The sequence below is a fragment of the Bombina bombina genome, chromosome 1 (assembly GCF_027579735.1).
Source record: "Bombina bombina isolate aBomBom1 chromosome 1, aBomBom1.pri, whole genome shotgun sequence".
Taxonomy (NCBI): Eukaryota; Metazoa; Chordata; class Amphibia; order Anura; family Bombinatoridae; genus Bombina; species Bombina bombina.
Window position 1 is genome coordinate 1,536,703,630 of NC_069499.1, and position 63,875 is coordinate 1,536,767,504.

Consider the following 63,875-nt stretch of genomic DNA (forward strand, 5'->3'; position numbering starts at 1 on the left):
GATAAAGCCCAGAAGGGTGAAACGCGTTGAATGGGACCTGCTACACTCTACTAAACTTCATTTACTACTGTCACAAAGCTGTGTGACCCTGCAACTTTAAACTTTTCTCCTGGCCCTGCAAGTTAAAATCTACCTTTGGTAACTTCAGGGAATACGGTGTTACTGCTAAACACTGACCAAAGATTTCTTCAAACCTTAAGAAGTCTGAGGGAACCCAGATGAAAACAATATTTGGGCTATAAGAAGAAAGGAAAACAAAAAAAAGGATAACTACATCACCAGAACGGATCATCACCCCTGACCTCTGAATCAAAGAGAAGGTCAGGTGACTTATCAGAAGCACCAGAAACAAACAGTCTGTGAATCCCTCACTGTGAAGAATATCAGCGGTTGCAACCAGGACAGATTAAGGTACCTCTATACTAATTTGCACTGCGGTTTTTAAAACACGCAAACTGAACTTTAAAGACATCAAGGTATTCATCTGTTAAATTAACCATTTCCATTAACCACGATTGCTTTGGCACCTAAATCAGAATAACGGCTGTTTTTTGCCTTTTTAACTATCTAGCACACCTGAGCCAATTATATGTCCAAGGAAAGTAACTGTGTAACTTTATAACTGTATTTGTTACTGAAGAACTGTAAAGCTGTTAGGATTGATACATTTGTGCCTTTTAAATATTCAATTCACCATTTATCTTAGAAATGTGTTGCTTGCCATATGTTATCTATAGAATTAAGCACTATTTCCTGTCATGTAGTGCTGCAGACATGTGCACTCTACCTACCTAGGTATCTCTTTAACAAAGGATAACATGAGGACAAAGCAAATTTTATAATAGAAGTAAATAGGAAAAAATATAAATTGTATTCTCGATCTGTATAATGAATGAAACAAATTGGGTTTCATGCCCCTTTAAAGGGACAGTTTACTCAAAAAATTTCTCCCCTTTAATTTGTTCCCAATGATCCACTTTACCTGCTGGAGTGTATTAAATTGTTTACAAGTAGCTCCTTTACCCTTATATTGGCATTTGAAATTGTTGATTTAGCATGTGGTATCCCCACCTATTCTGAAAGTTTGTGGCCGCGCGTACCAGCTATAGATAAGCTTTGTAAACACAGCCAGCAGAAGAAATTACACTCCCAGTGCGATATAGCAGAGATAAGGTAATAAAATGTTGATTTTCCTTTGTTCTCTCAAAGTACTGGTGATTGTTTTAAGGACAGATATAAGATAAAGAAGCAGGTATATGTGCACAATGTGATACAGTAATGAGATCAGATTATACCTACAAGCTCAACCCATTTTATTAGGTTGTGGCTTCAAAACTCAAAATCAGAGCTTTAATATACACAAATAAGCCTTAAAAAGCTAATTTTCAAACATTTTTTACTCTGCAGTTGGTAAAAAAAGCAATTGTAAACACATTAAGGGAAAAACTATTTTACAGTATACTGTCCCTTTAAGTCTTTTGCAGCCAAGCCATTTTGACACCCATATGCTAGAGGTGGGTTTAGTTTTGCTCTCATTATTATTATTTGTGAAGTAGCCACTCAAATTATACCTCTTTTTTTTTCAGCAGACCAAGAATTTTTGGAAGAAAGTTTTCAGAAATATTACAATATGAGAAAATGTCAAAATATGAAATGGAAAAACAAAATGATTTTTTTTTTGGTTATTTTTTCTATGCTGCGCATAGTAAATAGCAGCATGCGAGTCATTGTAAAGATTTTAAAACAACATTTTATTGTTCCTAAGACTGCAGCTACTAAACTAGCATTTCAGGCCTGCTCGCGGGAGCCTGTAATGCTCGAACCCTGAAGCTTCATAAATGGGGCCCTTATCGTTCACTTAAAAGGAGCATAAAAACCAAAATTGTTCTTTCATGATTCAGATGGAGCATTATTAAAGATTGTATGCGCTAATTTATTTGTATTATTATTTTACTTCATTCTCTTTGTATCCTTTGTGGAAGGAGTGGCAATGCACTACTGGGACATATCTGAACACAGTGGGTAAGCGAATGATAAGAGGCATATTATTTTTGTTTCTTTACACCATCTCACAATATACACAGAAAATGATTAGGTATAAAATAGCTAACCACAGTACCACACAAATTTTGCATACTTTTAAAATTAAATAAAATTCTAATTTCCCAAAGGGGTGGCTTAACTCCTTTTGACAATGTATGTATGCAGGGTCGGCTCCAGAACAAATGAAATGGGGGGGCATTTTTTTCCACGAGGGGGCACGCATTTACAAATCATGTATGAGAGTCATATTCTTTGTCCTTAGGGAGGCGACATAGCCGTGCCACAGTGTTGATTTATATCCCTAAGAATGTTAGTCTGGTGCAGGGACCTTCCGTTTCCATTCCGCCACCTTGGAGCACATAACGCCCATTAATCGTGCGTATTTGTCTGATTCTGCACTACCTACTAACAGGAAATCATCCAGATAGTGTGCTACTGCACTGCCTCCTGCCGCAGTGACCACCGTCAAGTGCAAACATGAACTAAAGGCCTCATAATACGCACAGGAGATGAAACACCCCATTGGGAGACACCTGTCGATGTAGTAATTTCCTTCCAATTTGCATCCCATCAACCCAAACAAGGTTGGGTGGATGGGCAGTAGACGAAAGGCAGATTCAATGTCAAGTTTGGCCATCATGGCTTTTGACCCTGCCCCTTTAACGAGCTCTAAGGCTTGGTCCAATGTCTGATACCGCACCAAGCTGGTCTGGGTGGATTGCATCATTTACTGAACGACCCTTCGGGTAGAACAGGTGTTGGATAAGGCAAAATTTATCGGGCTCCTTTTTCGGGACTACTCCAAGTAGGGAGACCACCAAAGAGGAAAGATATGGGCTTTGTTTTTTAGTGTGATCACTGTTTTTAATGGTAATGAACTGCATACTAAGGGGCAAGTGAACCCTTATTTGAGTCTGCCTTTTCATACTAGCAGTTGTCTCTATAGCCCCAACAGCGAGGGAGAGAGAGACTTTGTTAGAGTCCTCCTTCCTTGTGTTAAACATCACTTTCATTGCTTCTGCAGGTATTCACTTGTTAAGGCAGACTATCCTCTTTTTAAGTGAGGGGTCACTTGTCTCTTTAAGTGGCCTGAAACTGAGCTATGAGCTTTAAAAATCACTTTCTATAACTAACTACATCAGCAAGTAGATCATGCCCCCTGTGACATCACCACATGTGCCCTTGGTGACTTCACCGTGGCTTTCAGGAAGAAGCAGGGATGGGAAAGGAGACTGCAGACCTTACCCAGCTGGAGTGTTGGGGGTCCCCATGATCTGGATTAGAAGGGGAATCCCAAGTTGACGACACAAGGTTGTCATCCTCACTGCAGGATAGATGCTCATGACAATCAGTTGTCTGTACACACACATTTTTGTAATAGTATAGAAGCATTATTTAATACATCTCGGATACAAAGCAATTTAATAACAATTACACTTTGGAGAACGCTTATGGCGAATGTGAAGCAGGTTTTTATTGTGGGAGATGCAGAAGTGTACAAGAGTAAGAATTTCATCTCTTTTGAGTATTTTTAAATGATATGCTACTTAGAAAATATATAGATAATATATAAAAATATGAAATATATAGGCCTAGATTACGAGTGGAGCACAAAATTGCACTTTCGCAAGTGCAATATTTGCACTCCACTCAGTAATACCAGGGTACGTAAATGTGCGCTGGTATTACAAGTTAGGCGCAATGTGAACGCAACCTCTCGTTCGCATTGCCTGGAAGCCTTTGCGCTCATGAAAGAGTGCTTCCATAGGCTCCAAAGGGAGCCTTGTTCTCATGCCATGAGACACTGTGAAGCACCTAGTGCAGCACAGAGGGTAATTTGCACCACATGTTTATTTATGTGTTTATATGTATATATACATGTTTATTTATGTGTTTATATGTATATATACATGTTTATTTATGTGTTTATATGTATATATACATGTTTATTTATGTGTTTATATGTATATATACATGTTTATTTATGTGTTTATATGTATATATACATGTTTATTTATGTGTTTATATGTATATATACATGTTTATTTATGTGTTAATATGTATATATACATGTTTATTTATGTGTTTATATGTATATATACATGTTTATTTATGTGTTTATATGTATATATATATATATATACATGTTTATTTATGTGTTTATATGTATATATACATGCTTATTTATGTGTTTATATGTATATATACATGTTTATTTATGTGTTTATATGTATATATACATGTTTATTTATGTGTTTATATGTATATATACATGTTTATTTATGTGTTTATATGTATATATACATGTTTATTTATGTGTTTATATGTATATATACATGTTTATTTATGTGTTTATATGTATATATATATATACATGTTTATTTATGTGTTTATATGTATATATATACATGTTTATTTATGTGTTTATATGTATATATACATGTTTATTTATGTGTTTATATGTATATATACATGTTTATTTATGTGTTTATATGTATATATACATGTTTATTTATGTGTTTATATGTATATATACATGCTTATTTATGTGTTTATATGTATATATACATGCTTATTTATGTGTTTATATGTATATATACATGTTTATTTATGTGTTTATATGTATATATACATGTTTATTTATGTGTTTATATGTATATATACATGTTTATTTATGTGTTTATATGTATATATACATGTTTATTTATGTGTTTATATGTATATATATATACATGTTTATTTATGTGTTTATATGTATGTATATATACATGTTTATTTATGTGTTTATATGTATATATACATGTTTATTTATGTGTTTATATGTATATATACATGTTTATTTATGTGTTTATATGTATATATATACATGTTTTTTTATGTGTTTATATGTATATATATACATGTTTATTTATGTGTTTATATGTATATATACATGTTTATTTATGTGTTTATATGTATATATATATACATGTTTATTTATGTGTTTATATGTATATATACATGTTTATTTATGTGTTTATATGTATATATACATGTTTATTTATGTGTTTATATGTATATATATACATGTTTATTTATGTGTTTATATGTATATATACATGTTTATTTATGTGTTTATATGTATATATACATGTTTATTTATGTGTTTATATGTATATATATATATATACATGTTTATTTATGTGTTTATATGTATATATACATGTTTATATGTGTGTATATATACATGTTTATTTATGTGTTTATATGTGTATATATATATATACATGTTTATTTATGTGTTTATATGTATATATATATATATATATATATATATATATATATATATATATATATATATATATATATATATATACATGTTTATTTATGTGTTTATATGTATATACAGGGAGTGCAGAATTATTAGGCAAGTTGTATTTTTGAGGATTAATTTTATTATTGAACAACAACCATGTTCTCAATGAACCCAAAAAACTCATTAATATTAAAGCTGAATATTTTTGGAAGTAGTTTTTAGTTTGTTTTTAGTTTTAGCTATTTTAGGGGGATATCTGTGTGTGCAGGTGACTATTACTGTGCATAATTATTAGGCAACTTAACAAAAAACAAATATATACCCATTTCAATTATTTATTTTTACCAGTGAAACCAATATAACATCTAAACATTCACAAATATACATTTCTGACATTCAAAAACAAAACAAAAACAAATCAGTGACCAATATAGCCACCTTTCTTTGCAAGGACACTCAAAAGCCTGCCATCCATGGATTCTGTCAGTGTTTTGATCTGTTCACCATCAACATTGCGTGCAGCAGCAACCACAGCCTCCCAGACACTGTTCAGAGAGGTGTACTGTTTTCCCTCCTTGTAAATCTCACATTTGATGATGGACCACAGGTTCTCAATGGGGTTAAGATCAGGTGAACAAGGAGGCCATGTCATTAGATTTTCTTCTTTTATACCCTTTCTTGCCAGCCACGCTGTGGAGTACTTGGACGCGTGTGATGGAGCATTGTCCTGCATGAAAATCATGTTTTTCTTGAAGGATGCAGACTTCTTCCTGTACCACTGCTTGAAGAAGGTGTCTTCCAGAAACTGGCAGTAGGACTGGGAGTTGAGCTTGACTCCATCCTCAACCCGAAAAGGCCCCACAAGCTCATCTTTGATGATACCAGCCCAAACCAGTACTCCACCTCCACCTTGCTGGCATCTGAGTCGGACTGGAGCTCTCTGCCCTTTACCAATCCAGCCACGGGCCCATCCATCTGGCCCATCAAGACTCATTCTCATTTCATCAGTCCATTAAACCTTAGAAAAAGATATTTAGATATTTCTTGGCCCATTCTTGACGTTTCAGCTTGTGTGTCTTGTTCAGTAGTGGTCGTCTTTCAGCCTTTCTTACCTTGGCCATGTCTCTGAGTATTGCACACCTTGTGCTTTTGAGCACTCCAGTGATGTTTCAGCTCTGAAATATGGCCAAACTGGTGGCAAGTGGAATCTTGGCAGCTGCACGCTTGACTTTTCTCAGTTCATGGGCAGTTATTTTGCGCCTTGGTTTTTCCACACGCTTCTTGCGACCCTGTTGACTATTCTGAATGAAACGCTTGATTGTTCGATGATCACGCTTCAGAAGCTGCAATTTTAAGAGTGCTGCATCCCTCTGCAAGATATCTCACTATTTTTTACTTTTCTGAGCCTGTCAAGTCCTTCTTTTGACCCATTTTGCCAAAGGAAAGGAAGTTGCCTAATAATTATGCACACCTGATATAGGGTGTTGATGTCATTAGACCACACCCCTTCTCATTACAGAGATGCACATCACCTAATATGCTTAATTGGTAGTAGGCTTTTGAGCCTATACATTTTGGAGTAAGACAACATGCATAAAGAGGATGATGTGGTCAAAATACTAATTTGCCTAATAATTCTGCACTCCCTGTATATACATGTTTATTTATGTGTTTATATGTATATATATACATGTTTATTTAAGTGTTTATATGTATATATACACACATTTTAACACATAAATATATATATGTATGTAAGCATATACATATACCGTATATTTACAGTTAAAACACAGTCCCCATTCACCTCAATGTAAATCACTTTCAGTGCTGTTTTTTCTCCCACAAACACCCCAAATCCCCTCACTTTAACCCATTTAAACTGATTCATGCAGTTTTTTTATTAAAAAAATAAATATGCTAATATCTTCATTCCATTTTTATCTACTGTCCACTTTATTTGGGGGGTGGCAATTGGGACACATTTTTTTTAATTGACCAGAGGTCTGTCCTCTTAATTGCAAAGTGCTCCCATTAACATTAAGCAGTCACTTGTAATGGCTGGTTATTTAATGTGCGCCCGTAAACAGCCAAATCTGCCCCTTTATGGGCTCACGTTAATATAGCACTCCACTTGTAATATAGCCTATAGATAACAGATACCACATGTGCTTCTCTTGCAGGGGCAGTGAACCCTTTTTTATAAAGAGGAATTTCTTCATCTCGGTTTCTACTTGATCATGTTCCTTACATTATACCAGAGAGTAATTGTAAACCTTGGTAGTACCCATAGGAACTTTCTGACTATATTTACCACAGAGCTGTATATACTCATTGCTATTAAGCATTAGCAGGTTAGACCTATGGTTCCTTACAAATGTTAGAATTAGATAGGGAGCTGAGGATAAATATAAATATGGAAGAAAACCAATGGTTGTCTTGTTAAGTTAGGTAATATGTTCAGTTTTAGAACTCTAAAGAGGGTATTTAAAAAGGTATATGGAACATTGATTTTGAAATTTTGAAGTGAATGATTGTCAGTCTATCTGTATAGGTTTAAAGGGATACCTTGAGATTGCAATATAAAATGGTTAATACAATGTAACCCTGCTACCTGTACATCCCTAACTGACTTTAGCTGATGTTATCTAATATGAACTGCAAAACAATACAGACTTTTATTAATAAAAGATAATGGAAAGCCTTAACTAATAAATAACAAGTCTGGATTGCCTACTCCAAATAAGTCAAGCGGGGAAGAAGTCTGGCCATTAAAACAATATTAATCTGGTATGATATGTAATTTATTGCATGGCAAGTTTGTTAAAGGAACAATAAAGTCAATATTAAACTTTCCTGATTCATATAGAACAAAGAATTTAAGATAACGGGGGCATCAAGCTCCGAATGGAGCTTGATGACCCGTGTTTTTGGTGAACCTTCAGGCTCGCCAGAAACACAAGTTATGAAGCAGCGGTCTAAAGACCGCTGCTCCATAACCTGTCAGCCTTTGACACCCCCTGCTGGTGGCCGATTGGCCGCAAATCTGCAGGGGGTGGTGTTGCACCAGCATTTCACAAGAACTGCTGGTGCAATGATAAATGCCAACAGTGGATGCTCTCTGCATTTATCATTGTGCGGCGGACATGGTTCGCTATAGCTGATCTTGTCCATCCGCACAATGATAAATAGACCCCTAAGTGCTATCTGCATTGTCTTTTTAATATGCATTTGTTGATTATGCAGTGCTACTGTAGTTAATGATCCTTTAATGATCCTTTTATATATTTAGGGAGTGATTATAATTTTTATTAACTATATAAACTAGATAATTTAATTTGTCTAACAAGGACATGTTTAATAAGTATTAATCATGGCAATAAAATAAAATATATTCTTAATATTTTTTGTTTTAGTTTTCTTCAATGGGGGTTCATGATAAACTTTTTTAACACCTATATTTTATTATTAAATCATTCTATGTTAATTGCATATCATATGTCCTGCTATTAGATGGCTATGGCCCTGGGCATTTATATACAGTATTTGAACAGTGATAACCAATACATTGTTTGTGTAATGGTATAAATCATTTTAGTTGTTGTAGCTTTAATTACATCCTGTCTAGAATTGTGACGTAATATGTGTAATTTTATGTGGGATTAAACACAGCTGATAAATAGATAATAAATAGTTATTTTAACAGTAGCGGTGTTTGTTTAGTTTTTCTAAAATATTTCCATTTTTCTTTTACTTAAAGGGACAGTCTATTCAAAATTAAAAAAAATCATGTTTTAAATAGGGAATGCAATATTGAACTTACCTATTTACTTTTATAATCAAATTTGCTTTGTTCCAATGGTATTCTTTGTTGAAAGCTAAACCTAGGTAGGCTCATATGCTAATTACTATGCCCTTGAAGTCCACTTCTTATCTCAGTGCATTTGGACAGTTTTTCACAGCTAGACAGTGCTAGTTAATGTGTCCATATAGATAAAAATTGTCCTCACTCCTGTGGATTTACCTAAGAGTCAGCACTGATTTAAGGAGTCTGCATAGTCTTAGATACAAGGTAATCACATATGTAAATAGTATAATAATATAACCGTGTTTGTTATGCAAAACTCGGGAATGGGTAATAAAGGGATTATCTATCTTTTTTAAACAACAAAAAATATGGAGTTTATACAATTATATTTTAATTCATTTTTTTTTTCTTTCTATCCCTTTTTTTAAGAAAATCACTAGTCATATAAACTCGGAATCTTGTGTAACAATCATCTCACATGTGCAGTGTTATGTATTTTTTTTATTTTTTTTTTAAACACAGTAGGAAATTTTATTTAAAATTAGACATTAAATTGTGTAGTAAAATAGTAAAATAAAAGACAGTAAACCTGGACACTGTTTGCATAAAATTTATTTGCATCTAGATCCTAAACCTATACATTTGATGGCAAAGTAATACATATTATATGCACATACTTTGCAATGACGTTCAGATTGTTTTTTACTCTTCTGCTTTCTGTAAAGAGAAATAAACTCAGTGTAAACAAATTTGCATTCAATGAAAACATTTAATACTGAATGATATGATTGATAATGCATAAAAAAAATTATTTGAGGGCAAAAACTCACATTTTATGAAAAAGAAAAAAAAAGGATCTTAAAAAAATCAAAGCAAAATCCAATATAGAAGTTCATAATCTAAATTGTGCAATATCTGTATATTATTTATATAATTTTGATGTTTTATGTTACTGTTTTCCAGCATAAAGTTATGGTAATAATTTGGTACTATATTACGGTCTTAATACGTGTTTTAACATTAGATCAATACTATTGAATCAATAGGTGACAAGGATCATACCTTGCCAATATCGCGACTCTTGGCTCTTAGCTTGTTGACTTGTGATTCTGCAATATCGGCACGTTCCTCAGCTTCTTCAAGTTCATGTTGAGTCTTCCTGAATCTGGACATATGTGTATTTGCTTGTTCCTCCTAGAGAAAAAAAATATATAAATTATTTGAAAGGAAAAACAAGTGATTTATTTATTTACTAATTCAATTATCTTGCGTCTTGCGTATAACTCTTCACTATAATAAAGAAGCATATTAATAACTTACTAGTACATCTAGATATAGTAAAACTTGGTGAGTTTATTAGCAAGTGGCCGAAAGTGGACTTGCCCACCAAATACAATTGTTATTGTCAAGTGTCCAGTGCTTTTCCTTCAGTATAGTTGACAGTGATGATGAGATTCTGCAAGCATTATAGTTTATAAACCTTGTTCAGAAAATGTTAAAAATGATCAGAAAATTATTCTTTTGTATCACAGTTATATCAGGAGATTATATTTATATAAATAGTAGTATCCCTCATATTATTATTATAAGTTCCACAAGCTTAATTTAATTTGCTAACCTGTACTGGAATATACTTACAGACTCCTCAGCTTGTCTCTTGTAAGCTTTAACCTTCAGTTGTAGTTTGTCAACTAAGTCTTGAAGCCTGAACACGTTCTTCTTGTCCTCTTCAGACTATAATTTACAAAATAATACGTCTTTATTAGTAAATTGTGTTCCAGATAATTTCCAAAGTAATTCCCTTTTAAAACATACCTGATATGACAGTTCTTTGACTCTCCTCTCATATTTGCGCACACCCTTGACAGCCTCAACGCTTCTCTTTTGCTCAGCTTCAAGTTCATTTTCCAGTTCACGTACCTGAAATATGGATTTAAAGTTTACATTTCTGACATTATTATATAAAATCAAAAACACTTTGTTACTACTTGTGTAAGACTGAGAAATAGAATCGTACCCTGGACTCCAGTTTCTGGAGCTGCTTCTTGCCACCTTTCAGTGCCAGCTGCTCAGCTTCATCCAAACGATGCTGCAGATCCTTTACGGTCTGCTCAAGATTTTTCTTCATCCTTTCAAGATGAGCGCTGGTGTCCTGTTCTTTCTTCAGCTCTTCAGCCATCATAGCAGCCTGAAATAATCAACATTGACTAGCTACAATAACACATAACTTAGTTTTCTGAAAGGTCTAGTTTAAATACATATTTCAAAGGAATAGAATATAGGATGTTGGACTTACATCTGTGATGGCCTTTTTGGCCTTTTCTTCTGCATTTCTTGCTTCTTGGACCGACTCGTCTACTTCATTTTGTAGATGAGATATGTCACTCTCTATCTTCTTTTTGGTGTTAATCAGACTGGTGTTCTGTTTGCCAGATAAAAGAAAAAAATAAAGCAATTTGGAAGTTCTAACTTTAAATAAAAAATAAATAAATAGTTTTTCTTAAATACATCATCTCATCTTATGTTACCTGAGAGTGAAGCAGCTGAACACGCTCAGTGACATCCAGGAGTTCTTGTTCTGCCACTTTACGGCCACGTTCTGTCTGTTCCAGGGCAGACCTCATTTCTTCAATTTCTGCAGTCATGAGGTTATTCCTTCTTTCAACAATGGCCAGTTGTTCCTTGAGATCATCATTTCCTCTAATGGCATCATCAAGGTGAAGTTGGGCATCCTATGTAAGAAAAAAAATAAATGTATTTATTGACATTCATTATATTTGAATAGAATCCTTTGACAAATATATCCAACCAAAATACCTTAAGTTGTCCCTGAACATTCCTGAGTTGTTTCTGTGCTTCTGCAGCCTGGCGATTTGCATGACTAAGTTGTATCTCCATCTCATTAAGATCTCCTTCCATCTTCTTCTTTAGTCTCAGAGCATCATTTCTGCTTCTAATCTCAGAATCTAGAGAACTCTGCATTGATTCCAAAGCTCTCTGGCTGTTTCTCTTCAGTTGTTCAATCTCTTCATCCTTCTCTGCAACTTTTCTGTCAACTTCACCCTTTATTTGATTTAGCTCAAGTTGGACCCGTAGGATCTTAGCTTCTTCATGCTCCAAGGATCCCTATATAAATATGTTTGGATGAAAGCATGTTTAAGAATCTGTAATCTATATTTACATTTGCAAATGAGTGTAGCTTTAATCTAAAAATTGTATAACGCTTAGAAATTGTTTATTTGTTGTTATTATTATTAACATAAATATTCAAATTACCTCAGCTTCCTCCAATGCTGATTGAAGATCTGATTTCTCCTGTTCAATCTGCTTTTTGGCTTTTTCAATCTCATGAATGCTCTTACCACTCTCGGCAATTTGTTCAGAAAGGTCAGAGATTTCATCTTAAATAATACAAACACAAAATAAATAAAATTAGGAAATAGAAGAACCACGATTCTGAAATTCTATGATGTTTTAAATTAATTTTTCCCTTGTGTTTTATTAAAATGAAATTGATGTTTCGGAAACAAAAAACTTATAGCTTTTGAGAAATAGATAGAAATCAAAATGGTTACTCACTTCTATTACTATGTTAAAGTATTTAGTGGTATTGAAATAAATTTGCTTTGCACAAAATGTAATTATTGTAAAAGGTATGCAATTCTATTTCTGGTTTAAACCGAGCATTTGCTTACGTTGGAGATTCTTATTTTCTCTCTTTAGTGTCTCCAGTTGGTCTAATGATTCTTCATATGAATTCTTCATCTTGAAGACTTCTGTACTAAGGGACCTTGCTTCCTTCTGAGAAGCATCAAGCTCAGCTTGGGACTCTTCATATTTTTGCTTCCATTCTGCCAAAACCTGATAAAAAAAAGGGTCACTGTGCTATAAAATTATTGTGTTCAAAATTACTTTTATACCTTCTGCAGAGTATTAAGTGTATAGGAAATGATTCCTTTATGTTTATGTTTGTATTTTAAATAACTTGTTTTCCTCAGTAAACCCATCACCTGTTGTATTTAATGACATACCCATAAAAATTGTCTGAGCCTGCCGGTAATGCAGACCTGCTAATGTTATTAATGTTGAATCATACAATATAAATAATTAGGTATTGAAATGCTAATTATGGCAGAGGATTTCAATGAGCACAATCAGCTATTTCAAATATAAAAATCTACTTCTCTAGCTGGGGGATACGTTAGTGCTATTGTTTACTATATACATAACATTTATATAGAGAATATGTTTGTTATTCATATTTTCAGTGTAAGCGGTGATTTCTACAGACAAAAACAGATCTTTTAAATAACAAAATAAATGTAAAGGATTCAATTTGTAACAATTAAATACACTGCAGCAGGTATTTTAATGCACTAGATTTCGAGACGACTGATTAGATTACTTGTTTTTAAACAGCTTATTTTGGTTTGATTTCATATCTGTAAAGTTATAGTTACAACAGTTTCACCTTGTCAAAATTCCTTTGTTTCTTGTCAAGGGCAGAACAGGCAGAATTTGAACGTTCCACATCAACCATAAGATCTTCCACTTCTCCTTGAAGTCTTTGTTTTGTTTTCTCCAGGGATGCACACTTGGAATTTACAGCTTCAATTTGTTCTTCAGCTTCCTGGAGGCGTTGAGCAAGTTTCTTCCTGTTATTGAAATTAGAAGTACATTTATAAAAAATACACTTCTTCTTAAGGAATATAGAGCAGAGAATAGTTTGATTTATAGCAGATTAATAGATAGTTAGAATGATAGATAGGTAGATAGATATTATGACATTTGATTATTTTAGACGTACTTTGCTTCTTCCAGTTCCTCTGTGCGCTGAATAGCATCAGTCTCATATTTTGTTCTCCATTGGGCGACTTCTCCATTGGCCTTGGACAGTGAGCGCTGTAGTTCACCCTTGGCCTCTTGTTCCTCTTCATATTGCTCTCGGAGCAAGTCACAATCATGGCGGGCAGATTGCAATGCATGAGCAAGGGCATTCTTAGCCTAAGGTAAAATCACATTGAACTGCTGTTAATTTATTTAATCTTATTGATAATTAAATATTTGTAATTACTTTAATACAGTACACATACTTTTGTTTCTTCCTCCAGGTGCCTTTTCAGTTCTTCAATTTGCTGTGTGAATGCTTGTTTTCCTCTAGTTAGCTGAGAAACCAGGGATTCTTTTTCTTCTAACTGACGACCAAATTCACCTAAAGTGTGCAAATAACATGAGAATGACCTCCTACTTTAAAACGTTACCTTTATATCAGATATAAATGACATTTTTGATATGCAGCCATTACCATTTTCTGTCTGAAACCGAGCCCTTTGAGTGTTTAAGTCATTAATTACTCGTACATGCTCCTCTTCCTTGGTCTTCACTTCACTGAATTGGTCCTCAAGAGTTCTGCACATCTTTTCTAGATTTGCCTGTCAAAAACAAAATAGTTTATAGAATATTTTAGAATATTAGTAAAATAAAATATCACAACAGTTTTAACATAGTTTTTTTTTAAACTTGTTAATACATACTTTGGCTTTGGATACAGACTCCATATTACTGGCAAGGTCATCAATCTCCATCTTAAGCTCACTCTTTTCTTTCTCTAGCTTCTGCTTCACACGCTGGAGATTGTCAATTTGTTCCCCATACTCAGCTACACTATCTGCATGCTTTTTTCGGAGACCAGCAGCAGTGGCTTCATGCTGAAGTGTGGCCTCTTCAAGGTCACGGCGCATCTTCTGGAATTCTGCTTCACGTTTCTTGTTCATCTCAATCTGAGCAGAAGTTGCCCCACCTGCTTCTTCCAGACGCTCACTGATCTCCTCTAGTTCTCTAGAGAGGTCAGCACGTTGCTTCTCTGCCTTTGCACGGGCTGCCCGTTCAGCTTCAATTTCCTCTTCAAGTTCCTCAATACGGGCCTAGGAAGTACAACATTTGTGTAATAACCATAGACTGATTCAGTTTAAATAATTTAAATGGAACCATTTTGTAATTTTATTATCTATACCTGCAGTTCCTTAATTTTCTTCTGAAGCTGAGCTGCAAGAGCCTGTTCATCTTCAATCTTACTTTGAAACTGACTGATTTCAAACTCCTTCCTGTTCAATGAAAACAAGTAAACTCAATAAACATTTTTGTTACAAATTATTTTACCTGGAATTTTTTGATTGATTAACTGAAATATATCATACTTTTTAACTTTTTCATCCAGCTGTTGCTTGTCATTTTCCAAATCCATTGTGGACTCCTGGGCCAGTTTCAGATCACCCTCAAGCTTCCTCTTTGATCTCTCCAAGTCCATGCGGAGCTTCTTCTCTTGCTCCAGGGACCCTTCAAGCTACAGACAATCATGAAATTTAGAAGAAATGTAAATATAGTAAATAAGATGTGTTAAAATTGATGTATTGCAACAGATTATTTTAAATGAAATAGAAAGAAGGTTGTTATTGTACTTACATCATCAACTTGCTGTTCTAGTTTTGTTTTTGCTTTCGTGAGAGTGTTAACTTTGTCTTCTTCAGCTTGCAGGTCATCTAAAGTTTGTTGGTGAGCTTCTTGAAGAGCCTTCTTTTCCTTAGTAAGTTTAGCGATGCTCTCATCCAAAACTGCCATTTCTTCAGTGAGATTTTTAACCTAAATATTGAAATAAGTTACCATTTAAAAGACCTGGTATATTATGAAAAAGCCCTTGAATTATCTAATAGTAAATACATTATTGTTATACATCTTTTATTTGCAACTTTTAAGCAGTGAATGGTTACAGAAGAACATCTGCAATTATATGCTAAATAAATGTGTTATAAAGATTGATAGATAGATAGATAGATAAATAGTCATACATACATTCTTATTTACTACTTAAGTTTGAAAATGTAACACTGAACCACCCTAAAATTAATATATATGATATTATAAGAAAAGGCATTTACCTTGTTTTCTGTGGCATGTTTTTCCTTCTCTACTTTGGCCAGTGTCAGCTCAAGGTCGTCAATATCTTTCTTTAGTTCAGAGCACTCATCCTCAAGTTTCCTCTTTTTCGCTGTCAGTTCAGCGTTAGATTCTTCCTCATCTTCCAGCCTCTCGTTAATCTCTTTGATTTTTGCCTCTAGCTGAATCTTGTTTTTAATTAGTCCTTCACATCTCTCTTCTGCATCTGATAGACTCTCTGATTCCTGTGAACATTTAGACGAGCAAATACATTTGCATTCAACCAAACATATTATCTATTAGTCGTAAAGGAAATATTTCCTCAAACATACATTCTAAATAATTTTAAATCACTCACGGATTGCACTTGAAGTGACAAATCATTTTTCTCTTGGAGAATTGCGACCATTTTCTCTTCCAGCTCCTTTCTTTTTGCTTCTGACTTCACAAGATTTTCTTTACATTTTTCAAACTCTTCTTTCATATTGGCCATCTCCTTCTCAGACTCTGCACTCTTCAGTAGAGGCTTAATCTTGAAATAGAGTTTCATCCATGGCCAATGTTTGACGTTCATGAATGAGCGAATGTTGTACTGAATGGTGAAGAGGGACTCTCTTGGAATGAAAAAAAGGATCATTTAAAATAGTTGAAGACCTTGGGATTGTTTTGTTACAATGACAGATAATTATATGCGTAAAGCACAAATTTACCTCCTTTCCATCATCTTCTTAAATTCTACTCTCATAAGATATCCTCGGCACATAGCCTGAGTGCGAGTGATTAATTGTGCCAGCTTTTCATCTCGCATCTCTTCAAGAGTACCCAAAAGACCAGCCTTGAAGAACACCTAGTACCATAAATTTGTAATATATTAATTTACTATTTGGTGTTTATTATGTTGATGATTAGATTACATTCTATAACACCAAAATTCTGAAAATGACCCATATTTTGTACGTTTTGCAAACATCTCCTTGTTATAATGTAAATTAAATGTGCACCTCTAAATGGTATATTTGCAATAGTTGTGATACAGCATACATTTCAAACATGTATGAACTTAACTTATTAGCAAGGTAGTAATGAATGGAAATTGCATTTTAAACTTGATTTTCATCATTTATTCTTCAGAAGGTTTGCCCCCTTACCTTAGTGTGTCCAAATTTGTACTGTGTCTGGTCAACATCAATAGAGCCAAGAAGTTTCTCTGAAGCTTTCTTGCTGTCAATAAACTGGCCTTCAGGAATAGCACTTGCATTCAATATCTTGTAACTAAATGACAGGAGAAAAGTACAAATTAATTGCATATAACAATGCTTTGAATTAATTGCCTCATTATTTTTTCTACAGTGATTCTGAAATGGAAGATGGTTGGATAAGGATTTTTATTAGTTTTAGGAAAAAAGTGATTGTCCAACATTAAGAGAATTTGGACATATTAATTTAGACAGGGTACAAAGAATGGGACATATAATCCTTTTCTTGTTCTTGATTCAAATAGATCATGTGATTTTAAACAGCTTTCCAGTTTACTTCTATTAGCTAATTTGTTTTATTTTTGGTATCCTTTGTTGAAAAGGATACCTACTGTAGGTAGAAACAGGAGCTGTTGATTGGTGGCTGCACCTATATGTCTTGTGTTAATCGGTCATCCAATGCATTCAGCCTGCTCTCAGTAGTGCATTGCTGCTTCTTCAGCAAAGGATAAAAAGGGAATGATGCAAATTAGATAATAGAAGTAAATTTGAAATTTAATGAATGTAGAGATTGGGTTTTATTCCCCTTTAACAAAAAAAGTATGGCTTTAGGCTTGTGATCAAATTTTTTTTTGTAAACATTAAAAAATGTATTATGTATAATTTGTATGCATAAAATGAATCTGTTTTATTGATGGCCCATACCGCTGTTTGAAGTCAGCATAGATAATTCTGCTGGGGAAGCCTTTCCTGCAAATTCTAATGCCTTCCAGTACTCCATTGCATCTAAGCTGATGCATGACCAGATGGTGATCCATAGTACCTGAAGAAAAATGTTATAATGTGAAAAAGATGCTAATCAGAAAATCTTAAGAAATTTACTAATACAACATTGTACCGCTTGTTTGTTTATCTCATTAAAAAAAACATGCCTGGTGTCTTTGTCTCATTAGGGATAAGACAACGCACAAAATGAGGATGAGTACTTCTCAGGTTGGACATCAGTTTGTTCAGATTTTCCTGTGGAAGGAAGATGCAAATTATTTTTTATGTAATTCTATGTTTGGTGAAAAGTTCATGTAGTTAAGACGCACAAATATATGGGTATTGGTGTAAATCCTTTTTAATCTGGAATAGGAATGGGTGTATAGGAAGAGAAGGATACTTGAAACCATATTTTCAATAAACATAATGCTCTTAACACTGAAACCAGTGTTTTTATTATTTGTAATAAATGATTTACCCTGAAAAGAGCAGACACAGTCTGGAAAGATGATCCCTTCTTTTTGGCTGCTTTTTTTCCACCAGCCTCTGCAAAAATAAAGATATTAAATAAGGAATTGTCACATATAAGTACAGAGTAAATAATTCTCATAGTAATAGGGTATGATGGCATTGTATTTGAGATTTACATTTGTAAAAAGAATAGTAGGAATAGTGAAACTCAGTATGTAGTGCTGTATGATTGTTATTTCTTCTGACTTAACATATGTTTTTCTTTTCATACATTTATCACAAGATGATTGACTATGCTCATATATAAAGAAATATGAACAAGAATGGTTAACTTTCATCATTCAAAGCCAAGCAAAATGGTATGTCCAAATTCCCAATGATTTAAATGTAATTAGGTCATTTATTATCTTCTCATTCAAGTATATTCGACCCAAGTTTTCAAGAACAGGTCTGTGAAATCTGCTTTGAAAAGTTTGATTCCGTTTCTTGTAAAAATAAATACCTACATATGAACATATACTAATAAATACATAAATAAAGGGAATTACCTCCTTCTGTGCCGGCATGTGCTGCATAAAGGAATGCAAGAAGTTTCACAGAAGACTTCTGGTACAACCCAACAACAGTTTCATTCAGTGGGTCCTTGTTCTTGTCAAGCCAGCCACTGATGTTGTAGTCCACAGTTCCAGCATAGTGAACAAGGGAGAAGTGAGCCTCAGCTTTGCCTTTGCCAGGCTTTGGCTTCTGGAAGTTGTTGGACTTGCCAAGATGCTGGTCATAAAGCTTGTTCTTAAATGACGTGTCTGTTGCCTTGGGGAACATGCACTCCTCTTCAAGGATGGAGAAGATTCCCATTGGCTGCATAGGATTATAAGTAATACGTTTACAATATTAACAAGTGGTTTAGTGTATTGAAATCTTATATCACACTACATCACTATTACTATATTAAATTTAAGCAAAATGCCACTGTCTTTGTTTAATACATTTCATTAAGATCATTGAATATCTCACAGCATTAATATATATATTTTATAGAATTGTTAGTTTGAAAGTACAGTATTTGTTGTATTAGCTTATGATGATGTCCAAAGACATTGAAATCTCTGATCTGAGTTATCTCTCTTATATATATATATATATATATATATATATATATATATATATATATATATATATATATATATATATATGTGTGTGTGTTAACATTTTACCTTTTCAATAAGCTCAATGCAGGCAGCCAAGTCCATTCCAAAGTCAATGAACTCCCAGTCAATACCTTCCTTCTTGTATTCCTCTTGTTCCAGGACAAACATGTGATGGTTGAAAAACTGTTGCAGTTTCTCATTGGTGAAGTTGATGCAGAGCTGCTCTAAGCTGTTGTACTAATAAATTAAAAAACAATTTGCTTGTATGTTTTTTTAGAAACAAAATCACATTTACAAATGAAAACACAGTTTTTTTTTTAATGCATTCTATGTTACTTACATCAAAGATCTCAAAGCCAGCAATGTCCAATACACCAATGTAATGCTGTCTTGGTTGCTTAGTATCCAGCTGCTGGTTGATACGGATTACCATCCACAAGAACATCTTTTCATAGACAGATTTGGCCAAGGCACCAACATTGTTGTAAACCTTAAATGAGAAAGAACAATATTATGTATTATTCCAAAATATGCCAGGCTTTCTAGTTTCTAGCAGTGTTGGTAACTACATACCTGTTGGACAGTTTGACCTTTGGTCACATATTCATTCCCAACTTTGACTCTTGGGTAGCACAAGGCCTTCAGTAAGTCGGCAGAGTTCAGACCCGTCAGGTAGCCAACTTTGTCAGCAACTGTAAAAATATCATAACATTTTCTGTAGCTGAAGGTTTTCTTGTAATTTCCCCTTTATTATGTTGTGTTAGATATTACAGTTTTTGTAATATAACTCTTTAATCACAGTTGCTTACATATTTCAATAAACTGATTAAAGAGGATGTTACATGTTCAAGAACCATCAACAAATTCAGTTCTAAGCCTTTGATTAAGGATGGTAACTTTGTATAAATGTTTTGTGTTTAATGATTGTGTTTAATGGTTCCTTTCCTGCCTTTTAATCTGTAAATTGTATTTTCTCACCCTCTGTGCCATCAGGCTCAGCCTGTTCCTCTCTTTGCTTCTGCTTGAACTTCATGTTGCCGTAGTGCATGACAGCACCGGTCAGTTTGTAGATACCTAATTTCTCATCATTACTGAAGCCCAGAATATCAATGGCACTCTGTAAAAAGAAAAGTTAAGAGAAAAATACTCATGTCAGTCAGGAATTTTGATAATATAAGTAAACATCTATCGTATGGTCTAATGAACTTTAGATTCTTCTGCACCATAGTTGTCTTTCTCAATTGATTTATTAAAAAAAAAAAACTTACATCAGTAGCCATCAGCTCCTCTGCATCATCAATGCTTGGCACTGTGATTTCCCCTTGGCTGACAAATGTGAAGTCGTAAGGGTTGGTTGTAATCAGGAGCATGTCTAAAAAATAAAAACAAAACACTTTTACTCATAGTACTTAGTCTTCAGCAGATTGCATCTGCATTGCAGTATATCACATACCATTTACATAGCTTTCAAAATGTGCCAAAAACATGACTTACCAATAAGCTCTGGCTTTTTGTTACACATGACCTGGTAAAATATGTGATAGCTTCTTTCTGCGGACAGCTGGAATGTTACTCTGGATTTTTCCAGTAGATCTGGGTAAATACAATTAAAAGGGGCAATAAAGTCAAAATTAAACTTTCATGATTGAGATATCACATGCAGTTTTAAGACCCCTTGCAATTTACAGTCTTTTTCGATTTACACTTTTGTGGCACCAGATCCTACTAAGCGTATGCAAGAGTTCAAAATATATATGTATATGAGGTTGTGATTGGCAAATAGATGTTACATGATACAGGGGGCTGGTAAAATTAAGGACATTTTTAAATTTGTGAGGCAAAATCTACTGCTTATTTAAACTTCTGACTAAGGTATAAAGAAAGAATTATCTATAATAACTCTGAAGGTGTGAAATAGCTACTTAACAGAGAAAGGGACCGTCCTCTATAGCCAATCCCAAAAGTCAAAAAGAGAAAAAAACTATGAAAAGTGTGCTAACAAACAATCACACCCACCAGTATGTTAATAACAAGCTTACTGATAATGAACATAGGGTACAATAAAAGCATAAAACAAGCCTAAATAATTACCACCGGTGGTTCATAAAAAAGATTAGTCCAGATCTGTTAATATGCTGGCTGAGCATCATGGGAAATGTAGTTCCAAAACCTCTGGAGGGCCAAATTTGAGGTTGTCTGCATTAGTTGATTATGCATTCTACTTTATTTAATGGTCCTTAAGGTGCTGTAAATGCTTTATTGTTCCTAATGTACATAAGCCATATATTTATAAAACTTACAGGTTTCAATGTCAGCAGAAGACAGCTTTCCAGTGGTTCCAAAGTGAATTCTGATAAATTTACCCTAAGATAGGTAAAAAAATGCTATGTTTGAGTTCCATTTAGTATTAACAAAGCAACATTCAATTGCTTAAATAAAATACATTGTGTAATTCAGTGCAATGTAAGCAAGGACCAACTTACGAAACGGGAGGAGTTGTCATTCCTCACAGTCTTGGCATTGCCAAAGGCTTCTAGCAAAGGGTTCGCTGAAATGATCTGATCCTCTAGAGTTCCCTGAAAGAGTCAGAAATTAAACTTTTGTGTTAATTGCTGACTCAAAATACAGTGATCAATATTCATTGTACTAAATCAAATTATATTATAAACAAATGTTAAAAAATGTGATCTTGTGGGTTCTTTGTCTACTAGCACATAAACTTTAATTAATAATTTGCTTAAAAATGTGCTTATTCTTACAAAATAAAACAGTTCATTATTCAATTAAAGGGACAGTACACTCAAATTGAAACTTTTATAGTTCGGACAGCAGGTCATTTGAAATACATTTCCAATTTGCTTTTATTATCTAATTTACTTAAATATGTTGGTAAATTTTGTCGAAATGCAAAGTTTGGTAGGCTTAGGAGCACCAATAGTCTACTGGGTGCTAGCTTCTGATTGGTTTCTGCTTATATATGACCTTTGTCATTGGCTATCCTGATGTGTTCATATAGCTGGCAATACTGCATGGCTGCTCCTTCAACAAAAGATATCAAGAGAATAAAGCAAATGTGATAATATAAGTAAATTAAAGCTGGTTTAAAATATTATGCTCTATCTAAATCATGAATGAAAATTGGGTTTCATGACCCTTTTATTTATCAATGGAAAACAGATAAATATCTAACCTGCAATTTTCCAGTTGGCTGTGCTTCTTTCTTCTTGTCACCAATAGCTGCAATTGTTGCAAAATACTGGATGACGCGTTTCGTGTTCACAGTCTTTCCTGCTCCAGATTCTCCACTGGAATAGGCAATTGTTCGTTAAGTAAAGTCGTAGACTTGGGAGTTAAAAGAGGTTTAAATAAGGTACAAATATAATATGGTAGTGTATATTTTGTCATATATATATATATATATATATATATATATATATATATATTTATATATATATTTAAGGAATTCATTTTGCCTTTTGAAATTGCATATTTTTATACTTACGTAATCAGGACAGATTGATTTTCACGATCTGTTGAAATAAACAAATAAATAGTAATTTATATGATGAATTATTATTATGATTATTATTTTACTGTCATTATCATAAAATATAATTTAAAGTTGTTTTGATCAGTTCGATATACCATTATTTCACTTTTAATTCAGAGACTTCTAGTCTGTCATATAAAATATTTGAATTCTTTAAATCAACCCCTCTTCTGAAGGACAAACACCAATAAACTGCTAGTCTTTAGTTTGAATATAAGAACTTACCAGTCAGCATGAACTGATAGGCATTATCAGAGATGGAGAAGATGTGGGGTGGAGCCTCCTGACGCTTCTTGCCTCTGTACGCATTGACTACCTCAGGGTTGTACACTGGCAGCCACTTGTAGGGGTTGACAGTGGCGCAAAAGAGGCCAGAATAGGTCTAAGTATGAACCAGAAGTTAATAAGATTCTGAAAATTATTTGCAATGGCCAAGCATATTTTTTTTACATGTTTTGCATATATACTGCTGAATTCTTTAACAAGTTAAATGTTTGCATTAACCTTCAAGTAAAAATATTTATGGAAATAATGCAGTTCAAGAACATTATGTTTATAAACAAGAATAAACAGAAGCAACATAAAAATGTTGATATATCCATTGTAGTCTAGCTGCAAGAACATTTTTTGTAGGTTTTTAAACTGTGAAATCCTAATATCTCATAGTGTAGTATGCACCATATCCATAGGCCATAAGCTCATTTTTTGTGTAAGTATGGCCTATGGATTTTTTGTGCATATGACCTATGGACACGATTCATACTACACTATGAGTGCCTCGTATTGGTGTTTGTTCTTGATGTCATCTGAGGTTTGCTGAGCCTTGATCGAAGTGCTACCCTGAGGTCATGAGAAGAAGTACCTTGAATTTTCTTACTTTTGTTCCTCTTTTTATCTTTTATACTGCACCTCTGTATTTATCTAATTTTGTTATTAGCATATATACTTTTTGACAATGCAATGCCCCCCTTAGATTCTACACTTGATTATTTGTATTTATGTACTGAATCTTACTTTTTTTAATTCCTGGTAAATACTTACGTAGATCATCCAGGCTGCATAACGCTCTTTGAGGTTATATAAGACAGATGGTTCATTCAAGTGAGTCATCATAGCCATGTCTTCAATTTTATCGTACTTGGGGGGGTTCATGGGGAAGATTTCATCGTCCTTCACTGTTACAGTCTGGAGAAATTAAGTAGCAGAGAGAAGTGTAAAGATATTACTGACGCAAAGCTATTCATTTATTCTATATGTTAAATGGGATATAATTGCTCCTACCAGCCTTAAACGCTTTTTGGCTGTGACAAAATAAAGATTTATATCTTACAAATTTTAACTTATATTAATATTTAAAATTACATTTAATCTCATATTAAAATGTACTAAATGATCAATTATCTTACAGTGTTATCTTCTTTCTTTACAGTTACTTTTCCAGCGTCTCTACTTTGGACAATGCCTTTGACGTACATTACTTTAGGATCAATCACATAGACATTATTTTTTGCATCAAATGGTCGATTTTGTGCCTCAAGTCTTTCCTTCTCAGACTTTCGGAGATATTGGGCTGCCTCCCCATATGCAGCCATTTCCGCGTCACTCATGGTTGGTGGTTTTCTATGGTGATAGAAGAAATCTGGTGAAACAATATGGCCCCATATATACAAAAGAAAATAAATCTGGTGAAACAATATGGCTTCATATATGCAAAAGAAAAGAATTGACATTAAAAACAAATATAACGTCAAGGTACAAACTCCCTTTTTGGGATTATATTGTGACATGAGAGAATTCCTTTTCTATAAATCTGTTTTCTTAAGTCATTAAAAAATGTTCTTATAGGAATAGAAACCAAGTAATACTCCTGCAAAAAAAAATAACTACAATTTCAGTACAGTCCATACATATATATATATATATATATATATATATATATATATATATATATATATATCATTATATATATCATTATATATATCATACTCGATTATTTGACTTACCGTTTGTAGCCCCCCCAGACAGAAAAGAGTTGAAGTCAAAGAAAAGCTGTAGAAAGAAAACACATATATATGTTTAAACATTAATATAAAGCTTTTAAAATATATATTTTTAAATTCAGTTGATTTATTGGAAGACTATAGTAATACAAATGTTGTTGTTTTTTTACAGAAAGTAGCCTGCCCTTTTCAAATAAGTGAGAAACTTGGTAACCACTGAATATAAAATAATAATAAAATAAAAATATTCTGACAGTTATAGTTTCTGTACTTAGGACTGATTGTATACTGAAAGGGATAGAAAGGTTCAAATGGAAATGTGCATGTGTGCATTTGAATTTTAAAGGGACACTAAACCCAAAAATGTTCTTCTATGATTCAAGTAGAGAACACAATTTTCAACAACATTCCAATTTACTTCTATTATCTAATTTGCTTCATTCTTTAGATATCCTTTATTGAAGAAATATCAATGCATATGGGTGAGCCAATCACGGGAGGCATCTATGTGCAGCAACCAATCAGCAGTTACTTAGCCTATCTAGAGATTAAAGCAAATTAGATAATAGAAGTAAATTAGAAAGTTGTTTAAAATTGCATGCTCTTTCTAAATCATGAAAGAAAGAAAAATGGGTTTCATATCCCTTTAAATAGAAGCATTTTTGCAATATACTTCCATTAGCAAAAATTATTCTAGTAAAAATTATTACTGTTTTTCTGCAGCGTATGCACATATCCTGCATGGTCTATTCACAAGTAATTAAAGGGACACTAATCCCAAAAAATGTCTTTCATGGTTCAAGTAGAGAATACAATATCCTTTGTTGAAGAAATAGCAATGCATATGAGTGAGCCAATCACATGAGGCATCTATGTGCAGCAACCAACCAGCAGCTACTGAGCCTATCTAGATATGCTTTTCAGCAAAGTACATCAAGAGAATGAAACAAATTACATAAAAGAAGTAAATTAAAAAGTTGTTTAAAAGTCCATGCTCTTTCTATATCATTAAAGAAAATATTTGGGTTTCATGTCCCTTTAAACTCATAGATCTGGCAGTGGTGTGTACTGTGCCTGTAAAGATTTTTGTGTCATACAAGCCACTGCTGCGAAGGTGTAGTGTTTGAATACTGTTATACAGGCCACCATGGCATATGTGTGTATGCCTCTGAAAAACAGTAATACCTCCTACTAGAAGCATTTAATCTAACTGAAGTAGATTGCAAAAATGCTTCTATTTAAAATTGAAACCCAACTATGCACATTTCAATTTTAACTTTTCTATTACTTTTATCATTCATTTGTATAGCGCTGCAAAATTCTGTATCGCTGGATCCCTTTAAACTCTATTTCCTGTCTCTTACTAGCCCATTTCTCTTTCATCCACCCTGCTGTTTGCTCTGTCCTACTCCTCACATTTCTCCTAAAGGGACCTGAAACTCAATTTTTTTCTTTTATGATTTAGAAAGATTGTGCAATATTAAACAACTTTCCAATTTACATCTATTACCTAATTTGCTTCAATCTCTTGATATCCTTTGTTGAAAAGCATATCTGAATAGACTCAGTAGCTGCTGATTGGTGGCTACACATAGATGCCATGTGTGATTGGCTCACTCATATGCATAGCTATGAAGCAAATTAGATAGTAGAAGTAAATTGGAATGTGGTTTAAAATTGTATTCTCTATCGGAATCATGAAAGAAAAACAATGGGTTTCATGTCCCTTTAATCTAGGACTGTAATCAGATACAGTTTTCTTAATGGTTGCTTGCCTATGCTTTCATCTCTCTGGTGTGAAACCTCTCAATGCCCTGATGTAGGCAAGTCTTCTTCATCCCAACAATATCATCCTTCTTCTTCACCTATTCTATCAGTTTGTCAGGCTCTTTCTTGTTAAAGGGACAGTATACACCAATTTTCGATTAACTGCATGTAATAGACACTACTATAAAGAATAATATGCACAGATGATCTAAAAATCCAGTATAAAACCCACTTAAAAACTTACTTAGAAGATCCCAGTTTAGCAATGTTAAAAAGATTAGCTGGAACACCCACTGTTAGCAGATCCCCCCCCCCCTTCCTCTGCATATGAACAGACCCTTTACACAAACAGGAGCAAACTGGAGTAGGTATATATCAGTATTCTCTTAAAACTTTGGGGCTTGGATAGGAGTCTGATGATTAGTGCAATGTTATTTTAAAAAAAAACTATAAAAAACTTTACATTTAAAAAAAATCTGTATAGGCTATATAAATGGATCATCCACAAAACATTTATGCAAAGAAAAATCTAGTGTATAATGTCCCTTTAACCCTAGTTCTCCCACCCTTCCATTTTTTGTTTTGTCTCAACTTTATAAACTGTTTGCTGTCTTGCCACCTTTTCCTATTTACCCCCATCATTTTTACTCTATTCCCTTAGCTTTCTGTCATATTCCTCAATTAAATATAATGAAGAGATCTGTGAGATTTTATTTTCTGGTTTTATTATTATTCAACATTTGATAAACATAAAATAATCATTCAAATATCACCACTGATTTAAATATGGCAGGATTTCCTTATTAAAATAGATTATTATTATTATTATTACTAGTATTATTATTAGTAGTAGTAGTAGTAGTATTTATTATTGTCAATATTATTATTATTTCTATTGTTATTATTGTTAATAACATACATACTGGACTTCAGTGACACTTACTTACTTCTAGATGCAGACACAGTGAAGGGTGCAGGCACTGCCTCTCAACTCCTTTTATACCACAACATTTGCTAATACAGCAGTATTGATCTCTATATTTGGAGAGTCATCTTACAAGCTTCGAGCTGTAAAAACTGTTGATGCTTTAATTTTAACACTGTGATATTGTATAAAGTACAGTATCAGCTGAAATCTATGTATGTTAAAGCTATTAGGATCCCAATATAGAACTGTGAATTGAAACAAGGTCTCAAATAAAATTGATAGATGTAATGGAGATACTATGCAGTTTCCTAGTAGTGATGCTTTTAGATGGACATAGTGTTCATTGGAGCCTCTATTTTTCTTAAAATAATTTATTTTTTTAATGAAATAATTATATTTTGCATTGGTATCATAAATAATTGCATAGTTTCACTGCCATCAATATTTATTCTAACTACACAAAAAATAAATATTACAATATTGAAAGCTCTTCTGTTCAATGTTTCCAACAATTAAACCACTACGGTCCAAGGCAAAATTAGACATTAATACTGTATAATTGTATTATTTTCAAAAAACAAACAAGAAAAGTCTTAGACCAGCCACATTTACAAAAACCTCATGAACCATATCAAGCAAAATTGTGTTATAATTTCCAAAATTTATATTGAATACATTGGGGTAGATTTAACAAGGAGCGGATGCTGCTTTTTTTTTTTAACTGTCAAAACTAAATATTTTTTTTTTAACTGACAACCCAAGGTATTGATCTAAGCCCATTTTGGTATATTTAATTTCACCATTTCACAGCCAAATGCGATCATATAAACAAAATCGCTAACTTTTTCACAAATTTTGGGTTCCTCTCTGAAATGAATTTACATACTGCTTGCGAAGTCATAACACAAATAGTTGTATAAAATTGTCTGGGATCCCTTTTGTTCAGAAATAGCAGATATGCATGCCTTTGCTTTTTGGTCATTAGAAGGCCGCTAATTATAGCAGCCCACACACTTATAACATTCCAGGCAGTGAAGGGGTTACATTTTTAACTGTTAAGGGTAATAGTATTGTGATGTAGGTATTACCCTCTCACTTCCCTAACCCCCCCCCCAAATAGTTCTCCACTATGCACACTCCTCACCACTTCTTAGGTACTGTCAGAAAGTCTGGCAGTATGAAGTTTTAGGTGTTTTTATTTTTAAATTAATTCATTTTATTTATTTTTTCTTTTCTGAAGTGTAAGACCCCTCTTACTCTCCCACCTCCCTGATCCCTCCCAAACAACTCTCTAACACTTTTCCCTCTCAATGAAATCCGTCATCTAAGGTAATGGCAGTGGTCTACTAGTACCCAGTTTATGAATTCATTTTATTTTTTATTTATTTTTCTGTAGAGTAGGGGCCTTCCCTCCCACCAGTGATCATTAATTAGACACCCACTATTGCTTATATCCCCCTTTTCCATAGTTTAGCATCCCATTCCTCCTTAACTTTTCTTTCTGTAGCATAGGGTCCGCTGGGATGCCCACCTGCCCCCAGCATTCCCTCCCACACCTTCCACCAGCCCCAACAAATATTGTTGCATACAGTGTCACTGTCTGTAATGATCTCTCAATCTGCCTTCCTATGGTATTGGAGCACCAATCATGTTCCATTCCATATGAAGGCAGATACTATGGGCTATGTACCATGTGATGTAGATCAACATCCGAATGGCGCAAGGGGTTAAAGTTTATGGAGATTTTTGTTTGATAAATTATTGAATACATTTTTTTCTAAACAAAATTGTGATCAACCCATGTTTATAGATTTCTCCTACTTATAAATACAGTATTTCATTCCCCCATATTTCTCAAGTCAGAGGCATCTATTTTTTAAAAGCAGGGGGGGCTACATGAGCACATGCTTGTTCCATCCCCATTTAAAATTGAAAAACAATGTGCTCATGTAGCCCCTCTCACTATTATAGCAAAATTGTGTGAGAGTGGAGCTTGTCAATCATTCCTGAAGAAGCTGTCTAGTTGTCATGCTGTTTATTTTGTTGCTAGAGCACCTCGGCTGTGCCCCAGTTTTTTCTTTTTTGGGGTCCTTAGTAACATACTAGCTACTATTTACTAGCTGCGCTATTGCAGCACGACTTGAAAGGTTAGCAAGCCTATGCTGCCTCCTGCGCTAACCGTTACATTTGTGCACCTCACTTTCACTCCTTGCACCTGAATAAGTTCAGTTTCTTCCTTTGTGCACAGCTTCTTCTATTTTGTTGCTTTGTTGCCAACCTCTGCTTGTCCTTGGATTATACTCTGCTGCCTGCCTTGACCTCTTAAACTAAATTCTGATAACTCAAGTTCTGGGTTTTGCTCAGCGTGTTGGGACAGTGTTAATTTCAAGCCACTTCTCCGCCTCTGGGTCCTTTCCTGGACAGACATTTATTTTTGTCTTAAGATTAGGTTGATGTAACCCCACCAACTCAGAACTCAGGAAGCTGTGGTCTTCAGACTGCTTCTTTCTTGTGTGTTTCGGCTGCTTCATACATGGGACCAGTAGAATCCATTAGCACCTTAAACAGAAATCACTGATATTTACTGAATACCTGAAAAAATATTTACAAATGTTTTATGTAGATACTCAATTTAAAATATATAGATCATGTTTGTTATGATGACTTTCAAAATATATTAAGTGAAGCTGTTTGTGCAAATTATTATTTTCTTTTATAGTGGCTTCTACTATTTGATAAGACTTTTGGAATTGTCCAATAAAAGGGAAAGAGATATTAAGAAGGTTGGATATTCTCATAAAAATGTTTAAGACATCCTCTAAATCCTCTTCTAAAGAATAGTGTTGGGGACACAGCTATGTTTTAAGTAACTGGCAGGTTATTTGCAGTCAAATATATCTTATTAGACAAGTCAGACAATTGTCTAAATTGGTTCCTAGCCCATGCTAGCTAGATTTACAGTGTTCTGTTTCTCTTTGCAAAGGGGATGGAGGAGAATGGGCATATATCCCAACTTTCAAAATCCAAAAGAGGGACAACCACCTCCACTGAGCAAAAGTGTGATATATTGTGGGCAGGAGCAGGGATGGGGTCTCGGGAGTGGGCTTAACAAGTGGAAAACATAACACACATGAAGTTTAAAAAAAAAAAAAGTATAAGCACTCTGATAACCGACTTTTGTTACGAGGGGGGCGCTTTCTGGTTTCCTAGGTAACCACACCAAGCCTCCTCCCCAGTCTGCAACTGGTAATGTGTACAGAATTTGCTTGAAGCAAATGTTTTAACCGACAGCAGAATGAATATTCCTAACATATTAATAGAGATAAGATAAAAGAGGACGCTCCAATAGAGAAGTATGTCGTGATAGACACCGAACAATAGTAAAGTGTATACACAATACTCACAAACACAATGCACTCAACAGTGCAAATAAGGCGGGCTGAACTATCAGAGTCGCCCAGCTAACTCGCAATCCGGCTGCAGCATTCACTGCAGGATCCGCAGTGGAATGGGCAAACAGCAACGCTGAGGATTCTACACAGATTCAAACAGAAAAAGGAACCAGACAATTCACCCCCAGAGGTTTGGTTATCCACTGGGGGTGAATTGTCTGGTTCCTTTTTCTGTTTGAATCTGTGAGCCTTAGAATCCTCAGCGTTACTGTTTGCCCATTCCACGGTGGATCCTGCAGTGAATGCTGTAGCCGGATTGCGAGTTAGCTGGACAACTCTGATTTTTAGATGCTATGCACTTCAGCACTCAGTGGCACTGTTCAGTCAGTTTGTGTGGTCTACCACGTTGTGGCTTGGCTGATGTTGCCATTACACACTTTACAATAATAGCAACGTGGCACCGTGGCAGATCGAGTAGGGCAGACATCTCACAAACTGATTTGTGGCAAAGGTGGCACCCTAAAACAGTTCCACATTCACAATGTTTACTTTCCAGCACTTCTTGGTTCTGTTATAATGGATCTGTGACCTTGGTAGCACCAACACAGGCAATTTGACAACCACAAAAAGAAGTCACAATGGTCGCACCATCCAATCTTTTTTAAAAATGTATTTCATACACTTTGAAGTGACAAAATAGTAGCAACATTTTGGGACTCAGACCTTAATCCTGATATCTTGACTATTTTGCACTTCCTAGTGTAGGAAATAAATGTTTTAAAACATATTGGATAGTACCATGTTTATAGTCACTAAGCTTTTTAGTATGATTCATTGTACTGACAATGTTTGTCTATGAATATTTAATGTGCTGGACTTCATGGCAAAAACAGAGTATTCTATTTACATAATCACATATGCAGTATATAAACCACAAATGGCTCTCTGAGCGGATGTAGCCTATTAATGCAAGTTCACAGAGCATATGTACATATGTTCTGTGTTTACCACCGTACAGTAAAACTATCATTTAAATAGTGATAGCTTTAACCAGAACCATGTTTGTGAATTCTGGTGTATTGTACTCATGTGCATTTTACTTTAGATGAAAATATCCCTTTACAGGGGCAGTGAACACGTTGAGATTGTAAGGTTTAATGTTTAATTATTTGCAATAAAATTATACTTTTAAATGCAAGACGGCAGAAAAATGTTGGTATTTTAGGGTGTTTGCTATTCCTTTAACTAGTTGGTACTTGCTTAATGACAATTCTAAATAGAAACCTTGCACCACCTTATGGACACTCTCTGCAGGTGCAACTAGAAAACAAAATTACACCGCGTCCCAAGACCTCTTTATGTAATAGTAATAGGTTTAAAATGCACTCACAAGAGCATGCTTCCGTAAGCTCCAATGGAGCCTCGTTCTCATGCCGTGAGACAAGGCATGAGAACTAGCGCAGCGAAGGGGGTAAAGGCTGTGACACACTGCAGCATGATGACGCATCAGGTCTCATAGCTGAGCACTCAAAGATGAAATATTTGAACTTCAGAAGTGATGTGACGTGGCGCGAAGCAGCTGATTTGCGACGCCCACGCATCGCTTGCAGTGTGTCACAGCCTTAAGTCTTGCAGCGATGGCTCTCAGATTGTAAATTTATATGTATATGAATATTTACATATATATTTATGTGTTAATATTTATATGTTAATAATACACATATTAACACATAAATATAAATGTATATAAGCATATACATATATATTTACAGGGAGGAGAAAGTTTCCACAGACTGCTATGTAAATGCACTTTTGAGTACCGTTTTTTTTTTATTGTACAAAAGGCACTACACGTTTTTTTGGGGGGAAGGGTCAGTTGGGGCATAATTAAAAAATAAAAAAGAGGTCTGACCTCTGGTTAATTTTTTGGCCGATAATTGCTACCGCGAGTTTGCAGTAGCAATAACCAGCCACTTGTTATTTGCCAAATTTGCCCGTTTAAGCCGAACAATACATTTGCGCTCCACTTGTAATCTAGCTCATAGATTTTTGTACTTGAGCATATGAAAATAAAACTCTTTCAAAAGTAAAATAAATGACATAAACAGCTATTACTGACACCTAGCTATGTATCAGTATCAAGCAGGTAGTGTTTAAACTTTTCTTGTAGATTTCCATTTACAATTTTTGTAAAACACAAGTTTTTATCATATTCCCTATAACACATGAGTGTTAAGTCATATTAATACATTTACATTTTGAATGGGGTCGGGTGTAGAACACTACGAGATATTTCCAGTGAATCTGCTTACTGCTTCATTTTCATGTTCTATATTGGGACTTTAATAGCTTTAACACACAACGAATTCAGATCCTACTTAATGCAAAAATGGCTTTTCCATATGTTTTTTTTTTTGTGCCAGCTGTATCCTGTATGTCCCATTGGTCAACAGCAGAAAACTTAACACATCAACACATTTTATTAATCTCCAAATATAGTGATTGATAGTGCTGCACATGTTGTATTAAAGGAGGTAACGTGCAGAATTTCTGTAACATTCAGTAGGTCTACGCTGAGAGGTAAGTGTGTGTAAATTAAAACAAAATAATATATTAATTACCTGCAGTGTTTTAATTTCAAATAACAATAGTAGCTTTTCATTTGTGTACTAACGAGGGCAGATATATAAATATTAACATATCCCTCTCTTTATACATACTGTAGCTCTATCTATCTATCTATCTATCTATCTATCTATCTATCTATCTATCTATCTATCTATCTATCCACCTGTCTATCTAATCTATCTATCTATCTATCCATCATCTATCTATCTTCTATCATCTATCTATCATCTGTCTATCTATCTATCTATCTATCTATCTATCTATCTATCATCTATCCATCTGTCTATCTAATCTATCTATCCATCATCTATCTATCTATCTAATCTATCTATCTATCTATCTATCTATCTATCTATCTATCTATACATGTATGTATACAGTGTCCCCCAGAGTAAAATTTAAGCTAATATTAGGCATATTTTTTCTAATGCTTTTGGTAGAATCTATCATTGACTCTAATATGATTTTTATTTAAATTTCATATTGATACAGAAATGTTTCAAGTAATAAGTCAATCATGTATGCTATTACAAATAACATTTGATACTTTTTAACCACAGTATTGATACAAAAAACAAAAACAAAGCGTCACTATATCGAAGAAAATAAAAGAAAATAGAAAAACAGTAAGAACCTGTTATAATTTTAGATATTCACTCCATTTATCAATATTGCTGTTCTTTTCACATCTCTATATTGAGCTCAATAAATAACTATCCGAAAAAACAGTGACCTATACAAACAATGTTTTGTGTTTCTGTAAGGTCTCTAACCAAGAACTATCTTTATATAGACAAACAAACTACATGGGGAAGGAGGAAGAGAAAAAAAAAGATTAATATAGATGCTGTCTCCAGTATGCAGGATATTTATCTGTTAATATCAATTGCAAAAAAAAACGGTGACTTACGAAAGTTCCCTAGAAGCTGTAGTTGGCCTTCTCTTGACTGGTCCAGAATTACTTTATCCCATTTTGCCATAAACCTTTTTAATTTATTTTCTTTAAAAATAAAGGGATCATGTTGATCCAATATAAATTGGAGCCTGCTTATCTTTCCAGGATCTTAATATAATCTGTCTTGTTAATAATATTGCAGTATTAATCAATGGTTTATTTTGGATCTTATCCTCTAGGGATAGAATAAAAAATTGTGCAGGTTCAAATATTAACCTAATTTGAAAAATCTATTTAGCAAATATTTGCTTCTATAATTTTTGTATTTTAGGGCAGACATAAAACATATGGTATAAATATGCTGCTGGAGAATTGCATCTATAGCAAGCCATATTCTGGGGATTCCACTTTCCAATTCTCTTTGGTGACAGATATGCTCTGTTCAGGAGTTTATAATGTGATTCTCTTATCGCTATATTAGGTGAGTACTTCGTAACTCTACTGAAGCTTTTTTGGAACGATACCCAGTTGATTCCTGGGATATCTCGCTTCCATGAAAGATAGAGCTTCTCCACTTTACTATCTGCTTCTTTAAAAGCTAGGATTCTATAGATATTTGTTAATGCATGGTTACCAGTGAGATATCTGTTAATAATTGTATCAAGCGGTCCCAACGTCCATGTACTGTCTTCATTAAATTTCTGACTATATATAAAATGTGTGGACTGTACGAAATTCATAAGATCGGTAAATTCCGGTGTCTCTGGTAATACCACTATTTTAAGGTTGTTTCTCCGAGACCTATCCTCTAGATCATCTAGCCGGGATTGTACAGTTTCTATAATTTTGGTCTGTGCGTTAAGTGGGGTTTGTTGGGAGTTTTGTATATCATCTAGATCGGAGATACTATTTTCCATTTCTGCTACTCTGTTTGAAATCAGTTTAATCTCACTTGTTAGCATTGTTAATTCTGTTTTGATACCCTCAAATTATTGCAGAAAGATCTCTGAGATTTGTTTTATCAAATTATTAGTGTCAATAAGGCTATTAAAGCTGGGTATATGGTCCACAGATCCTGAGTCTAGACTACCGATACTGGTCCACTACTCACCTTTCTATCTTTCACTTTTGGGGCATTATGGATGGGTCAGTTTTACCAGTCCCCAAGAACTTATCCATAAAAAAAGTGAACTTGTGTAAATAACGTGTATAAAGGTTTTAAAAATGTGTACTACCACAAAAAGAGGTAGTTAGCAGTAGTGATCAAGTTAGAGAAGCTCCTCTAAGGAGTTTGTTAGTGAGAAGGTTTCTAGAGCTGTAATTATACAACACTAAATCTCATATTAGATGGAGAAGAAAAAAATTATTGACTCTATGTTAAATGTATGTTAAATTATGCCATTAATCTGTGCTTTTAATAGCTTAATTATTTTTTAAATATTATAACATTGCAAAGTATTACACTGCTGCCACCTGTGGAGAACACTATGGGCTAGATCAGGGGTCATCAACCTTTCGGACCTCAGGGACCACTAAACTCACAATTTTGAATCCCCTGGACCACTAACATTATTTTTTTTAAAAAAGGTACAAATCTCTATAATGTGTATGTGTATGTATATATATATATATATATATATATATATATATATATATATATATATATATATGTATGTGTATATATATATATATATATATATGCACACAGATACTGTACATAACTAGTATAACCATAGCTAAGTTAACATTATGTATATATTTACACATTTTTTTCTAATAAACTAATTGAATGACAGAACTGAGAGAATACTTCCAAATAACAGGTGAAAGGCGAGTGACAACTTTTGAGCTGGAAACAGAAAGGCAGAAAGTGGGGAAAAAAAGAATTATGTTTAAATGGACCACAAGACTTCCAAGTTACCGCCCCAGTTAGGAATTATTCAAAACTACTTATATCATGGACAGACATTGGAGTCATGAATTAAGTTTATATCAGAAAGCTCTCAATATGGATTTTCTTTGTTTTTTATATACTTTAATTCCACTATTTCAAGCCAAGACTGTACCAACCTCTGCTGACTTTAGAATGGAAGCATCTTCCTCTGAGCAGCGCGCCAGGTGGGAGGAGTTACAAATACAATCTAGCTACGCAGCTTGAGCAGTACTATGCAACGTGGATAGGGAGATTGTAATTTAACTCCTCCACCGTCGGTTTTCACTGATGTGCAGCCAGGCACTGTAGGGAGTTGCTGCGCAACCAGGGTGACACCATCAGAGGAGATTCATTCCTGCTTGATGGTGTCAAGGACCACCAACATCCTCTTGTGGACCACCAATGGGCTAGATTACAGGTGTAGCACAAATTTGCCTGTTTGCGGTGCCTGATAAGTAACCAGCCATTACAAGTGGCTGTTTATTGCTACCGTGGCAGCAATTAGCGCTTATAAAATTAACCAGAGATCAGATCTCTGGTTATTTTTTTAAATGTGCCCCAAATGCTCCCAAAATACCCTGGACTGTATTTTTTTAAAATAAAAATATAAAAATATATACATATATATTTATGTGTTAATATGTGTATATACATATATATTTATGTGTTAATATGTGTATATACATATATTGTTATGTGTTACTATGTGTATATACATATATATTTATGTGTTAATATGTGTATATACATATATTGTTATGTGTTACTATGTGTATATACATATATTGTTATGTGTTACTATGTGTATATACATATATATTTGTGTTAATATGTGTATATACATATGTATTTATGTGTTAGTATGTGTATATACATATATATTTATGTGTTACTATGTGTATATACATATATATTTATGTGTTATTATGTGTATATACATATATATTTATGTGTTAATATGTGTATATACATATATATTTATGTGTTAATATGTGTATATACATATATTGTTATGTGTTACTATGTGTATATACATATATTAACACAGCATTAGAATGAGGCTCCCATTGGAGCCTATGGAAGTGCGTTCATATTGCGGGCCACTTGAAACACCAGCCCACAATTGTGTGCGTTGGATTTATGAGTGGAGCACAAATATTGTGTTTGCAAAAGTGCAATTTTGCACTCCACTCGTAATCTGGTCCTATATATTGAGAGAGAAATTGAAAGCAAGCAATGGGAATGTAAAGTTATAATGAGAGAAAAGATATTTGGATGAAAGGAGATCCACTGAACAGGAAAGTGATAAGCTTCATAGCTCAGGAACATGTAAGTCTCTGCACAGGGAAATTAGGACAGTCACACCATAGCCTGGGGAAAACAGTTGTTTCTGTATGTGTAAAGAAAAAAATACAAATGATCACAGAGTCACACTGAAGGGAAAGTACAGTTTAAATGAATACAAGCATAAGTAAATGAAGAGTACCAATAATGGCTAGGAGACATTAAATTCATTGGAAAAATCAGCAACAAAGCACGGCAAAATAAATGTAATTCAACACAGTCATTTTGTTAGCACAGTATACAAGGTTTTGCAAATAAAGAGCATCTCAGGGATACACCTTTGTTACAAACTATGTTTGTGGTCACCTTTGTTGTGGTCAATTAGGGACATATTTAGTTCTCTATCTCTAACTATTCACTGTGTTGCAGGGTCAGGTAAATGTTACCATACTTAAAGTGACGGTAAATTTTCCCTTTTATATAAACAGATGCAGAATGTTAGCAATATTTTAGATGGAGTTTAATTCACTAGTTATAATAAATATACTTTATAACTTACTTTTTAAAGGGACAGTAAAGTCGTAATTAGATATTAATGATTTAGACAGAGCGTACAATTTTAAACAACTTTCCAATTTACTTTTGCTGAAAGATGTATCTTGGTAATCTCAGAAGCAGCAAAAAACCTAGGTTCTAGCTGCTGATTGGTGGCTGCATATATATATATATACCGATTGTCATTGGCTCACCTATGTGTTTTGTTAGAAACCAGTAGTGCATTGCTGCTCCTTCAACAATTGATACCACAGAATGAAGCAAATTGTATGTTCTACCTAAATCATGAAATAAATATTTGGGTTTCATGTCCCTTAAATGTAGTGCTGAAATTCAAATTCCCCAATCTCCGGCCAACCACTTCAAAACTGATTTTTTTTTGTGAGCTAACAGTTTAACCTGTTCTCCAATCGGCGCTCTAGCCACACAAAAATAATAAATTGTGTGAGTGTCATATGGCTAGAGTGCTGATAGGGGAACAATTCAAACTTTTAGCTCACAAAAAAAATACTTTAGAAGTGGGTGGCCGGAGCGTGCAGTATTAGAATTTGAACGCTATAATAAAAAGTAAGTTACAGTGCATCTTCATGACAACTGATGAATTCAAATCTAAAATATTGCTAGCATTCCGGGTCTGTTTATACAAAGGGGAAAGTTTACCATCACTTTAAAGGGACAGGAAACCCCATAATTTTCTTTCATGATTTGGATAGAACATACAATTTTAAACAACTTTTCAATTTACTTCTATAATCAAATTTGCATCATTCTCTTTTTATCCTTTGCTGAAGGAGCAGCATTGCACTACTGGCAGCTAGTTGAACACATCTAGTTAGCCAATCAGAAGAGACAAATGTGTGCAGGCACCAATCAGCTGCTAGCTCCCACTAGTATTGGATATGTGTTTGTATTCTTTTCCAACAAAGGATAGCAAGAGAATGAAGCACATTTGAATATATATTAAAATGACATATTCTGTCGAAATCATGCAAGTTTAATTTTGACTTTGTTATCCCTTTAATTATGATTGAGACACTAGTTTCTGGAGGAAGAGGGGCTAGAATAATATGCAGAGATATCTTACAGCAGGCAAAATAGATTTAATTTATATTGCAATGTTGTTTTATTTTTCCCAATTAAAGGGACATTCCGGGTCAAAATTTAAATGCACATAGATGAATTATATCTTTAAATAGAAACATATTTACAACATACATGTATTGGCAGAAATGCTTCTGTTAAAAGTTATCACTGTTTTAGTGTTAGTATTTTCATCTGCACGTGCATGTGAAGCATAGCTAGATATTCTCAGGGCACCAGCATTTTAGATACTGCAGCTGCTCAGAGCACTAGTGGGGCTTGTATCATGTCAGCAATGAACAAATATTTCAAGATGATACAAGCACCTTAGGCTTACTGAGCAAGTGCTGTGTTTAAAATGCTGGTGCACGGTGCATACTTAAATACACTTTTGAAACAGCTATAGCTTTTATTAGAAGCATTTTTGTTAGTACAGGTATATAACGGAAATGCATCCATGTGGATTCAAATTGTGGCTGCAATGTCCCTATAAGCACTTTAATTGAAAACAATTTCTTTCCATAAAATAAAATAGAATATACAATTACAAGATCAGGTCACTAACCATTATGCACAATACAGGAATCACATATATAAGTCAAACAGATGTCATTTAAGGGCACATATAAGGGTTTCCGTGCCCATGTTTATAACAATTAGACCTCAGACGTAGCAAACTACAAAATGCAATTACATAACACTTTAAGAATTGGTAAACCCTAAGATAAGCAACAAAATGAGTAATAGTACAGTAATATTTCCATAGTACAAATTCTAAACATAAAACTTGAGTGTTCTGCCTAAATATGTTTGTGCATAGAAAGTGCCTTTAGTGAGTTTAAGAGTCTGCAAAAGAGTTAGTGTCAAGATGTTGTCTTACTCTAGCTTCTGAATACATAAACCAGGGTTCCCATAATGAAATAAACTGTTCTTTAGCATCCAGTAAGTCAGCAGCAGTGCTACTCATCTGAAAGTAATATGCAATTTTGTTTTTACTCAATTAAAGAGTAGGAACCACTGACTTCCAATATTGTGCAATAGTTAATTTAACAATTGTACAAATACGGAATATACATTTATTGTTTTTTGTGTTAAACCCAGGTAAAGGATCAAGAAGTAAAGCCTGGATAGGGGTCAAATTAATAGTAGTGTCAACAATGTCACTTAGTAATTTAGAGGTTTGTGTCCAAACATTGGAGACATGTTGGCAATGCCACCACATGTGTGGGTAAGTTCCTCTTTCAACACAACCTCTTAAACAGTTCCCTTTATTCGGATCTGTAGTGTGCATACATGAAGGATGGAAATACCACCTCAATGCTACTTTCCTGTAGTTCTCTTTTAAATGGGCACACATTGAGAATAAGGATCCTCTGTTTAGTATAATCGTCCATTTCTCGAGCTACCAAGTAAAATTAAAATCACTTTCCTACTTTCCTATATGCGCATAAAAGGGAGCTTAATTGCTACTAAGGGACTATTAAAGGTGAAGTATAATCCAAGAATTTCTGATTCTGTAGTGTGTCAGCAATGCGATACAACCCTCTATTTGCCCATTTGTCTTGAAGAGTGGTGTTAAATGTTGTGGGGAAAAAAGTTACTAGTGGAATTGCCCTGGACTTTTCTGATATTAGACTGAATTTTGTATTAAGAGAGTCCCATAAAGAAACAGTGTGGAAAACATAGGAGAAAGTTTTCCAAACTAAGGGTCTATAAGTCTTACCAGACCATAATAGTTTATAAATTGGGTATATCAATAACATATCAGATTCCAATTGTACTCATTCAATATTATCTGTTTTGTTATGCCATAAAGTTTTTTGGGCCATCCTCGCAGCATAATAGTAAGCTAATACTCCCATACCACCACCCCCTATTGGTCCTTGGTTTCTTTCCTTGCAAAATAAAAGAGATGATATATTTTTGGAGACTGTTTAATACTATTGCTGGAACCGAGACTGGGAGAGATCTAAATAAGTAGAGCAATTTTTTTTATAGACATCTTAACTGCTATTAGTCTACAATAAAGTGAGATTTTCGTCCCTATAAGCCTTTTTATGATTCAGACAGAGAGTAACATTAAAAAAACAAAAAACTACATTCCAATTTATTTCTATTCATTTCCTTCTCTTGGCATCTTTTGTTGAAAAGCAGGTAGGTAGGCTCAGGAGCGTGCACATGTCTGAAGCACTATATGGCAGCAGTTTTACTTTTACATTTACTTTTAACAATTTTATACAAGAGCATTAAATGACAGCAGTGTTTGCTGCTATAAAGTGCTCCAGGCACGTGCATCTATCTTGCATCTTCAACAAAGAATACAATGAAATCAAAGCAAATATGATACAGATACAAACACTTTATCCAAACTGCTTGAGACCAGAAAAGATTTGGATTTCAGAATAGTTTGAATTTTGGAATATTTGCACCTTTAAAATGGGACAGTGTGGAGAGGGGATGGGACCAAGTTTAAACAACAATATCTTATATCACTCATGTCATAATACAGCTTATACATGTAACCTAAAGGTAGTTTTATATAATTTTTATTTAAGAATAAGTTTAGATTTAGGAATTCCGGATTTGGGGATCTGTACTTATAATAGAAGTAAAATGGAACTTTATTTAAAATTGTATGCTCTGTAGTTTTATGTCCCTTTAAGTGGCACAAGTAGGATATTAGAGGTCATTTCCAGTCCTCAAGAAGTGCTTTATGAAGTGTTTGCCCAGGTTTTGTCACAGGATTTTAAAATGTAATGCTATTGCAGTCTAGATGAAAAACCATTGCATGGTCTTTGAGAGAATTCAACAGCTGTATTTCAATCCACCAGAAACCCCTTTTAAAGAAACTTTCCAAATGATATTTTGACTTTCCTGTATCAACACTTTGACCTTGTTATCTAACTGACCTTTTCCATGAATGTTAAAGTTTCTGTTACTGCTTGGTGTAGATATAATGACGCCTGAGATAAATAAATAAAACATGTAGCTTGTATCTAATTTTTTAGCATGGAAACACGTACATAATTTAAATGGATAGTATACTAAACCCAATTTTTTTTCTTTCTTGGTTCAGATAGAGCATGATATTTTAAGCAACTTTCTCATTTACTCCTATGATCAATTTTTCTTCGGTCTCTTGCTATCTTTATTTGAAAAAGCAGGAATCTAAGCTAAGGAGCACCCTGGATAGCATTTGCTGTTTGTTGGGTACATTTAGCCTACCAATCAGCAAGCGAAACCCAGGTGCTGAACAAAAACTGGGCCAGCTCCTATGCTTGCGTTCCTGTTTTTTCAAATAAAATAACCAAGACAATGAAGAGAAATTGATAATAGGAGTAAACTAGAAAGTTGCTCTATCTGAATCATGAAAGAAAAACATTCAGTTTAGTATCCCTTTAAATACAGTATTTTTTTTAAAAAAAGTTCATTATAAAACAACCAAAAATTGTATGAAAGTTATGTTAGTGCACAAGAACTAAAATTGGGTTGATCACAATCGTGTAGAAAAACTTATCAAATGATTTTCAACAGAAAAATACATTTAAAGTCTATGGTGATTTTTGTAGATCATTTGATTTGGTTTTCAAAAGGATCGTGATCAACCTCATTGACCATTAAAGTCTATGAGGCACATTTATTAAGCTCCGTATGGAGCTTGTGGGCCCATGTTTCTGACGAGCCTTCAGACTCGCCAGAAACAGCAGTTAAGAAGCAGTGGTCTAAAGACTGCGGCTCCATAACCCTGTCCGCCTGCTCTGAGCAGGCGGACAAGAATCGCCACAATTCAACCCGATTGAGTACGATTGGGTTGATTGACACCTCCCTGCTGGTGGCTCATTGGCCGTGAGTCTGCAGGGGGCGGCGTTGCACCAGCAGCTCTTGTGAGCTGCTGGTGCAATACTGAATACGGAGAGCGTATTGCTCTCCACATTCAGCGAGGTTTTGCGCACCTGATCCGCACTGTTGGATCAGGTCTGCAAGACCTTTGATACATAGGCCCCTATGGGTGTTTTTGTAGAAAAAACAGTTAATAAGTTTTCCTAAAGGATTGTAATCCAACCCATTGACCATTAAAGTCTATAAGGGTTTTTGTGCATCATTTGATAAGGTTTTTTAAAGGATCATGATCACCCAATTGACCATTAAAGTCTATAGGGGTGGGTTGTAAATAAATCAGGTAATATTTTTTTTTTTCAAATGGATTTTGATCAAATCCATCATCAGCATGGAATTATCCTCCTATGTTTTAATTTGGACACAGCCTTGTACCTCTGGTTTCATTGGAGATAAAGAAACTCCCATGAAAACTTTATGGAAATAAAGCATAATCTCATGTTTATCCAGGACAACATATTTTCTAATTTACTGGTCGGCCATAATTCTTTAGAAAAACATATCAAATAATTTTTCTACAAAAATCCACTTAGACTTTAATGGTGTTTTTCTGTTGATAATCATTTCATAAGTTTTTTCTAAAAGATCATGATCAACCCCATTGACCATTAAAGTCTATGAGGATTTTTGAATATAATTTGATAAGGTTTTCTAAAAGATCATGATCAACCCCATTGAACATTAAAGTCTATGGGGCCAATTTATCAAGCTCCGAAGGCTCACCGGAAACAGAAGTTATGAAGCAGCGGTCTAAAGAGGCCGCGGACAGAAATCAACCCGATCGAATACGATCGGGTTGATTGACACCCCCTGCTAGTGGCCAATTGTCCACAAATCTGCAGGGTGCAGCATTGCACCAGCAGTTCACAAGAACTGCTGGTGCAATAATAAATGCTGACAGCATTTCGTATCATGTCCACTCGCTCATTGATAAATTGGCCCCTATGAGGGTTTTTGTAAATAATTTGATAACGTTTTCAGAAGGATCGTGATCACCCCATTGACTATTAAAGTCTATGGGTTTTCTTGTAGATAAATTATTTTTTTTTCTAATGGATTTTGATCAAATCGATCAAATAAAAAAGAAAGACTTTAGTTGAAAATGAAGAATTCTTATGGCAATGGGGTGCAGTGGGCACACAAGAAAAAAATGAGATTCATAGAAAGGGGAGTAAGCGGAGATACAGGCTGAGTATGCATTGCTGGTGCCCGCAAACCAACACCTGTTTAAACTACTGCCAACCAAAGCTGTCAGATTTATGTTTCGCACCCAGCAAATTATAGCAGCAGAAGGTTGCAAACATACATTTCTGCACAGTTTACATTTTCTCAACTTTACATCTCACCCTCCATGGCCTAAAGGGGCAAATAACCCTTATGACTGTTATTAGAAAATGTGCAGTGCAAACATATAACTAGCAATGATGATTCCTAAACAAGTGCATATGAGCAAATGCACACACAAATGGCAGTAGTGAAAGCTGTTTCCCCTAGAGTATTTCTGTTCAGTGCAAATTCTACTTAAGTACTGTACAGGATTCCAAAGCGTGTTCTGACTGCTTCAAATGTTTATTTATCAACACCAATTATGCCTCTCCTGCACTATTAATCCTGTGTTACTAGCTATGTAGGAGTATTTAAAAGGGCATACTATACATTATATTTGAAATATAGGTCCCCATTAAAGTGCCTTAGAAATGCTTTGCAAAAAAACATTGTATGCATGCTTAACTGGTTTGTTTGCTTCTTTTTTTCTAAGCCTACATTAGAAAAGCCATTGATTTATATTTGTCTCACATGTAGACAAAAGAATCTCTGAGCCATAAAACAAAAACAAAATGAAAGGCAGCCAGTAGTTGTTTTGTTTTTTCCATTATTATTGCTACAATAATCACTTGCCAACTCTAAGGACACAAAACCTCTTATTTGACTGGTGGGAGCCCATGTGGTAAATGCGGTCTTAAAGTGACATGAAACCCAACATTTTCTTTCATGATTCAGATAGAGAATACAATTTTAAACAACTTTCCAATTTACTTCTAGTATTTAATTTGCTTCCTTCTCTTGTTATTCTTTGCTGAAATGTTTATCTAGGAAAGCTCAGGAGCAGCAGAGAACCTAGGTTCTAGCTGTTGATTGGTGGCTGCATATATATATATATACAGGGAGTGCAGAATTATTAGGCAAATGAGTATTTTGACCACATCATCCTCTTTATGCATGTTGTCTTACTCCAAGCTGTATAGGCTCGAAAGCCTACTACCAATTAAGCATATTAGGTGATGTGCATCTCTGTAATGAGAAGGGGTGTGGTCTAATGACATCAAAACCCTATATCAGGTGTGCATAATTATTTGGCAACTTCCTTTCCTTTGGCAAAATGGGTCAAAAGAAGGACTTGACAGGCTCAGAAAAGTCAAAAATAGTGAGATATCTTGCAGAGGGATGCAGCACTCTTAAAATTGCAAAGCTTCTGAAGCGTGATCATCGAACAATCAAGCGTTTCTTTCAAAATAGTCAACAGGGTCGCAAAAAGCGTGTGGAAAAACCAAGGCGCAAAATAACTGCCCATGAACTGAGAAAAGTCAAGCGTGCAGCTGCCAAGATGCCACTTGCCACCAGTTTGGCCATATTTCAGAGCTGCAACATCACTGGAGTGCCCAAAAGCACAAGGTGTGCAATACTCAGAGACATGGCCAAGGTAAGAAAGGCTGAAAGACGACCACCACTGAACAAGACACTCAAGCTGAAACGTCAAGACTGGGCCAAGAAATATCTCAAGACTGATTTTTCTAAGGTTTTATGGACTGATGAAATGAGAGTGAGTCTTGATGGGCCAGATGGATGGGCCCGTGGCTGGATTGGTAAAGGGCAGAGAGCTCCAGTCCGACTCAGACGCCAGCAAGGTGGAGGTGGAGTACTGGTTTGGGCTGTTATCATCAGAGATGAGCTTGTGGGGCCTTTTCGGGTTGAGGATGGAGTCAAGCTCAACTCCCAGTCCTACTGCCAGTTTCTGGAAGACACCTTCTTCAAGCAGTGGTACAGGAAGAAGTCTGCATCCTTCAAGAAAAACATGATTTTCATGCAGGACAATGCTCCATCACACGCGTCCAAGTACTCCACAGCGTGGCTGGCAAGAAAGGGTATAAAAGAAGAAAATCTAATGACATGGCCTCCTTGTTCACCTGATCTGAACCCCATTGAGAACCTGTGGTCCATCATCAAATGTGAGATTTACAAGGAGGGAAAACAGTACACCTCTCTGAACAGTGTCTGGGAGGCTGTGGTTGCTGCTGCACGCAATGTTGATGGTGAACAGATCAAAACACTGACAGAATCCATGGATGGCAGGCTTTTGAGTGTCCTTGCAAAGAAAGGTGGCTATATTGGTCACTGATTTGTTTTTGTTTTGTTTTTGAATGTCAGAAATATATATTTGTGAATGTTGAGATGTTATATTGGTTTCACTGGTAAAAATAAATAATTGAAATGGGTATATATTTGTTTTTTGTTAAGTTGCCTAATAATTATGCACAGTAATAGTCAACTGCACGCACAGATATCCCCCTAAAATAGCTATAACTAAAAACAAACTAAAAACTACTTCCAAAACTATTCAGCTTTGATATTAATGAGTTTTTTGGGTTTATTGAGAACATGGTTGTTGTTCAATAATAAAATTAATCCTCAAAAATACAACTTGCCTAATAATTCTGCACTCCCTGTATATATATATTGATTGTGATTGGCTCACACATGTGTTCAGTTAGAAACCATTAGTGAATTGCTGCTCCTTCAACAAATTATACCAAGAGAATTAAACAAATTAGATAATAGAAGTACATTAGAAAGTTGTTTAAAAATATATTCTCTATCTGAATCATGAAAAAAAAATTGGGTTTCATGTCCCTTTAAGTCTTATTTCTGTGGTTGTTGATTGCTGATAAAGGGTGGCCAGAATTTCAAAAAAGTACTGATGCTGTAAGATATGTGTCATGTAAATGCTGCTAGCCACTCATCAGCTGGACAAACAGATGCCAAAATAACTTAAAAGATAATTGTATAGTCTCTTTAGGGCCACCAAACTATTTGTGTATTGTGGGAGATGAGAAATGGAACTACCCCATTGTTCTCTTTGCTGTTGTTATCACCCAATAGCCACCTTGTCATATGGGGTCTCATCTGAATAATGAATATATAACCTCTTTCTAAAGATGGTTCACTTGCCTTATGTCACTGCTTAGATGTGGTGATCAGGTCAATTGTACAGCCCAGAACAAACTTAAAAAGTCACCAAATAGACAGGTTGTTGCAATTTGTAATTCACCTGTTATCTAGAGGGGCATGAGATCCCATATATGAAAGAAAATAACCCCCCCCCCTTCCTATAAGCACTCATGTGTATTTTAGTGTATGATGTCTTAAGGGTAGAGAGGTCATCAGAAACAATAGATAGACACCTGGATCAGAAGCATTTTTGCCTTACATATGTATCTGCAAAACTGTAATAAGAAAAGTAAACATTGTAACAGCTGTTGGTCCTGTGCATGCATATTTACTTACTTCAAGGGCTAGACATGCATTTTTGTAACAAAAAGATATATTTAAAAAAATGCATGAATTTGTACATGAAATGCACTACTGTACATTTCAAATATAACTTTCATGTTCCTTTATTAAAGGGCCATAATACCCAAATGTCTAAACACTTGAAAGTGATGCAGCATAGCTGTAAAAAGCTGATTAGAAAATATCACCTGAACATCTCTATGTAAAAAAGAAAGATATTTTACCTCAAAAGTTCCTCAGTAGGCACATCCCATTGTAAAGGGCTTCTAAGCAGCATATTAGTATGTCTGTCCCGGGACAACTGAAAGGATGAGCTTCGTGCACTCTCATATTATTTCACCAATCAGGTAAAGGAAGCTTACTATGAAATCTCATGAGAGTTAAGTCAAATCTCATGAGATCACAGTAAGAGTTCATGACCTCAGCACTGCTGATGCTGAATGGCTGCTGTTAATTTCTTCATTTTTTTAATTTTTTTACCTGCAGCTGAGAGCAGCTGAGTATAACTTTTTACACAGAACTTACTCTGCTGAGCTGAGGAAATTGTGAGGTAAAATATCTTCCTTTTTTACATAGAGATGCTCAGGTGATATTTTCCTGTCAGCTTTTTACAGTTATACTGCATTAGTTTCAAGTGATTTAGCATATGAGTATTATGTCCCTTTAAGCAATGAGTATCCTGCTCATTTATTCATTGCATAGATTGGATAAAATGAAAATATCATTTTGTTTTTGTTTTAAAGGACCACACAATGCAGTAGAATTGCATAATTAACAAATGCATAATAACAAGACAATACAATAACACCTACTCTGAATTTCAAATAAGCTGTAGATATTTTTCTGACAATTGTATTTTTTCTCCCTGTATCATGTGTCAGACATCAGCCAATGAAAGACTAGTATACGTATACCCTGTGAGCTTGTGCACATGCTCAGTAGAATCTTGTTGCCTAGAAAGTGTGTTTATAAAAGACTGTGCAAAATTTGACATTTGGAAGTAAATTGTAAAGTGTCTTAAAACTGCATGCTCCTTCTGAATCATAAAAGTTTATTTTGACTTGAGTGTCCCTTTAAGAAACATCAAATGTGTGCCTAAAACAAGCATGATGCTCCTGATTTATAGAAGGATACAACAAAATCTATAATTAAACAGTCTTTACCTTGAAGTAATAGGTGTTTAAAATATGGCTGTTACACTTTTACTTTAGATCTGTTGTGACCAGTCTGCTTTACTATTATTTTTCTTAGAAAACTATCAACCATGGCCCCAATGGTTTCTCAATACAAGGTATATCCCAATAAGTTCAAAACCCAGAGGAGGAAAGAACAGAATCAACATGAACTAAACAGCCTCATTTTGTGACTGATCCAAAGGAATTGTGTGTCAGAGGCAGAAATGTAGCTACAAAAGTGGCATAATATAACTTAAAAGGTAATATTTCCTTTTCAGAGTCTTTTGATTGGGCGTGAATCCCAAACTTTTCTTTTTTGATTTTGACAGTTTGAAAAAAATAAAAAATCCAATTTACTTCTATTGTCAGTTTGGCTTTGTTTTCATGGTATTCTTTGTTGAGGAGATATCTAGGTATGTCATGTGTACATGTCTGTAGCAATACATGGCAGGAAAAGTGCTACCGTCTAGTGCTCTTTCAAATGTATAACCTACTTGCTTAAAGGGATATGAAACCCATATTTTTTATTTCATGATTCAGATAGAAATTTGCTTATTTACTCCAATTGTATTTTTTTCTTCGTTCTCTTTGTGTCTTTACTTGAAAAGCTTAGGAGCTGGTCCATTTTTGGTTCAGCACCCTTGGTAGCGCTTGTTGATTGGTGTCTTCATGTAGCCACCAATCAGCAAGTGCTACCCACTTGCTGAACCAAAAACGGGCCAGCTCCTAAATCCCTTTCTTTTTAAATAAAGATGCTAAGAGAACGAAGAAAAAATTATAATAGGCGTAAATTAGAAAGTTGCTTAAAATTGCCTGCTCTATCTGAATCATGAAAGAAAGATTTTGGATTTCATATCCTTTTAAGTGTTGTCATATAGTTCTGCAGACACATGCACTCGCCTGAGCTCACCTCCCAGCATTTCAACAAAGGATACAGAGAGAATAAAGACAATTTGAACATAGATGTGAACTGGAACATTGTTTAAAATTAAATGCTCTATCAGAATCATGAAAAAAATGGGGTTTTCATATCCCTTTAATGACGATGATCCAGATATTTTTCAAAACATATGACTATCTGTGTTACTTAACTTGTCAAAGTTAAAATCTATATAATTGTATAGCTAAGTAGACAGATTTAACCATTCTTTGCCATCCTATACGAAACAACAACCAATTATTTATAGGGTCAACTTTCAAAATTGCCATCATTTAAGATTCTGTAACTATTTATTTATTTTTTTACCATTAATTTAATTTGTCATTGAAATTTAGAAGAAAACTATTTTTTTTATTTTGTTTCATCTTACCCCGTTACAGTAAATGCATTGAGTGGTTGAATGCAATCGCATGAGGCCCCTCTGTGTGTTTTATGGAGTGAGCATGAACTCTGATGCAAAACCATGGTGAAAAGTAGAGGGAGATGTGGCCATTTTTTTTCAAATGTGGGGTCACGTCATTCGCTTAGAAAAGCAGGGGGGATGGAACACATCTAGGGGTCGATCCGATAAAAATCGTCACCCGCAAAAGCCGGCGACGCCAATATTTGCGCGGGTTTGGTATCACATATACGGCGTAACCTAGAAGTTACGCGCGTATATTTCTGCCGTCGCCCGTAGTTTTTTGGGCTATAGGCAGGTATACCAAACCAGCGCAGTTTGGTATCCAATATGCAGCGTAAGGACTTACGTGGCGAAAATGGAGAAAACTTACTCCATTTTCACCTCGCCACAAAAAGCAGCCGTAAGAAGCCTTACGCTGACTATTGGAGCCCCGTAACTCCCTAAACTGGCTGCTAAAATAAACCTAACACCTAACGCATGCGCAATGTCTATCTCCCTGTCAACCGCGATCTTCTAAAAGAAACCTAACACCTAACGCATGCGCAATGTCTATCTACCTGTCAACCGCGATCCCCCCCCCCCCGAAATCCCTAATAAAGTTATTAACCCCTAAACCGCCGCTCCCGGACCCCGCCGCCATCTACATAAACTAACCCCCTACTGTGAGCCCCTAAAACCGCCGCCATCTACCTTTATCTATCCCCTAATTAGAACCCCTTACACCGCTGTCATCTACCTTATCTATCCCCTAATCTGACCCCTTACACCGCCGCCACCTATATAAAAATGATTAACCCCTAATCTAATCCCCCTATACCGCCGCCAGCTATATTAATATTATTAACCCCTAATGTAAGCCACTTACACCGCCGCCATCTCTATTAAAATGATTAACCCCTTATTTAATCTACCTACCCCGCCGCCAGCTATATTATCTATATTAACCCTAAGTATATTATAGTTAATATAGGTATTACATTATATATATTAACTATATTAACCCTAATTATATTAGGGTTAATATAGTTACTATAGTATTTATATTAACTATATTAACTCTTTCTAACCCTAACACCCCTAACTAAATTTATATTAAATTAATCTAATTCATTTATAAACTAAAATATTCCTATTTAAATCTAAATACTTACCTATAAAATAAACCCTAAGATAGCTACAATATAATTAATAATTACATTGTAGCTATGTTAGGGTTAATATTTATTTTACAGGTAAATTGTTAATTATTTTAACTAGGTATAATAGCTATTAAATAGTTATTAACTATTTAATATCTACCTAGTTAAAATAATTACCCAATTACCTGTAAAATAAATCCTAACCTAAGTTACAAATACACCTACACTATCAATAAATTAAATAAACTACAAACATCTATCTAAAAATACAATTAAATTAACTAAACTAAATTACAAAAAAAAACAAACACTAAATTACAAAAAATAAAAAAAGATTACAAGATTTTTAAGCTAATTACACCTATTCTAAGCCCCCTAATAAAATAATAAACCCCCAAAATAAAAAAAATTCCCTGCCCTATTCTAAATTAAACAAATTTCAAAGCTCTTTACCTTACCAGCCCTTAAAAGGGCCTTTTGTGGGGCAGGCCCCAAAGAATTCAGCTCTTTTGCATACAAATACAATACCCCCCCCCATTACAACCCACCACCCACATACCCCTATTGTAAAACCACCCAAACCCCCCTTAAAAAAGCCTAACACTACCCCCCTGAAGATCTCCCTACCTTGTCTTCACCACACCGGGCCGAACTCCTGATCCGATCCGGGCGATGTCTTCCTCCAAGCGGCAAAGAGGAATTCTTCCTCCGGCGATGTCTTCCTCCAAGCGGCAAAGAAGAATTCTTCCTCCGGCGACGTCTTCCTCCAAGCGGCAGCAAAGTCTTCATTCTTCCGGCGGCATCTTCAATCTTCTTTCTTCGCTCCGCCGCCGCGGAGCATCCATCCCGGCCGACTACTGAACTACGAATGAGGTACCTTTAAATGACGTCATCCAAGATGGCGTCTGCCGAATTCCGATTGGCTGATAGGATTCTATCAGCCAATCGGAATTAAGTTAGAAAAATCTGATTGGCTGATTGAATCAGCCAATCAGATTCAAGTTCAATCCGATTGGCTGATCCAATCAGCCAATCAGATTGAGCTCGCATTCTATTGGCTGATCGGAACAGCCAATAGAATGCAAGCTCAATCTGATTGGCTGATTGGATCAGCCAATCGGATTGAACTTGAATCTGATTGGCTGATTCAATCAGCCAATCAGATTTTTCTAACTTAATTCCGATTGGCTGATAGAATCCTATCAGCCAATCGGAATTCGGCGGACGCCATCTTGGATGACGTCATTTAAAGGTACCTCATTCGTAGTTCAGTAGTTGGCCGGGATGGATGCTCCGCGGCGGCGGAGCAAAGAAAGAAGATTGAAGATGCCGCCGGAAGAATGAAGACTTTGCTGCCGCTTGGAGGAAGACATCGCCGGAGGAAGAATTCTTCTTTGCCGCTTGGAGGAAGACATCGCCCGGATCGGATCAGGAGTTCGGCCCGGTGTGGTGAAGACAAGGTAGGGAGATCTTCAGGGGGGTAGTTTTAGGCTTTTTTAAGGGGGGTTTGGGTGGTTTTAGAATAGGGGTATGTGGGTGGTGGGTTGTAATGGGGGGGGGTATTGTATTTGTATGCAAAAGAGCTGAATTCTTTGGGGCATGCCCCACAAAAGGCCCTTTTAAGGGCTGGTAAGGTAAAGAGCTTTGAAATTTGTTTAATTTAGAATAGGGCAGGGAATTTTTTTTATTTTGGGGGTTTATTATTTTATTAGGGGGCTTAGAATAGGTGTAATTAGCTTAAAAATCTTGTAATCTTTTTTTATTTTTTGTAATTTAGTGTTTGTTTGTTTTTGTAATTTAGTTTAGTTAATTTAATTGTATTTTTAGATAGATGTTTGTAGTTTATTTAATTTATTGATAGTGTAGGTGTATTTGTAACTTAGGTTAGGATTTATTTTACAGGTAATTGGGTAATTATTTTAACTAGGTAGATATTAAATAGTTAATAACTATTTAATAGCTATTATACCTAGTTAAAATAATTAACAATTTACCTGTAAAATGAATATTAACCCTAACATAGCTACAATGTAATTATTAATTATATTGTAGCTATCTTAGGGTTTATTTTATAGGTAAGTATTTAGATTTAAATAGGAATATTTTAGTTTATAAATGAATTAGATTAATTTAATATAAATTTAGTTAGGGGTGTTAGGGTTAGATAGAGTTAATATAGTTAATATAAATACTATAGTAACTATATTAACTATATTAACCCTAATATAATTATGGTTAATATAGTTAATATATATAATGTAATACCTATATTAACTATAATATACTTAGGGTTAATATAGATAATATAGCTGGCGGCGGGGTAGGTAGATTAAATTAGGGGTTAATCATTTTAATAGAGATGGCGGCGGTGTAAGGGGCTTACATTAGGGGTTAATAATTTTTAATATAGATGGCGGCGGTGTAAGGGGCTTACATTAGGGGTTAATAATTTTAATATAGATGGCGGCGGTGTAAGGGGCTCACTTTAGGGGGTTATAGATATAATATAGCTGGCGGCGGGGTACGGGAGCGGCGGTTTAGGGGTTAATAGCTTTTTTATTGTTAGGATAGTGAGGGGGGATAGCGGAAAGAGGGTTAGACGTGTCGGGCTTTGTTAGGGAGGCGTGTTAGACTTGTCGGGCTATGTTAGGGAGGCGTGTTAGACAGTGCGGGTGTTTTAGACTTTAGTCAGGTTTTATAGGCGCCGGCAGTTTCTAACGTGCCGCAAGTCACTGGCGACGCCAAAAATTTGTACTTGCGCAGATTTCTGGACATCGCTGGTTTGTCAGACTTACGGCACGTTAGCATCTGACGGCGACTTATATAGGATAGCTCGAGTTGCGAGCTGAAACTGCGGGCGACGCCGGTTCCCTCGCTTGCGCCGCAAACTGCGATCTATATCGGATCGCGCCCCTAGTCTTTTCCAGTCAACACATTAGATTTGCATAATCAACAAATGCAAGATAACAAGACAATGCAATAGCACTTAGTCTGAACTTCAAATGAGTAGTAGATTTTTTTATAACAAATTTCAAAGTTATGTATATTTCCACTCCCCTTGTACCATGTGATAGCAATCAGCCAATCACAAATGCATATACGTATAGCCTGTGAATTCTTGCACATGCTCAGTAGGATCTGGTGACTCAAAAAGTGTAAATATAAAAGACTGTGCACATTTTTTTTAATGGAAGTAAATTGGAAAGTTGTTTAAAATGACATGCTGTATCTGAGTCATGAAAATTTAATTTAACCTGAGTGTCCCTTTAACCAGTAGATGACAAGAAATATGTGCCACTTGAAGTGGATGGCAGATTGGTGTGCTCCTACTGTTGAATTGTAGAATTAAGAAATGCATAATTAGCAGTAGATGTTTCTGCCAATTGTATTTTTCCCCATTTGCAGCTCCCTGTATCATGTGACAGCCATTAGCCAGTCAATGCAGTCCAGTTCACGAGAAGGCTGTAGCCCACACTTTTTCAGCTTCTAAAACTTGTTCATGAGCTTTATTGTCTCTCCAGTGCACATGCGTGACTACTGACACTTGTGACAATGTAATCAGTGGATCTATATGCATATGGCCTAGTGAGAAAATTAGTCATTTTTATTTAAAGGGACATGATACCCAAATGTTGAATTACTTGAAAGTTATGACTAGGGGGACCATATTGCTGCTTTAAAAAGGGACACATATAAAAAATAAATATGTCAGGGTTCTTATAGAAAACATTTCTTTAAACAGCCCTGAATACAGCCCTGACATATGTATTTTTCATATGTGTACCTTTTTAAAGCGGCAATACAGGGAGTGCAGAATTATTAGGCAAGTTGTATTTTTGAGGATTAATTTTATTATTGAACAACAACCATGTTCTCAATGAACCCAAAAAACTCATTAATATCAAAGCTGAATATTTTTGGAAGTAGTTTTTAGTTTGATTTTAGTTTTAGCTATTTTAGGGGGATATCTGTGTGTGCAGGTGACTATTACTGTGCATAAATATTAGGCAACTTAACAAAAAACAAATATATACCAATTTCAATTATTTATTTTTACCAGTGAAACCAATATAACATCTCAACATTCACAAATATACATTTCTGACATTCAAAAACAAAACAAAAACAAATCAGTGACCAATATAGCCACCTTTCTTTGCAAGGACACTCAAAAGCCTGCCATCCATGGATTCTGTCAGTGTTTTGATCTGTTCACCATCAACATTGCGTGCAGCAGCAACCACAGCCTCCCAGACACTGTTCAGAGAGGTGTACTGTTTTCCCTCCTTGTAAATCTCACATTTGATGATGGACCACAGGTTCTCAATGGGGTTCAGATCAGGTAAACAAGGAGGCCATGTCATTAGATTTTCTTCTTTTATACCCTTTCTTGCCAGCCACGCTGTGGAGTACTTGGACGCGTGTGATGGAGCATTGTCCTGCATGAAAATCATGTTTTTCTTGAAGGATGCAGACTTCTTCCTGTACCACTGCTTGAAGAAGGTGTCTTCCAGAAACTGGCAGTAGGACTGGGAGTTGAGCTTGACTCCATCCTCAACCCGAAAAGGCACCACAAGCTCATCTTTGATGATACCAGCCCAAACCAGTACTCCACCTCCACCTTGCTGGCGTCTGAGTCGGACTGGAGCTCTCTACCCCTTACCAATCCAGCCACGGGCCCATCCATCTGGCCCATCAAGACTCACTCTCATTTCATCAGTCCATAAAACCTTAGAAAAATCAGTCTTGAGATATTTCTTGGCCCAGTCTTGATGTTTCAGCTTGTGTGTCTTGTTCAGTGGTGGTCGTCTTTCAGCCTTTCTTACCTTGGCCATGTCTCTGAGTATTGCACACCTTGTGCTTTTGGGCACTCCAGTGATGTTGCAGCTCTGAAATATGGCCAAAATGGTGGCAAGTGGCATCTTGGCAGCTGCACGCTTGACTTTTCTCAGTTCATGGGCAGTTATTTTGCGCCTTGGTTTTTCCACACGCTTCTTGCGACCCTGTTGACTATTTTGAATGAAACGCTTGATTGTTCGATGATCACGCTTCAGAAGCTTTGCAATTTTAAGAGTGCTGCATCCCTCTGCAAGATATCTCACTATTTTTGACTTTTCTGAGCCTGTCAAGTCCTTCTTTTGACCCATTTTGCCAAAGGAAAGGAAGTTGCCTAATAATTATGCACACCTGATATAGGGTGTTGATGTCATTAGACCACACCCCTTCTCATTACAGAGATGCACATCACCTAATATGCTTAATTGGTAGTAGGCTTTTGAGCCCATACAGCTTGGAGTAAGACAACATGCATAAAGAGGATGATGTGGTCAAAATACTCATTTGCCTAATAATTCTGCACTCCCTGTATGGTCACCCTAGTTATGAAGCATATCTGTAAAAAGCTGACTAGAAAATATCACCTGAACATCTCTATGTAAAAAAGGAAGATATTGTTCCTCAAAAGTCTCTCAGTAGACACCTTCCATTGTAAAGGGACTTTAAAGGGACAGTCTAGTCCAAAAAAAAACTTTAATGATTCAGATAGAGCATGTAATTTTAAACAATTTTCCAATTTACTTTAATCACCAATTTTTCTTTGTTCTTTTGGTATTCTTAGTTGAAAGCTTAACTTAGGAGGTTCATATGCTAATTTCTTAGACCTTGAAGGCCGCCTCTTAAGAATGCATTTTAACAGGTTTTTCACCACTAGAGGGTGTTAGTTCATGTTTTTCATATAGATAACACTGTGCTCGTGCACGTGAAGTTACCTGGGAGCCATCACTGATTGGCTAAACTGCAAGTCTGTCAAAAGAACAAATAAAGGGGCAGTCTGCAGAGGCTTAGATACAAGGTAATCACAGAGGTAAAAAATATATAAATATAACTGTGTTGGTTATGCAAAACTAGGGAAAGGGTAAACAAGGGATTATCTATCTTTTAAAACAATAACAATTCTGATGTAGACTGTCCCTTTAAGTAACCAATTAGGATGCTAGTCCCAGGACTTGCAAGGGAGTGTGGATCTGGCGTTTGCAAGCACAGTAATGTTATTTCCCTACTCAGTTTAAGGAACTACGTCACAGGGAGTTCCCTTAGGAATATAATACGCATGTGCATGATGTCCCCAAGAGTTGGGGAGCGTGCCTCCATAGACTTTAATGTGCCATGTAGCAGGAATAGAGATTGTATATGCAGGCACAAAGCTGAAAAAGTGCATTGTAACGCCTGTAAAACCATAAGTAACAAGCATAAATATATAAAATACTAATATTTATTTCTTACATAAAAAATGTTATTGTTCACTATTACTTTAATACAATAGTCAGTTAAACAAGTGAACCACTTCATTAAATATTATATATGTTGGAGAGTTGATGCACCTACTTTTGCCTGTGTGTTGCCTAGATTCATGTTTCTCAGTTATTCTCCACAGGGCACACTTACAGACCTGAGTTTCAGGATTACTTTGTGTGAGAGCTTGCAATAACCATGGTTAGTTACTGATCAGCTGATTATTTCATCTGTGCTATTGTTTAGATTTCATGACTAGAAGTGAGAAACAGTGGCCTCTGTAGGAGCAGGAGGATCCTTATCTTAAACCATAAGATGCAGCGTAGAATAAAAAAGAGACAGATAATTTTTTAATTAAAATGTGAAATGGCATCATTTAAAGGACAACTAAACACAGTGGAATAACATAATCAAAAATTGCATAATAAAGAGACAGTGCAAAAGCACTTAGGTTTAATTTCAAATAAGTAGTAGATTTGTTTCTGACAAATGTCGGTTGTATTTTCCTTCATAATGCATCATGTGACAGCCACCAGCCAATCACAAAATGCATATACGTATATCCTGTGAATCGTGCACATGCTCAGTAGTCATGAAAGTGACTTGGAAAGTTTTTTTATAATTGTGTGCTGTATCTGAATAGTGAAAGATTACATTTGACTTGACTGTCTCTTTAAATTTGTTAAATTATTTATTGCATGAAAAAAGTTAAAAAAAAGCTATTTTTTATTTGAAGCCAATTGGAAATTAAATTGGTCCTGTGTAATGACTGCTCACTGGTTAATTATTAAAACTCCTACTACTTTATTATTGGACATTTATTTGCTTTGCAGCATGTTTAGGTTGGCCCCTCTGCCAGTCCATGAGACTCGTAAGCTCACGTTAATTTTTTTTCTTTACCATCCCAATCTATAAGTAAAACCACCATATACAGGGACACAAATCTCACAACTAAAACTTTATGGCTCAAAAAGCGCATGCAATTTAAAAAAAAAAAATGCAATTTATATCCATTAATACATTTTATTTGTTCTTTTGGTATTGTTTGTGAAAGAGAATATATAAATATGCTTGAGTATATTTTGTCACAAACACTGCTGCCATCTAATGTTTAAAAACAATATTGCAACACTTGTATGGTCCTGAGCATTTCTAGATATACTCTTCAACAAAGCATGCAACAGAATGAAGTGAACTTTATAACAGTACTATTTGAAAAGATTTTATTATTTGAACATTCAATCTCAATTTCAAAAATTTAACTTTGACATAATTGACATTAAGAAAAAAAAACACTTGGATTAGTAAACAATAACAGTTTATTGTAGAAAATAAATCATGGCAGCTAATAAATGCATTTCTAATAATAATAATGCACATTGTTTCACTGCCTTTTAAAATATTAATATAATTTATATATATAATATATTAATATGTTTAAATTCCAAAGAAATTATAGTAGTCATAAATCATCTTTATGGTGTTTAACCTTTTATCACAAAAAAATGTTTTGTTTATGCGAATTGGGCATTCTGTTTTCTTTCATAAAGTGGTGAGAGTCCATGAGCCATTAGACCTAAGATTCAGCTCCTGGCCACTAGGAGGAGGCAAAGATACCCAACATTCCAAGAGCTTTTAATCCCTCTCAACTATCTGGTATCTCAGTCTTATATTTGCCTCCACAGGAAAATAGAGGTGCTCCAGATTCTTTGTTGACAGGGGTTCTCAGACCGACTTATTACCCATTAACCCTCATAGAGCCAGGAATAGAATATAGGTGGAGTATGGAGCACAGAGCAAGGACACAAAAACACCCTCTAGAATCTCAGGCACTTGCATAGCCTGCAGGCTATTAGCAGGTACATACAGGTATGTATATGATAGCCAGGAGACATTTGTCTAATTACAGACCTAAAAACCAACTTCAATACATTTTTTAATAAATGTTTTTTATTGGCATATTGCATACTTATGTTTACTGTGTATGTAGACTTGGTCTTAGGAATTCTTATGAAGCTCCCTTCTATGTTGTTTTTACTTTGTTTATTTCTACATTTTAGATAGTAAAACCTTTACAATTATCACCTTTATTGATTTTTTTATTTTATTTATTATGCACTTTTATTTTATTCCTCAATGTTTTAAGCTATAGCACGGCTATTGTTACAACTAACGGTCCTTTCCTCCAGCAAGCATGCTTTTCAGCACACCAAGGCATAATTTTAACAGTATATAATATATTATATCTGTTTATTGCAAGTTTTACATTTTTACCATATATACCTAATTTACTTCACAAATATCTTTATTTTACAGGTATGTGTTTTAAATTTCTTAGTGGCATATACTATGTTTATATTATAGAGTAGGCATGTGCATTAATTTTGTTGAATGCAAATTTATTAACGACACTGTTACTCATTTCATCTTTATGAAACAATGATCTTTTCTTCCCATGGCAAATAATTTAGAGGAAAAATAATTTGGCCATTTTTTTTTTTTTGATCAATCAAGGAATCAAAGTAATTTTCCTCTTTGCACAAACCAAGAAGCCATTTTTTTCATCAAAATCAACATAAAGGTGCAGTACTAATCCAGATAGGCGGCAGGTTGAGCCTTTTTTCAACATAACATTTGAGGGATACAGAATAGGCTTAAGGTTCTTAAGTTTTTTTACATGAAGACCTTTTTTTCTGTGTGTGTTCCTGATCTGGAGCTTATACGAGTTTTTGTTCTTACTTTCAATCTGTATAGCATTTGCACCATTTCTTTCAAAGATCCAACAGGGTCATTATATGTCCAAATTAGATGTGAAGAATGATGTATACCTTCATTTGTCTATTTACAAGGATCATTACAAGTTTATTTTTCTTAGACTCCTTCCCAGACAAACACTTCCAGTTTGATGCTATTACGTTTGGTTTAGCCACACTTCTAGTTTGTTGCTTTTTTGTTTGGTTTAGCCCCAGTGCCAAAAATTGAAATATGGTTATGGGATCTTTTTTTAAATGCTATCTCTGTAGTTCCCTACCTGGGTGTTACTTGGGTCAGGCTTCTGCATTACATTTGACAATAATCTCAAACAAATTCCTATTGTTTATACTCAAGCATAGTTGGAAAATCAATGCCAAATCAAGTTCCTTGTATCCACATATAGTTTTGTTCCTTTGGCTATTTTTAGAATCCTTGATCAATGCGCCTTTCCCTCACAGATCAACGCAGATCCACATGCTTGGAAGCTTGTGCGACACTACTACAAATATCATATCCATCAGTAGCTAAGTTTGGTAGCAGTGTCAGATGCAATTCCTTTGCTTGTTTTCATCTGTCCTCCTTCAACTGTGCTTGCTCAGATAGTGGTGTGTGAATTACAATTTGTTGTCTCAAGATCCTTTTGGATTGCAAGGATGAAACAATCTCATTATCCAGCCTCTTGGGTTGGAGTGGGATTTGGGGGTCTCATGGAACGCAAGGAGTTTGGTCTCCTCTGGAGGTGAGGTTGTCAGTTCAATATTTTTGAGCTCCTTGTGATCTTCTTTACTCTCCAAAGTTAGCCCTTCTCAAAGGTGAGCATTATCTGTGTTTCCAATCAGACAATGTCAAGGCTGTGACATATATTTAAATTAAAGTTATTAACCCCTAAACCGCCGCTCCCCGACATTGCCGACACTAAATAAACCTATTAACCCCTAAACCGCCGCTCCCCAACATCGCCAACACTAAATAAACCCATTAACCCTAAACCGCCGGCCCCCCTCATCGCCAACACTATAATAAAGTATTAATCGCTAAACCGCTGGCCCCCCACATCGCAAAACACTAAATTAAGCTATTAACCCATAAACCTAACACCCCCTAACTTTAAATTAAAAGTTACAATATAACTATCTTAAAATAAATAAAAACTTACCTGTGAAATAAAAAAACCTTGAAGATTAAACTATAAATTAACCTAACAGAACTATTCTAATAAAATAAAAAAAAATAACAACTAAAAATACTAAATTACATGATTAAAAAAATACAAATTTAAATAAACCTAATACTACGAAAAAAAAATAAAAAAAATCTAACATTATAAAAAATAATAAACACTAAAATTATGAAAAATAAAAAAACTCTAAGATTACAAAAAATAATAAGGAAATTATCAAAAATAAAAACAATTACACCTAATCTAATAGCCCTATAAAAATAAAAAGCCCCCCAAATAAAAACACCCCCTTATCTAATAATAAACTAATAATAGCCCTTAAAAGGGCCTTTTGTAGGGCATTGCCCTAAGTTATACAGCTCTTTTACCTCAAATAAATTAAAGTCCCCCCAACAGTAAAAACACCCACCCAACCAATCCCCAAAATAAATTACATGATTAAAAAAAACCTAACACTAGAAAAAAAAAAAAAAAAAAATTACAAATTTATAAACCTGATACTATGAAAAAATAAAAAAAATCTAACATTACGAAAAATAAAAAACTCTAAGATTACAAAAAATAATAAAGAAATTATTAAAAGTAAAAAGAATTACAATTACAATCTAATAGCCCTATAAAAATAAAAAAGCCCCCCCCAAATAAAAACACCCCCAACCTAACAATAAACTACCAATAGCCCTTAAAAGGCCTTTTGTATGGCATTGCTCTAAGTTAAACAGCTCTTTTACCTAAAAAATATTACAAAGTCCCCCCAACAGTAAACCCCCCCACACAACTAACCCCCAAAATAAAAAACCTAAATCTTAAAAAATCCTAAACTACCCATTGCCCCTAAAGGGGCATTTGTATGGGCATTGCCCTTAAAAGGGCATTCAGCTATTTTAATGCCCTTTAAAATGGCATTCAGCTCTTATACTCTGCCCAAAGCCCCCAAAAAAACAAAACAAAAAGTAACCCTAACCCCAGAATATCTACTCACGGTTCCTGAAGTCCGGTCATCCCTCCTCATCCAGGCGGGGAGAAGTCTTCATCTAGGTGACGACATCTTCCTTCATCGCAGGACCATCTTCTATCTTCATCCTGGTGGGGGAGAGCTGTGGAGGCGCGAAGCGAAGCTGTCCAGGACCGGCGATGACATCCAGCCCGGAGGGTCCTATTCATATGATCACCGCTGTACACTAAAGCTTAAATGCAAGGTATCCATTTAAAAATGGGGTACCTTGCATTCCTATTGGCTGACATTTCCTATTGGATGATTTGAACAGTGATCGTATGATCGTATTAAGAAGACGCTCCACGCTGGTTGTCATCGCCGGTCCTTGACAGCTCCGCTCTGCACCTCCACAGCTCCGCGCCACCGGGATGAAGATAGAAGATGGTAGATAGAAGATTCTGCGGTTAGTGTTAGTTTTTTTTTCCATTTTTTAAAGTTCTGTAAGCTCCTCTTTTTTATCGTATGTGTGATTAAGATATTCATTTTCAATATTCAGTAATTCATATTGGGTTTTTATTAATGAAGTTTCTGTAGAACAGATTTGCAAAACAGCAAACTTGTCTTTTTTTTTTACACACTTTCTTTTACCAGTTTAGGGCCAAATTACGAGTGGAGCACTATTTAGCGTTTTCGCTTTCTAGAGTAAATCGCGTGTGCACACACGCATTCACATTTTCTATCAACTTGTAACACACACACAATTTAACTTGCGAGCAAACAGGAATATCTAATTTAGCTTGCACGCAACAAAAGTGTGCCACTCGTAATGTGACCCTTAATATTTTTGCTTCTTCTTAGACTTCTTTTGAGACAGTTTTTGGCAGGAAAGTCCCACAGACTGCAGTGTCTGGTGAAAAGG

At 35.0% G+C, this 63,875-nt stretch overlaps 1 protein-coding gene and 1 long non-coding RNA gene across 3 annotated transcripts; one reads left to right on the forward strand and one right to left on the reverse strand.

The window, feature by feature from the left end:
• Positions 1-9,740: 9,740 nt before the first annotated feature.
• On the reverse strand, positions 9,741-27,951 carry LOC128654594 (myosin-4). Of its 2 annotated transcripts, none has more exons than XM_053708593.1 (41): positions 27,924-27,951; positions 25,213-25,258; positions 24,616-24,829; positions 24,251-24,394; positions 23,435-23,591; positions 23,162-23,189; positions 22,850-22,964; positions 22,143-22,235; positions 21,960-22,023; positions 21,154-21,252; positions 20,928-21,031; positions 20,638-20,776; positions 20,233-20,351; positions 20,000-20,149; positions 19,726-19,896; positions 19,060-19,369; positions 18,519-18,586; positions 18,208-18,295; positions 17,981-18,098; positions 17,228-17,351; positions 16,790-16,926; positions 16,438-16,693; positions 16,082-16,324; positions 15,609-15,785; positions 15,344-15,489; positions 15,160-15,250; positions 14,681-15,070; positions 14,452-14,578; positions 14,240-14,358; positions 13,954-14,150; positions 13,618-13,801; positions 12,842-13,007; positions 12,423-12,547; positions 11,964-12,272; positions 11,675-11,878; positions 11,443-11,568; positions 11,164-11,334; positions 10,962-11,066; positions 10,785-10,880; positions 10,209-10,340; positions 9,741-9,863 (listed from the first exon to the last, which is right to left on the reverse strand). In XM_053708593.1, exons 3-41 carry the CDS (start codon positions 24,814-24,816, stop codon positions 9,849-9,851), a joined length of 5,808 nt encoding a protein of 1,935 aa, XP_053564568.1. In that variant the 5' UTR covers positions 24,817-24,829; positions 25,213-25,258; positions 27,924-27,951; the 3' UTR covers positions 9,741-9,848. The 2 variants fall into 2 exon arrangements, with proteins under 2 accessions (XP_053564568.1, XP_053564578.1); XM_053708603.1 differs by having other exon boundaries at positions 27,920-27,946.
• Positions 27,952-35,154: 7,203 nt separating this feature from the next.
• On the forward strand, positions 35,155-49,668 carry LOC128643774 (uncharacterized). Its single transcript, XR_008399881.1, has 2 exons — positions 35,155-35,300; positions 49,389-49,668. It is a non-coding gene; the product is annotated as an uncharacterized LOC128643774 (long non-coding RNA).
• Positions 49,669-63,875: the final 14,207 nt, after the last annotated feature.

What these genes read in the sequence shown, in the direction of transcription:
- LOC128654594 (XM_053708593.1), bottom strand. Translation starts at nt 24,816, where the DNA reads ATGAGTGACGCGGAAATGGCTGCATATGGGGAGGCAGCCCAATATCTC. An exon ending in GCATTGAGCTTATTGAAAAG is followed by an intron (nt 19,370 to 19,725) that starts GTAAAATGTTAA and finishes AATCCTATGCAG; the next exon opens with CCAATGGGAATCTTCTCCAT. An exon ending in ACATGCCGGCACAGAAGGAG is followed by an intron (nt 18,587 to 19,059) that starts GTAATTCCCTTT and finishes TTATTTTTGCAG; the next exon opens with AGGCTGGTGGAAAAAAAGCA.